The sequence below is a fragment of the Oryza sativa genome, chromosome 6 (assembly GCF_034140825.1).
Source record: "Oryza sativa Japonica Group chromosome 6, ASM3414082v1".
NCBI lineage: Eukaryota > Viridiplantae > Streptophyta > Magnoliopsida > Poales > Poaceae > Oryza > Oryza sativa.
This window is the reverse complement of record NC_089040.1, coordinates 20,547,217-20,619,305: the sequence shown is the minus strand read 5'-3', so window position 1 is coordinate 20,619,305 and position 72,089 is coordinate 20,547,217. Positions and strand designations below refer to the sequence as shown.

Genomic DNA, 72,089 nt, shown 5'->3' with positions numbered 1-72,089 from the left:
TTTTGTTGGCGTTTATTAGTTTGTATTTGCTTCATGTTTGGGAGCTTTTTTTTTTAAGTTTCCTTTGAGATGCGTAAGTTTCCTTTGATCTTCAATAATTGGTTGTAGCTTGTCGAGTAAAGACGGAGATTATTTTCTATTCTATTATCTCTACTATTATAAAAATTAAAGATGTTTTTGTCGGCACTTTGGTAAGTCATCCGTATATGACTCGGTTTTTAAGTTCGTTTGCTTTTGAAATACATATCCGTATTTGAGTCAGTTCTTAAGTTCATTCGTTTTTGGAAGTATAGAAAGAGTCGTATAAGAAATATTTTTTTAAAAAAAAATTCGCATGCTAACTTGAGTCGATCAGATTTCTAATTGCAGCTCATGTTTTTCTAAAAGAATATATATCCAAGCGAATCCCTACAGTAAATTTCACCTTAACTAAACTGTATAACAATAATAAGATTAAAATAGCCTTCATCCATTGCAACGCACGAGTACTTTTTTCTAGTCTAAAAATAAATGTAACTAACCTGTCGTTCCGGACCACGTTTCAAATATTGCACCTGTTTACCGAAATAAACGTTGGATTTTTAATTTTTGCAATGAGAAAAGAGTACATATTTATCCAATATTTCTTGTCTTCTTGATCCTTGTATATTGTACGTATATTTAACTGGCAAAAAGTGTAGTTGGTTGTCATATGCTATTTAACGGATGATGTCAAAGATAGGGATAGCTAATTAAGAAATCATAATATTATTACTGCTCTTTCTGGTCATGAAACAAGTGGTAAAAAAATAGTATAATATTACTACTCTTTTGGGTCATAAAACGTATAAGCATTATCGGACTCCCTAAAATACGACATTGGCATCTCCGAACCCCCGGTTCCCCAACGCCGGCCGCCGTCCAAAGAAGGAAAATTGAAAATTCCTAAAAATTCTTTATACATATATAAATAATTCTTTTCTCTATTTGTATATATTTTTATAACAGTCCCCAGCGTTCTATACATATATATTGTCTGACGGCCGAATTGGACATATAGTCCATCGGTCAGTCAATGTTGCCCTGCTGCTGTGCTGCAGAAGCCAGTCGATATATAATCAGAGATCTTTTAGGATCAATGTCTCCATTTATGCACATGTCATGCATCCATGTGATAGATTGACTATGTAGATGAACAGACAAGATTGTTGGGATATATATTATTCCCATGTTGCAATCATAAGTCGTTTAGGGAGACTATGACTCGATTGATGTCGTTGTAATTACTAGATTCAGATGAGATGCTCGTGAGTGGTTCACTGGCCGATCAATCCAGTGAGACCATCTAGAAACCGAAGCACATATGATAATGAGCTCTCTTAAATATGATTTTAGTACTGGTCAATGGATTTGGCACATGCATGAGCGCATCTGGATTGGATTCGGTTGTTAATTTCTTTCTCCGTTTTCTTCCCTAAGTTTGACTTGACTCTAGTTCATAGACCAAATAGCGGCTGCAATTTTGAAAAAGAGAAGAACTGAAGAAGAGAAAGTACAGAAGAAGATCAGAAGGAGATCGAATCATTTAAATTTTGTTCTGTTCACCGTGCTGCGTGGCAGCAGACCAGCGGTTTATATTCAACAGTCAAATCTTCTCTAATTAAGCACATGTGCTTGATGTTATGGCCATCTAGTCAAGCACACCATAACGTTAATTATTCAGGGGTAAGTTACTGAACCGATGGAGACTAGTAGCTGATACACTCGTGAAGTCGATCGAAGAACAATCCAATCGATCGATCGATTCCTTGACTGAAGAAGTGTGCATAATTCTTCATTGATGACGCATACTAGCTACTGTTGTGCAGTGTCAGCTCTTATAACCCCTAAAAGAAATCTAGCATCGCTTTAATATGGTATTAATATTTCAGATTTTTCTTACGTACCTGTAGACATACTATATATATATATATATATATATATATATATATATATATATATATATATATATATATATATATATATATATATATATATATATATATATATATATATATATATATATATATATATATATATATATATATATATATATATATATATATATATATATATATATATATATATATATATATTCTATAAATATTAAAATATTAGAATAATATTTGGTCAAAGGCCGTTAAAACCGTTTCAGATGCTTATTTAGTTGTTTAATTGGTATACAAAACTAAGGGTGTGTCGGCACCCCTTTTCCCAACCCCTCTCTCGTTTTCTACACACACGTTTTTTAAACTGTTTAACGGTGCGTTTTTTTGCAAAAAGTTTCTATACGAAAATTGCTTAAAAAATCAAATTAATCCATTTAAAAAATTAGCTAATACTTAATTAATCACGTGCTAATGGACCGCTCCATTTTCCATACGTAATGTTCCACGCTGGGAACGGGGAGTAGCGAACACACCCTAAGAATGGTAGACGTTCTATGAATATAATTGACCAAATATTATCGTGAACATTAAATATTTATAATTATAACTATATGGTGTGTTTGCAGGTATTATCTACCAGAGTAAATTCCGTGAAACCCTAGGTATTATATATGGTCATAGGACTTTTGTCATATGACACATAACATCGGTATTATGTTTATGGTGTAAACCAACATGCATTGTTAGATCAATTGATCTTTGACCCACCGTACTTACGAGGCCTAAAATTAAATATGAAATTTATGAATTTATTTATTTGTCATATAAATTCCTAGCCAGCTAAGTTGAGTTTTTTTTATTTTGCTATAGCAATAACTCAAATTAATTAAAAATGTCGTTTCATAAAACTATAAAACAATAATACATGGGTTATATGCAATATACGAAAAACATATATGATTTTGTGCGATTTAGACTATAATACCCAAAATTTTATGAAATTTACTCTATCTACAATTACACTGAATTAATTATTTCACTGATACTTCCCCTTTTAAATGGTCTGATGTTTCAAACAAAAACTTGAGAGAAAACCTATATATAAGAGGTGCCATAAGTAGCCTACTTTTTTGGTTTGGCTTTGTAGAATTGATGTAATATTCAATGGCTTCAAGTTTAACTTTGTCTTCTTCTTCCTCTTCTTCTTTTTTTTGCAATGTTTAGGAGAGCATATTTGACTCATCAATATATGGCGTTTGTTGCTTAAGCAGGATGAGGGTGAGATGATGAAGAAGGGGTGCAAATTGATGGAAGCTAGAATTTTTGCAGCTTTTATCAAAGTCTGGATATATAGAACTTGATGATTTACGAAAGGGCATGTAGCCTAGTGGTTGCAGTGACCTGAATAGTACCATAAAGTCCTGAGTTCAAATCTTCATAAAAGTGAATTTCATATTGGGTTATTTGCGGGGCTAAGTTCCTAATTTAAATGTACCCCAAGGTTCTAAGTTCAAATCTTCCTTCAAATCTTCATAAGACTGAATTTCATATTGGGTTGTTTGCGGGGCTAAGTTCCTAATTTAAATGTACCCTAAGGTTCTGAGTTCAAATCTTCATAGAAAGTGAATTTCAGATTGGGTTGTTTGCGGGGCTAAGTTTCTAATTTAAATGGCCGCATATATCCGGTTGGATGTAGAGGCCAGATAAAAAATACCCTTCTCTAAAAAAAATATATAGAACTTGATGAGGAGATTAGAAGCATAGCTTTATGGTTATCATGTACGAGGTTGACTTTAAGTGCTCAAGGGTAATGATGGAGTCTTTGTACTCTGTTTCGATGTCGGCTGTATTCAACCATTTCGATGGAGAAGCTAGAATTTTAATCTATTTTCTAAAAAGAAAAATAATTAGCCTACTTCTTTTAGAAAATTTGTTAATACTTACTTTCTCCGTTTCACAATGTAAGACTTTCTAGCATTACCCATATTCAAATAGATGTTAATGAACCTAGACATGTAAGACTTTCTAGCATTGCCTATATTCATATAGATGTTAATGAATCTGAATATGGGCAATGCTAGAAAGTCTTACATTATGAAACGGAAGAAGTATTAGATAGATGGACCAAATATATACGGATGCATAAATAGCCTAGTTCTTTTAAGAAAATTTTGGCAAAGCTATTGAAGTGTTTTATTTGCACCTGAGTCCACAAGACCAAGCTCAAAGAAGTGCTTTCAATCATGACCCAAGTAATATTAAGGCCTTTGCAGCCCATCTGGCTAATTAATGACTGGAGTGTGTTCTAAACGGTGGACTTTAATAAGGGAAGCCCAGATTTGTAGATAGGCAGCCCAATATGAACTGAATGGGCCGAATGTGCTTTTGCTGGACCAGTAGCGATGAAATTAGCGTCATGAGACCTTCGTTCATTCCTGCAGCAAAATAAGAAGATTTCAATTTTCAGTAGTTTAGTTGTGTGAGCAGTAATATCTAAAAACCATGATCTCCCTCGATCGATAAACAACTAAAGCTATGTATTTCTACCTTCATATTATTAGTAGATGATGTTGTTGAGTTTTCGACACCATTCGAATTAGTTAAAAAAATACTTAATTATCCTTTATTTTATTGTGAGTTTTTTTTCACTAAAAGTATTTTAAACATGATTTATATTTTATATGCAAAATGTTTTTAATAAGAGGAATTGTTAAACATGTGTCAAAAATCAACGGTGTTATTTGTTAAAAAAAACAGACGGAGTAGTATGCTTATAGCTTAGTTGTTTCTTTAAGCACCTATTTAAAGCGTCTAGCATTTGAATACTCGTGCCTGTATTGTGGCACACTGGACGCCGAGCTGGCATGAGTACTGAAGATGATCAGTAAACACCCGTACGCAGATGTTTACAGAAGTATCCTGTGAAGTTACATGGCAAACATGTGCAATAAACTTGTAACAAAAAACTTTTAGCTGCATGCCTGCTCCTCCTGAGTTGTAAAACTATATCTAAGCTGACAGTTTAATTTTATGATTTTAATTGATGACATGACGGCCAGAGCCCAAATTTGACCACTCAAATCTCAGTAATAAAGCTATATATATCTGAATATCAGGACAGAAACACCCAATACATATGAAATTGTTTAGATGTGTACATCCCTATTGCTGTAGAGGCCTGGTTTTAAATCAAATATTAAAAAAAAGAACATATGAAATTATTGATCACTCATATGTACCACTATTAGCCGTACGTAATTTTTTTTAACGGAAGACACAACGTGTCCATTCATTGAATATAGAAGGAGTGTTATTTACAGGTAAAACAAAACAAGGAGATATTTACAGACAAAGCAGCCTTCTATGGCAACATCTCATCTAGGCGTTTGGCTCCCGCTAGTGCCCAAGATCTTGACTCCTCCTTAATTTTCACAATAAGATCCACATGGGATAGCTCCTTATTCCGAAAGATTCTCTGGTTCAGCTTCTTCCATATTTCCCAAGAGATTAGAAGGACTAGGGATCGAATACCTTTTTTCGGGACGCCCTGGTGCGTTGCTAGCTTTTTCTACCAGTCGTAGACTGTTGTCGCCAGTACCCAGTTGGTTAGCCTCATGGGGTCGTAGGCTATCCAGGTAGCGATCGCTTCCCAAACTCTCTTTGTGTATCTGCACTCCGTCATTAGGTGAAGGGCGGTTTCCCCTGTGCAACGGCATAACGGACAATAACCGTTGTTTTGCCATCCTCAGGTTTCTAGTTTGTCTAGCTAATGTCCATATCCTGTTTTGAATAATTAGCCATGCGAAGGTTTTGCATTTCCTCTGGGCCCAGACTTTCCAGATTAAGGTATCGAAGTTTGTTTTGAGTGACCCGAAGAATTGCACTTTGTAAGCTGAGGAGGCGGTGTATTCCCCATGGCTGGTGAGCTTCCAAGAGATGTGGTCGATCGGCCTCGTCCGGTGGTAGTGATATATGTTGAATTGCCGTCCACATAGTGACCAGTTGGGTTGAGCAGATTCGTTGTCACCCCTAGAAGAGAAATCAAACTAAGTACTGATACTTTTACTTACTGCATCAATATATCGTCACTTTAGACAACAAATAATCTTCACAATTACATGTACTGATCCAATATTTTTTAAGAGAACTGTTGTTTGTTGTTATCTGAATGCATGGTCACCCTTTTCATTTCTGAACGAACAGCACTACTCGCCACAATTTTCTGAACAATACAGAGCTCCTAAACATTCAGAAGAACACAGAGAACAATCATCAAGGGAACATTGTCTTGTCTACAAGTGGTTACTCATCTCCAGCTACTCGATCTGTCGGCATCAGATAAAATCTCGCACACCAATCGTCACTCATCAACACAAAGCAGGAGAAGTGAAGATCACTCTCTCTCGTTTACAATTAGCCATATAGCATCCTCTTGCATATAGCTAATAGTTGCATCGATCCAGACGAAGATATATATAGATGGAGCTAAGCTATAGCATGGCAATGGCATGTTGCTTTGTTCTCAAGACAGCATCACTGACAGGTCCCTCTAGTAAAACCCTAGCTGCGCCTGACTACGAGGCGCATGGGCGGGAGGCATTAATGGCGCCGGCACGGATGCCGAGGAGAGCTTGCGCAGGTGGCCGGCCGGCCTGCCGGCGCAGCATACCGATGCACGACACGCCGATGCTTCAGCAGCAAGCGTCGTCGGTCTCTCACATTGCTGTCGTGATATATTGTTGGCTGCAGATCGAGATGAGATTATTGGTATATATCGATTGGAGCAGTGCATACATATATCTGATGATGATGAGGTTGGTCAGCCGCTGCGTCGACATGAAGGAAACTGCATTATTGCATGATCAATTCGATCGTCATGCTGCTGCTGCGGCTAATCGTTGGAGTTAATTTTGCATATTGCAGTGCAGATCGAGGGGCCTGCAGGTGCAGGAGACATTGTGTGTTACGGTTCTAGGGCAGTATGCATCGATGCACCAACAATAATCTATAGCTAGCTAGCTAGGGCTCTATGTTCGATGAACACAGAATTGCAGAAAGTTTACAAATTAGGGCGCAGCTTGATTGATTTTGGCATGCTAGCTTCAATGAGATTTGATGTAGGGGATCAACTAACAATTAATCTCCAAGAATTCATACTACTGATGCAGGAGCTCTCAGGTGTATATCTACCTGTTCAAAGACATGCATGACAATCGAGAGCAGAGAACAGGAGAACAGAATATCTCTGAAATTTGGCTAAACAAGCAATCATTATCATTTATCAACCCGTACATTCGTTGTGCTGCACATGTTAAATAATCATGGCAATATTTAATCAGCTTGGAATTTACTAATCAGATTTTGCAATAATTAAGTCATGAAAATATTATAATTGAGATCCCAAGCTGAGTACAACAGGGAATTTATTAAATTTGAATTTTGAAATTATTAGCACATAAGAAGTTAAATGGTAATCTAAACCAAATATACAACTGAAGTTCTATTAATTAATTACTGTTTTATTATTTCATAATTTTGCATTTTTCAAAATCAAGAAATTATTACCCTCCATTGTTAAATGTATAGCACCGTTAACTTTTGGACATGACTTTTTATTTATCCATATTATTCAAAATGGAGGTAGTATAACTGAAATTCCAACTTTAAATGCCTATTCTAATTTAATTTGTTTGATACCCATCGGTACGTACCCCCACACACTATATATGTTTTGAGTAAGGCTTAAACAGCACAGCGTAACCTTTACATTTCTTAATGTGTTAATGTATCACCGAAGATAAGTGTTACATCCACACTAGGCATGACCCGATTATTGCGAAGTGAAGGCTCTACATCTTAAACCTAATATTCAGAACTAATCGTTCCCTCATGGTACATGCACTACACCATTAATATACTAAATCACAAATTTAGACACCGTGTCTCAGGCACATGGATAGCTCCTTTTGTATCATTGCCCATGCTACTTTAGCCTACCAAACCTACAAGAAAGGTTTGGCAATAAACAAGTTGATAAGCTAATGCTTAGCAGGGAAAATATACGCTGAAAACTACAGGAGCCATTGTTTCGCTTATTCGCGAAATAAGCGAAATGACATATTTGCAAATGAAAAGTAATTTATAAATACAACTTTTATATATGTGTTCTTAGCGATCTAAAAGCAAAGGCTGAAAAATAAACTTCTATGAAAAAAACACAAAATCAGCTCCAAATTTAAGGTTAAAAATTCAAATTTTGACTAATAAGCATAAGCATAAGTGAAAAGATGAGGCCCTACATATGTAATGGATACCTGGAAACTACTGTTGTATCGAAAAATAGATATCCGAGATTTGTCCACGTCATCACGAGTAAAACTTTTACTCGCATTCACTCATGAGTAGAGTAAAATTTTTCGTTTTACTCATGGATCTCGGACGTCCATTTTTCGATCCAATGATAGTTTATGAGTTTCCACTATATATATGATTTGCACTACATATTTTCTCTACTTAGCCTATTGACATACAAGAGGTTAGTTACACTGTAAATATTAGTTGACGATGTGGAGTCTAGTTCTTAATTGATCCGGGCAAGCACTCCTCAAATTTGGATGAAATTACGACAATATATATACTACTTACCACCCTGGTCTAAAACATATTTTCAATCTTTTTTGTTTCACAAATAAACAGAGGCAACCCATGTATATATACTACGTATTCACAAATATCCCAATTTTTAAAAAATGAGTGATCCACAAATTTTATTTGTTATTATTTGGCAAAGCAAGTAGAAATATTAGTAGCTTGAATGTATCCATGCTAGCACTGAACCAGAACACAACTCATTATAAGTTTAGCAACAACAATTAAAGGATATAAATATTCAAGGTAAGTAATGCAACAAATATGATAATTGTACCAACCCAAATTTAAACAAACATTTCACACTATCAGATGAAATTTATAAAAGAAAAGGATTTTGCTTTTTTCTGGTGGTTCCTTATATACCTGACTTTTTGCTCACGTCAATGGTCGAGCTCAACGTTTTTTAAAAATTAAACCTGGTAGAAAATGGATACCAAATTAAATTCAAATGCTCTAACATTCACGAGGGCTTATAAAGTGTGTAGACATTGATTTGAGATGAATTCAGGAAACGAATTACAATTACTGAAGGTAGAATGCTACAGATATTGCTGGTAAAAGTCTAGGTACAGAATTTATATACTCCCTATTGTTTCAAATTTCAGTTCAAAATTTTTGAAATTTTTGGAATTTCAAACCCCCATCCCACGAAAAAAATTATGCTGGGTGGAATTTTCAATCTTTTAAAAAATTTAGTCAAATTCAATCACAATTTCTTCAAATTTAATAATAAGTTCATTTGAAACTTTTGAGATTCTGGACCCCACGGTAGAAATGCCCATTTCGAAATTGTAAACCCTGATATTCCCCTAATGAGTTGGTGACATTTTTCATAATAGTGATACACGTTTTGTCAATATGGTATTAAATAAAATATTACAATAAACCTAACAAAACTTGGTTCACCTCATTTGGTGTTAAAATGAATTAGTTATGTATATTTGAATTTTCTATACTTTTTAGTTGTAAAATAATTCATGTAGCCATTTTTCTCATGATTTTTTATACTCCCTTCATTCCATATTATACTCCCTTCTTTAAGTTTGATAAAGCTTATAGAAAAAATTAGCAACATCTACAATACCAAATTAGTTTTATTAAATCTAATATTGAATATATTTTGATAGTATTTTTTTATTGAAAATGTTAGTATATTTTTTCTATTAATCTGGTCAAACTTAAAGAAATTTAACGAAGAAAAAAGTCAAACGACTTATAATAATATGAAGCGGAAGCGGAGAGAGTATTTCCTTTAAAATATATTCTTTTGTTCCAAAGGATAAAATAGCTAAGCTAAACCATACTCCTAATTCACTAAAAATGTGGTGTTTATGTCCTTGGGTCCTAATGTCATACGATATAGGGGTCCTACAGGTAAAACTGTGAAGTCACGATGTCCTTTAACAAAATTTATCTTTGAGAAATTTAAAACCGGTCATCATCTAAATAATTATGGAATGATCTTCGTCGTACTAAGAACCAATTTGATAGTAATTGATACTTTAAGTTTTGATTGTTTATAGCTGTTCCTCGGCTGCCCTAACCTCGTGCTGACGAGTGCCTCGGCAGCCACTCCAGAGCAGTGGTGTACAGGTTTACTTAGAAAACTAGTAAAATCATAATAACTCGCCCGATTTTTTAAACATATTTTAATATAAAATTAGTGGTTGAAGTTTCAAAAATTCGATCAAATCTTGTTGTAAACGTCATATATATAATCAAATAAGATGTATAAGCAGTTATTATACATTCATATATGTAGTTCAACGAAATATGGATTCAATTAAAGGAAAATAGTTGAGGGGATGCATGGCAACTAATGTGTGGAGTTTTGGGGTGACATTGTAATAACAATGTCGATAGTTAACAATTGCATAAACAAGAAGGCAAAATTGGTTGAAAAAGTTATGACAGTGAAAGGACTACTATACACAGGGCCCATGAAACCCTGACTTGCGATTCCTGACTATTGACCATCAAGTCGTGCATCCTGAAATAGTTGAGATTCCATGGTCAAACAAAGAGGCTTATTAACCTAGTTGCTAATTAGCTAATACAAAATTATTGTTGCACGCATGCACACACATATACAAATATTAAAGCAAAGCATGCATGCATCTGTCGGTGAGCAACAGGAGACAACACGGAAAGCTAGCTTTTAGAAACAGATTGATCACACGAATGGGGTAGTTGGAGAGAATTTGGGAAAGGGAAATCTTGGTTTGCTCTGAAGAGAATAGGTGTAATTTGTAATTGCATATTCTGCTAAAATTAATTAGGCTATTAGTGCAAAAGGAATTGAAGGAGGATCGGACCATCTTAATTACCCCTTTCCTGTGTTTGTTTAATTAGTTTTATTTACATGAGTCATGTATGATGATCGAATGGATTTGGCACCATATATAACAGCAAGACCAATACAAATATTTGGTCCCATACTCACAATGCATTCACCAGATGCAGCCAGGCGAACCCGGTTACCTGGCCAGTGGCCAAACTTGCCGTTGAGGCCCAATGTATCTAAGTGCCCTTGCGCCAGTATTATACCGACATCAGACATCGATCACCCATGCTCTATATCAAAGTGATATATCTTATTGTGATTTACAACTTTGTGGTTACAAATTTTATACGCTAGAGAGCCCAGAGTCGGTTGTACCCGGATCTGATCGGATTGGCCAACCTAGAGGTGGGGAGACAAGGAGAGGAAGGAGAGTGGGAGGGGAAGGGGGCGGCATCAGGCTGCAAGATGGTCCTCGCTAGTGGATGAGGTGTAACATGGAGGAGGCATCGGTGACTGGCTACAGGACGGTGATGAAGATTGGCAGGTGTGCTCCTTAGCACCTTAGCCTTGCCCCTTGTCTCTGGACAGCCATGGTCTCTCCTTCGTTAGATCTACCTGGAGCAAGGGGAGGTGGGCGACGCGTCGATTGGCAAGAGAGAGAGGGAAAAAGATGGATGGGAGGTGGAGGGGCTAAATTAGGTGACTAAAATATTAATTATGTCTCTTCCTGGACATGAGGTATGAAAAAGAAATGGATGATGAGTGTGGGAGGACTTTTTTTCGCATTGATGACCACCAGATATTTTATTGTTATTACTTTAAATCTCTAGCACTGTGTTTAGCCCATAAAATCAAATTCCGCACATAAGACAATTCAATGCTAATGTGAACCCTGGTGCTACTTTTCATAACTCAGGTGTTCACATTTTAAGATGCATGAGTGTTCACGTTCTAAGTAACATAGAGGAAATCAGCTATAATATTTTCATACAGTGACCGGTTTTGATGCTTTTTGGCTATTCGGAAAGCTGTGGAAAAGTTACAAATCTATGCATGGGTACAAAGCCAAACATAATGACTCAAAACACCACATACATATGTCTATCTATTATGAATAATCTATAAACTAAATGTCATCGATGACTACTATGAGATCTGGTTGGTTTAAATCTAGTTTAAAACAAATTGTTTTTTCGTTAGCATAACAACCATAAGAATAAAGAACAATAGGCTCTCTTGAAAACTAGAAATCCATGTTTTGCAAGAAATAGAATCACCACAGAAATTATGAGATGCTAGGGATTTGAAAGGACCTTTGTTTGGAAAAAAAAACCTAGTTCAACTCAGATATCTTGCACAAGGATTCTCTATCATTATCCATCTTCAGGACTCCGATTTGAGTGTTTTAAAACTATATGGTATTCTTTCTTTAGTCTTCTTTTACTTGGCTAAATCCTAGCTAGATGCCTCTAAAAATATAGAAACTATTAAGTTAAATTTGGGTGAAACTTAACTAAACATTGGAGCAATGAAAATGTGAACACCAAAGTTATGAATACAAGCACCTACTTCAATTATCATCAGTGAAAATTCTAGGAGTGACCCAGCAGAGGCCCTACTCCGGCCCATACAACGTGACTATACAACATGACTATGTTCATTAGCTGTTCATTCAAGTTAGTGTTGCCATTGGATAGATGAATGACATAGTGCACGATCACAGTGTCATGCTAGCCCCGAGGCTCACAATGATGAGTGTCATCACACAAGAGATGTCCTTCCAAGCAAGAAGCATATCGAGGGTAGCTCTGGCCTCCTTCATCCAACCCTTGCGAACGAGCAAGCATGGATACCATGCCACGCCGAGCATGACATGTTAGTTGTACTACAATGCAAGCGTCATGGTGAAGATCATGAAGTATGATAGGAGCATGCCGTCAGATGAACTGCGGCAATGTGCCGATCCAACGTATCTCCAGTTGTACCATTCAAGAGATGTAGATAAAGATGAGCATGACAACAATGGCAATGCTAAAACCATCAATGAGGATAGATACCCCCCCCCCCCAAAAAAAAAAAACATAGCAGAGGCTAGGATGGCGAAGGTAGTGATTATCATGGCTTTGATGTGGGGCAAGGTGATAACGAGGCCCTCATTGTTCCTCGATATGGAACTCCTGCGTGATGTAGAACATGCCATCGAGGATGGTGGCTGCGATGGTCACCAGCGCGGCACCCCTTTGTTGATTGAATTTATTGCAGCAATTAATCACGTCGTATTCTTGCATGATAATGAACTATAAAAAACAAAAATGTGAGATTTTCTGTCACATGCACAATGACACGGGGATTTTCTGGTTACATACATCGGCACCATAACACCAGCACACTCCTTGCATGTTTCCACGTCAAACAGTTGTGTCACCCAACAGATGTCTACTCATTTCCATACAAAGTGACTATGTTTCTCGATTGCTTGTTCTCACTAGCATCTCCCCCGAATGGGTCAATCACTCTCACTAGCATCTCCCCGAATGAGTCAATCACTCTCACTAGCATCTCCCCCGAATGGGTCTATCACATGGTCCTCAATCTCCGTGTCGTGCTAGTGCCAAGGCACTCGATGATGAGTGCCATCTCTCTAGAGATGTCCTCCTGGCCATGCAGCATCTCGAGGGCAACCCTGCACTCATTCATCCAAACCTTGCTAATGAGCTAGCATGGCTAAACTGGTAGGGAGAGAAATCGATGACATACATGTAGAGCAGCAAAGGCATGAACAACACAACAAGCATGATGCCTCGGTTATGCTACGATGCAAGCATCATGATGAAGATCATGAAGTACGAGAGGAACATGTCATCAAAACTGATAACTACGATAGTGTGTTGAGTCATCCACGGATAGCATAGGTTCAAGTTGACCTTCTACCTTGCTCTGCAACACCGCTGTCCTTGGGCCTAGCTAGCAAACCCGGTATGGTGATCTCATTCTTCACGGTCGAACAACAATATTGGCTTTTGTGCCATCATCTTCCCCAACAAATGGCGTGATCGTATCACCATATTCGTCTTCTGTGCGTTCTCACGCACCTTAGTCAATGGTACCATCACGTCCCCTCGCGAGCACTCCATAGTGACGGCCCCTTGCATGCCCGATGGCTCGGCTATCTCAGTCATCCTCAGCAATTGAATTCGATTACATAACTATCTCTCTCTCTCTCTCTCTCTCTCTCTCACGCCCTTTACTTTGGTTTCCTCGATGGCACAAAGGGCTACAATAATTGAGCCTCGTCTGCCCGTTTCTATTCGAATCAAAGCGCCCACACTGCATACTCTTGGACCTTGCGGGTGATTTAGAATATATGATAAACACAGTAATGTTAGCATATAATTATATCTCTTTCTACCCTACATATACCGGCCTAAGAGACTCAGTATGTACAATAATCCGGTTATAAGACATATCTATTTTTTGTATCCACGCTTTCATTTTTTTTTCACGATCATCTTCATTTCATTCCATGTCCTCTCATAAACCCTCCCCCCCCCCCAATCCCTAAAAAAAAGGCTCAAGGTATTTATTAAGTAAGTTGGGAATGACTTTTTGTGCCAGATTTTAATAATTATATAGCAGGCAAAACTTTACGATCTTTTTAATTCTAGCTTGCTTTGAACTAATAGCAATCGAACTGAAGTAAGAGAGATGAAGAAATATCACCGTACATGCACAATCAGTTAACCAGCTCAATCTCTCAACACGTCCGTGGTTGACCAGGTTCCTGCAAAGAGCCATTCGTTCGTGCATCGGAGCCAGCGCATAATTAGGTAGCGTAAGAATCCCTTCAGCCAACAACACAATCGAGAAGCACTAATCAGGTTAATTTGGTCAGCTCGCTAACCGGCTGGGATGCATATGAAATCATGCGTGCGTGGAAGTTCGAGTAGAGACGATCAATATATAAAAATAACACGTCAATGCTGACACTTAATTTTACATATCAAACAATCATTTCCAGTTGATCACAGTAGGTTATCCAGCTCTTGTTTGCACGCATATTTCATCATAGCATCAAGCTATAGGCAACATTTTTCCTACTTAATTTAGCTTTCTCAATTAACGCTGGAGTACGTCTCACATCTATATATATAAATCAATTGGCTGTTGATATAAATCGTCTCTTTCTATACATTTTCTTGTTAATTTTTACAAAATTTTGTATGTTTTCTTGCTGACTTGTGAAGATATTAAGTGTCTCTATATTTATGTAGCTTTTATGAACAGCTATCTGTATAATTTTTTTAGGACGCTGATCCATAGAGATTTTTTTCTTTTCCTTAAAGAGATTTTTTTTTCTTCTTTCACAGTTTTTCCCTTTCCATTTTTTTCTTGTACCTTGGCGATGGCATTTCTGACCGATTGCATTGTGTAACCAAAACTCTACTCTCTTTATATTGGCGTGCAATCGTTTCGCGCGTTCGGAAAAAAAGGACGCTCCATATATACAGTATGTTATATAATTATGTCTTGATAAAGCACGATCATCTAAATTAAAACAGCACTACAAAACAATGCATCTCAAAAGCAGGATTAAATTTTGGGTCAATTTGCTTGTAAAGGATTTTAAAAAAGCAATAATATGTATTAAATTTCTGTTTTTGCGATACAATAAGAGAATAATGCTACTGCATATACATCTCTCTCCCTCTATGCTGTATGTGTAATCAAGAAAATTGATGTTCATCAGTTCAGATATATTTAGAGAGATTATTTTTCGTTTGCGATGTAGAGCGATCAATTAATTAAAGCACACTACGTCGTACATTAGACCATTGATGTTGCGTGAACACAAGGCAGATCTCGAATCTGATTCATGCATGCGTACGTGGAAATTTTCATGTCTTCCTTTCTATATAGCTGCTGTGACTGTGTCTCTACGTTGCTTTTGTTCCCAATGTGACCTTGAGCAATGTGCATCCATGTAGCCCTTCAATTCAAATACGTATATACTCCCTCCGTTTCAAAATGTTTGACACCGTTGACTTTTTAAGTATATGTTTGACCGTTCGTCTTATTAAAAAAATTTGTGAAATATGTAAAACTATATGTGTACATGAAAGTATATTTAACGATGAATCAAATGATATGAAAAGAATAAATAATTACTTAAATTTTTTGAATAAAACGAATGGTCAAACACGTACTTAAAAAGTCAACGGTGTCAAACATTTTGAAACGGAGGGAGTATATCTCAATGAAAGTGATTTTCAGAATCATATATAAACATTTGTATGCACTATTACTACTTTACTAGACATCAATTAATATTCCAAGTACTCTATGCATGTATAATTCATGTACTGCATGATATACTAGTATTTTCAAGCTATATATCGGAGCTGACATAAAATTTTTGTTGGAAATTAATGTTGGAGATCTATCACGAATTTCAAATGAAATATTCTCAAAAATTGGAAAGCGAGGATTTGATGTGGGAGGCAGAACTTTTGAAGGTATTTCTGGAATAATATTAATATGATTTCAAACAAAATTTGATCAAAACACACAATTAACCAGTCACTATCTACTGATGAAATACAATTTGGATTGCAAGATTTTTTGGGTTGACAATGACGAACTGCCTAGCCTGTCAAAATTTTCAAGATCAGAGAGAGCATACAAAAGTCAGTAACTTGTTTCAAATTTGCCTAGCTAGCTATCTAGCTATATAGCAGTAGATCCCTAATTGGGAGAAGTAAAGTAACCAATGCCAATAGTACTATGCACCAAAGATCAGATTATATAAATCAGTAAAGAATGGTGAGATAAAGTAAGGGAGCATCGCAGGGAATAGAAGAAGAATGGAGAGATTGGGATTTGGAGCAAGTTGGAATTAGAGGTTTAATTCCGTTGTTCCCCCTGACTCCCACGTGCAAAGTCCAAATAACCAAATAATTCCACCTCAGTCTATACTGAGGACTAATGCTATTAATTTGCACATACACACCCTTGCTTTGTCCTATTTTAGAACATCAAACAATTAACAAGGCAAATTATCTACCTTTGTTGACTATGATTGTGAACATGTTATGTTTGGGAAGGGTAGATTTACAAAAAAAACAAGCAATAATGATAATTATGATACACTGCTGCAGATGGAGACACCTAATTGCTCTTTCTGAGGCCAGTTTTGGGGCAGGGTCCCCTATTCAAGGGACACAAGCACCATCTTTTCATTTAGTCCATCCAAAACCATGCCCAAGACATGCATGGACACTCTTACTGTGACCCTATCTGAATGGTCAATACCTCACTAATTAATTTAACTAAGCTACACTAATGGACAGCTCAAACCCACTCCTCCCCAGCACAGTCATGTATAGTAGAACATAGTTTTATACACCTATAGGGCTTGTCTTTGCTGAGAGAGCATCTTGGACTTCCTATCCTTCTAACCCTATCCCCTCTCCTTTCCCATATAACCCATACACATCCTCTGCCTTGCTCCATCATCCTCTTCCTCTTGTTTTTCTTGCTGCTTGTCCCTATCTTTTTGTTGCATTGAGGAGCTGATGAGCTGAGCTAATCAGGGCAGAACAAAGGCAGGAGGATATAGTTTTCCAAGGTTTGTGCTCTTCCTTTTGTTCTGTTTTAGCCCTATGCATGAAGAGGAAGGTATATAGTCAAGATTGCATGCACTTCTCTGATTCAAAGGTTGCTTTTCAAGCTAGTAACTCAAGTAGATGATCTTCTGGTGTTTCTCTCCCAAATCTAAACAATGTCTGAATCTCATCAGATCCTAGGGCCGGCCTGCATCAAAAAGAAGGATGCATCCGAGCGGCGGCGCGCTGTCGGTGCCACCGGGGTTTCGGTTCCACCCGACGGACGAGGAGCTCCTCTACTACTACCTGAGGAAGAAGGTGGCCTACGAGGCCATAGATCTCGACGTCATAAGGGAGATCGACCTCAACAAGCTCGAGCCCTGGGATCTCAAAGGTAAAATTGAAATTGAGCAATCAATCAGTCAGCTCATCTAGCTAGCCGGCCGGAGCTAGCAAGCATGCAACAGTGAGATTTAGCTGAAGTTTAAACATGGTGATTAATATTTCATGTGGTATATATACAGATCGGTGCAGGATAGGGACGGGGCCTCAGAACGAGTGGTACTTCTTCAGCCACAAGGACAAGAAGTACCCGACGGGGACGAGGACGAACCGGGCGACGACGGCGGGGTTCTGGAAGGCGACGGGGAGGGACAAGGCCATCTTCCTCGCCAACGCCTGCCGCATCGGCATGAGGAAGACCCTCGTCTTCTACGTCGGCAGGGCGCCCCACGGCAAGAAGACCGACTGGATCATGCACGAGTACCGCCTCGACCAAGACAACGTCGATGTCCAGGTATATATATATATATATATATATATATATTTGACATCAGCAAAAACCATATGCAACATTAAGTTCACGATATACATACTTAGCATCCATGAAATGCCAAAGTCATGCATGATATCACGACTCATGAGTACTGGTACTCCCTCCGTCCAAATATATAAGTATTTCTAGCTATGAACTTGAACAACTGCGTGTTTAGATTCATAGCTAAAAGTTACTATATTTTGGGACGAATTGCAGTTATGCTAGTTTTGCTATTTATCAGTCATCTAGAACTTTGTTATTTTGTCAGTTACCTACATGAATTTGTGTGTACTATGTATATGCAATTGGTGGTTGATCCAAAGAGAATAAAGTTTCAGGCTGAGAATTAGTAAAAAGGGATATGTGTGTTGTACAGAAAGATTCACCTTCATGGAACCTTGCATATATAGCTCAAGGGTTTCTTGCTACTGAGATTGATGAACTAATTAACAGCTTAATTAATTTACTGAGATTCATTGTCTGATCTGAAAATGAAAATACATCATTGCAGGAAGATGGTTGGGTGGTGTGTAGGGTATTCATGAAGAAGAGCTACCAGCGAGGCCTCAACCCGGCGGACATGGCGGCGGTCGACGACGACGACCTCCTCCACCACCACCACCACCCCTTCCCACCGGCCCAGCTCCACGGCGGCGCCGCCGACCACAAGCACGACGGCGCCGGCGGCCACCACCACCACCACCTCATGCAGCCGCACCACCACTACGACGACTTCCCTTCCTTCGACCCCTCCATGCAGCTCCCCCAGCTCATGAGCGCCGACCAGCCGCCGCCGCCACCGCCGTCCCTCCTCCCCGGCGTCCCACCCTCCGCCGCCGCTGCCTTGAGCTCCCTCGACGTCGAGTGCCCCCAGAACCTCATGAAGCTAACGTCGGCCGCCGCCGGAGGCGGTGCCACCGGGCTGCTCCACGCCGGCGGCGACCACCGCTTCGCCACCGCCGCCACGGACTGGTCCATCCTGGACAAGCTCCTCGCCTCGCACCAGAACCTGGACCAGCTCTTCCAGGGCAGGGTCATCGCCGGAGCGTCGTCGCCGGCTGCCATGGCTGCTCCTAGCCACCACCAGCATCTCATGGATCAGCTCGCCGGCGGCGGCGGCGGCACCGCCTCGTCGTTGCAGAGGCTTCCACTGCAGTATCTGGGGTGCGAGGCAGCCGACCTGCTCAGGTTCTCCAAGTAGAGAGATTATCCCTCCATGCATGCATGGATCACTTGAACTAAGCTAGCTTAATTAGCTGCCACCGATAAATGAGCAGTTGATGATGGTGATGATGATCTGAATGATCAGCTCATGTTTTTTTGGTTAGACTGGTTAATTTGATCTTCCTTTTGGTATGGAGCTTAATGCTTCCAAGTGTATATACACTCTATGCTATGCTATGCTATGTTTTCCCATGTGCATGCATGCAAATGTGGCTTTGAAACCTAATTATACATGCATGAGAATACTTAATTAATATTTCTGATTTTCCCATGCATTTTTGGATTTAAGTGTTGCTTCTTAATTAGGATGCTTCATAATTGCTGGCTGATGAATGAGAACCGATATTAATTTACCATGTGCTTTGCTTGCTAGAGTTCATTAATCAAGAACTGTCATTATATATTGCACATATATGGATTATTGCTCATGTTGTGTTTAAACCTTTATGCAATATTATGTTGGGTTAAACATTGAGGTAAGCTCTTGATAATAATTGATAGAACCAAGGAACTGCATGGATTATATTATTTATCTTGCTCTGGATTATGCTTTTATTTTTATGGAGGTAGGTGTCACTTTCCCTCTTTGTTCGTGCATGAATGGTTTGGACGTTTGGTGTCTATTCCTCTACTGAAATGAATGAATATGTTCCCCTTCAGATTAAGGATAAACCATGTCAAATTCGTGTTGAATTATTGTCACATCTACTTCTTCATTGTTGGTTGTTAGACCTGATTGAAGAAGAAATCGTTAGACCTTATAAGAGAAAAACCAAAAGACTTAATTTCTTTTTTTCTCTTAGATGTGCACTACTCTTCCACAAGGTATCTTAAACTCAGAATCATATCACTAATATGCATGGTTTAAATTTCATATTGACTCTATACATATCAACCATTTCATCAATCAAGGAGGAGCTAGTTTAGTTATTTAATGAAATAAGACGATATATAGGGAGAGGACTACAGTCGGGTGTCTGACGTTTTGTACGTCGGACAGTGTTGCATGACATTGATTCCAAGTGTTTCACATGTTTCATCTTTTGATGGGAAAATATTCAACAAAATATGGAGAAAAAATGTTTCATCGTATGAAAACAATGTTTCAACTGTTGAAAAAACATGTTTCGACATAAAAAAAATATGTTTCAACAATTTTAAATTATGAAACACAATCAAAACAATACTGAAACATTTTCTTACAACACATGAAACATCAATTTTGAAACATCCAAATGCTTCGGGAAAACAATGAAACACACAAAAAAAAACCACTGCAACATTTTAGTCTAAACTAATGAAACATCCAAATATTAAGCTAAAACATAAAAAGAGAAAAAAGCGGTCTAGATCTATTTCTTCCTCTTCTCCAGTGATAGGTAGGCCACCATGTTAATGTTGGGATACCTATACTCCATGAAGACTCTCTATTACCTTCTCCTATTGCTGACGAAGATAAGGCAGAGCTTGGCGCCGCGCCGCTGTCAAGCAAGCTAACACTGAGTTGCTCCCCTCATTGATAGTGTCCACTCCCCTGGATCTAGTGCCCCTTAGCTCAACGTATACTGGAGACGGTGCCAATGAGACACCGATGGGTGGTGGACGTCAGGACGCCCCCCTACTGCGTGCCAGCAATGTGGCGGAGTGCGAGATGAGTCGCTCTTGCTTGCCGTCGGTGCAGGTCTCTCCATAGCTAGCCGTTCCGGTGAATATGGGGAGAGAAGAGAGGAAAATAAATGGTTGGGAATGAGGTTAAGATTGACTGTTGAGCAGAAAAGGATGAAAAGAGTGGTTAGGTAGGACTCACTAGGTAAGCGTCAGATATTTAATCACACTCCGGACGTACGAGTTAAAGCATTTCCGAAGTTATGGTGTCCAATTTTCTTCTTGAGCAGGTTGAAGCATTTTCCAATATATAGGGGACATAATTAAATATAGCTTCATTCCAATCCAACTGGCCTTTAATTTCTCTGTAAAGCTAATCTTCATATTGTGTAGTCCGTTAGGGAAAAAGCAGATTAATTTCCAATACATTGCGTAGGTGTTCGCATGATATATAGATATTTTGTTGTTTGTTATGACTTTTTTATACTTCTTGATTATTACCCCTCCGGTTTTAAATAGATTGCGCCGTTGATTTTCTATCACATTTAACCATTCATTTTATTTAAATGCAAATATGTGAAAATGCAAGTTATGCTAAAGAAACATTTAATATATGATAAACCAAGTCATAACAAAATAAATACTAGTAATGTATTTTTTAATAAGACGAATTATCAAATGTGTGTCAAAAAGTTAAATGTGTCATTTAGAAAAACAGAGACAGTACATGATATGAAGTTCAAATTTCAGTCTAGGATGAAAAGGTTAAACCCTCTATGTTCAGTCTAAAATGTGAACACCACAATAGGCGACCTCCAAGCTTTAATTCCAAGAATATGTACCATTTAATTTATCAATATTATTTGTCGTATGTAGAGATCGATACCTAGCATAAAAATATTATTAGAGAGAGAGAATAAATTGCACCATGTAGATGAGTTTAACAGGGTTTCAAACTGTAACGTATGGCGCCAACAATGGTGAATTGTCCCACTCAAAAAAGAAAAAAAATAAAAGTGGTGAATTGTGATCCTCTGCCGGCGTAGCATGCATGTGGCTACGGCAGCATACTTCAATGGTGGACAACAGCCTAGTGTGGTGCTTATATTAGGCATTTAGGCACATCATCTGCCATCCGATCGATGCATGATGACAGGTCCAGATTGAAGTTCTATATCAAACAGTCAGAGTTGTTTGATTATAGATTAAGATGAAGATAAAATCAACGCATAAAACCATTAGCACGTGATTAATTAAGTTTTAATTATTACAAACTTAAGAAATATATCTATTAGATATTTTAAACTAACTTTTATATAGAGAGTTTTGGAAGAAACATACCCGTTTAATAGTTTAAAAAATATGTTAGCGAAAATCGAGGTAAAATTTGTATCTTAACTAATCAGAAAATAACGAGGATCCCTCTACTTCGAAACACTGTTCTTTGCAACTCTCTGTTTTAGAACATAATGTGTTTTGATTTTATCCTATCAAGTTTGACAGTCTATAATTATAGGGGCTGATTATGGCATTGACTAGATACTGTAGCAGTATCACGCAGCATGCAACGGTTCCAATCTAACCTTTCTCTGCAAAGCTTCAACTTGCAGCACGAATTAGCTAGTCACACTGCAAATTAATGACAGCGGCATATATAGGAGTAGCTTGCAAATGACTTGCATATCAAACTGCTGCCTTAATTTTCACACACAAAATCTCAGAATAAACAAGTATTTAGCATAATATAATTAACTAGCATGTAGTAGTATATATAATAATGCAGTATACAATCTGACGCCTATAGCTAGCCAAGCCTCCCCATGGTTGTTTGGCTGCATATATAGCCCCTTTGCCATAAGCTGCACTCCTCTCCTTTGTTTACGAGGGCCAATGAGTTCTTGAATGCAGGAAATTCCACAGAGATGTCGCTACCTAAGCGACGCCAGATGCGTTACGTTGCTGCTCCTTCTTCCTCCGTCAGATCAGGGCAGCAGCAATGCAGGGGCCATGACTAGTAAATTGTCTCACCACGCTCATCAAAGTTTGTGACCATGCATGGAGAAGATAAATAAATAGAATATGAATATACATGGGTAATTTTTGTGGATAATTTTACTACCGGGGTTTTACTGTCAAATTTCAGTACCTACATGTGCTCAAGTGCTTTCTCAAGAACCATAAAATGCCCATACATTTCTTACTGAATAAATGAGTGCAGAAAGCAAGCTAATTTTGTGGTGCTAACTGTGAATTCCTCGTGTAATTATATTGATTGTTGAGTAAACAATCTATATAATGAACTGAAGAATGTGAAGATGATAGTTGTGTTACAGTGTGGCATAGACGACTAAGGTCACAAGGAAGCCTAGCAGGGCACCAGCTGCAACCTGCAGCTCAGTGTGGCCGACTGATTCGCTCAGCCGGTCACATTCCTCTGTGTAAGCCTCCTTCAGCTGTGTAAATTCAGTTACCTCTGTTTCTGAACTCTGAAGGGCGTTCAATCTCGACGATTTGGTCCCGGAACTGTGGATTGGGAAGGGGTTCGCGGATGAACCTTGTGAAGAACCAAGCTTCTCAGCCACGGAAACGAGCTCGGCAACCGTCTCGGGCTTTGAGGAGTGGAGTTCAGAGGTGGAACTCAACAAGGAATTGTCGTCCGGGTTTTGAGTGATCTTCTCGCGAAGGGTCAATAACTTGTTTAAAACTCTTGCATGATTGCCCACCTCTCTTCTTACTCCCTGTTGAGATTATCCAATGGAAATGACATGAGCAAAAATCTAGTATTAAATTTATAGATCAAAGCACATACTAGTTCTAACTTCTATAATCATCCAGGCAGTGCAGTTACGAGAAAAAATAAAACTGTCATATTTGAGGCCATCGTATTGACTGGGACCGGCCAGATATTAAGCTAAGATGAAATTGACCATGCCAAAAGTAACTGAATCAGACTCTGAAATGAAGAAACTATATGATCCCCTATACCAAACATAACTGGCTATTACTGACTGTAAGTATGGACCATGTTCACTAACATTCAACTTTGGGAATGAAAGTTATTGTTTTTTTTCAGATGTGGATGTATATGCAAGCAAAGGATTAAGACATGAAAACAAAAAAAAAAAAAGAAAGGAAGGAAGGAAAGACAAAAGCCCAGACAGATATCCTGCTCACTTCACCAATGAATAAATAAATAAATAATAAAAAGATAAATTGAAGTTACACTTCACCAAATATGCAATATAGGAAAGGGGCCTTAGCAGAAAATTTTAGTAAGTGTTCCATGAGTCATATGTATCATGACTATTCATGTTACAAGTTATAACAGCCTTGTAAATATGCTAACTAGAACAGTATCACCTACCAATTTTATAAACAGAAAAACATTGAGCAGCAATGGGAACTAGGAAAAGTTAGATCAAACTGGTCTGACTGAATGGGAGTATCTCTGCCAACACAGTCATAAACTACAAATATCAAATCAGTGAAGAGTTTAATCCTTCATAATGATGAAGTTCTCATGCTCCCATGTTCTTTTTAGATAAAATGGTTATCTAAAATTGAGTTTTGCAATACTTTTGCACATTGCAAAAGGACTGGTTAACAAACCTATCAGATTTTAGATTAAAATTAGGAGACGCAGGCAGGATAGGCCATTGTCAATATTAAGATATTAGTTTAAAAGGCACCAAATTATGTGTTCACATCATGTTCCCGGAAGAGGCAATGATGATGCACAATATATATTCCCCTATCATTCTTCAATATCTAGTTGAATAGTTGATGTAAGAAGTTATGAGATTAAATTAAGTATTTCCATCTCCTTTTGGCATAGTATAAAAAACCGGTCCGGACTGGCGGTTGAACCGGAGAAAACCGGAACCAGGCCTCTCACCGGTTTGGTTCAATAGAAAGACCGCTCGTGCATTTGACCCGGTAAGAACCGGGTGAACCGGCCGGTTTTTGTTGAAAACCGGTGAACCGGGCTCATAAGAACCGGCGGTTCATTGCAAGTTGGGCTGGACTTGTAAGGCCCATCATCGCCCATTTACATTTTATGCAAAATATGAGAGAAAACATGCGTGGAAAGGGATTTGAACCCATGACCTGTGGGTTGAGACCTTACCATGCTTACCATTTAGCTAGCTCACTCATCCTGTCTAGTAGAAAACATATAGTAATCATATGCCTCCAGTTCAGCATTGAACCGGTTGACCCGACGGTCCGACCGGTGAACCAGTGAACCGACGAGATCACCGGGTCGACTACTGGTCCGGGTTTTTCTACTATGCCTTTTGGAGGGAATTGGGGAGGCATTAATAGGAGCATTTCAGCAAATCTAGCAATCCAAATATACAGCCTACTGCCTACAGCTTAATTAGATATATAAAACAGGGGAACCCTTATATGATGCCAAAGCTCCAGAAGAATGCGCACTACAGTAAGCCACATAATTGGGGGCACTTAGTACGATCAATAAGCTGGCCAGTACTAGTTAGTGACTACATAACTGAAAGATAGAAGAGAGATGTACAAGACAATAGAAAAGCATCAAAGCCCACCATACCTGAGCATCATACATTACGATTGCTGCGAACACCACTGACATACCAAAAATGGAGTCTGCAAAGCCCCTGCATACTAAACACAATAATCAAGAAAGACGTAAAACCACAGAATCTAGGGACTAAACAAGAATAGAAATTTAATGACCTGTTCACTTTAATGCCATTTTCAACTTTACCAAATTTTGGTAAAATTGCCAAAAAAGTGGCTACATTTAGTTTGCTGCCAAATTTTGGTAACTATATAAGAAATCGTACCAAAATTTTGGCAAGTTGCCAAAATTTTTGGCAACTATGCCACAATTTTAGCATTGCAAAAATTTGGTAAGGTTTTTTTTGGCATCAAAGTAAATAGGCCCTAAGCCTCAAACAAGGAATTTTTAAGATGCTAACCTTTCTAGCCCAAGCGAGGTAGCCACTGCCACAACAGCCTAAAAACATTGAAAATAAATTAGAGACCATCAGAACCGCCAATTTCGATAAGAGATAAGTTACTTTACATCCCTATGGCTAGATATGCTTGAACAGTACTATATTGTAATATATTACAAAGCAAAGCACAAGAAATATTTTGACGTAACTATTTTGAGTCTCTTGCGAATATCTCGGCGCCATACTACAACGCGTGGTATTGTACCGAATTTCAGAAATCTCTGGATAGCAAGCAAGCTTACAAAAGTCTAGACACGATTGGATAGAAGAATTACACCATACTGAATTCAACCAAGAACAGCAACCATCCTAGCATAATACTTTGAGTGGCTATACGAACATTAATCACCCAACATCGAATTGTACCAAATTTCAGAGTTGTCCATCTAACAAGCAAGATGAAATACTTTACCCGCATCACATCACATGGCAACCCCAATCCACTACACAAGCAAGCTATCCCAGACACAAAAACAGCCTAAAATCAGCCTAGGCACAATCGCCATTACAGTATAGCATTAAAAAAAAAGGAAAAAAACATTAAGGCAGGGTAAAGTGCAGGCAAGGCAAGTATCATGGTCGTCTCACCGCGGAGTGGGTGGAGGGCATCCCGCCTGAGCGGACGGCAGCCCGGAGGTCAAAGGCGCCGGCGGCGCCATCCTTGCCGGAGGAAGTGAAGGGCTTGCAGAGCTGGCCGACCGCGCTCGCCGCCGTCGCCGCAATCAGAACCTTCTCCAAAGAAAGAAATTATCAAGTCAACCCAAGAACTAACTCCCGTATATTCAAAGAAATCATCAGTAGGGGAAGAAGCGGTCCACCGGGCAGGCTGACAACCTTGTTCCGGACGAGCTCGGCGATGTCCTCCGGGGCGAGGTGGAGCGAGGACGCCGCCGCGACGGCCCTGCGGCGGCGGCGGCGGGATGGAGGAGACCAAGAAGAGGAGGGTAGTGGAGGTGGAGGGATTGTTGTCGGTGTTGGTGGGGAGGAAGAGGAGGAGGAGGGGGGGAGGAGGCGAGAGAATGGTACTCCTAGAAGTGATTGCGCCATGGCCATCGTGCTCTCTCCTCTCCTCTCCTGTCTCTCTCTCCCTCCCCCGATGGAATGGACGGGAAGGGATGGATCAAAATCAAATTTTGACTATTCAACATTTCAACCCTGCAGCATGGTGGAAAATGTGCTTGCCATTTATTTGCTGCAAAGACTTTTTTTCTCCCCTCTTTTTAACAACGACGATTGGAAGTGGAGAATGTCTCCTTGGAAACCAAGCATATTTTTTTTCGAAAAAGATTTATGGAATCAAATTACATCAATTACAAGTTATTATGCCTGGTTGGAACCCCACCAAACAAGTTCTAGTAAGGTCAAAGATCTATTCGCAAACATATGTATAGTGTGGAGGGGGATTCTCTTACATAATACTCTCTCCATTTCGAAATGTTTGACACTGTTGACTTTTTAGCACATGTTTGACCGTTCGTCTTATTCAAAAACTTTTGTGAGATATGTAAAATTATATGCCTATATAAAAATATATTTAACAATAAATCAAATGATAGGAAAAGAATTAATAATTACTTAAATTTTTTGAATAAGACGAACGGTCAAATATGTGATAAAAAGTCAACGGCGTCAAACATTTGGAAACGGTGGGAGTAACTTTTATCAGTCTCAATCCCAGTGCCTATTCTAGAGGTATTTTTAGGATGGTCCTTTGATCATCATCCATTTTGGCATAGGAGTATCCCATCTTTCAAATCCTCCGAAGATTTTTGATAAAATAGATGCAATTTTGATATTACGCAATTTCAAAGTATGAGATAGAACCACGCAACGAAAATTCCTGGAGCTGCCACTACCCAATCCATATAGTGTGTGTGCATCTTCCTTGTAATTGGAAAAAATAACTTGGGGAAGACATAAGCCCCTAAGAGTGCTAATCTCTTCGTCCAAGTGTAACATATGTAATTGTTCAAATGCTCATTCCCAACTAATCCAGAATTACTGCCATACAACTATCCCCACTCTTATAACTGGCATTAACATGGGGGCAAAGCACAATCTCATGGAAATCCTTCATGCAACTCTCCAAATCCATGTACCTCCCTATTATGCACACGAGCAACCCAAGTGAACAATTCCTGTAACATTGAATTTCATGCACGCATCATGCATACCACAAATCATGTGTTTTTCTTGTTTCAAATGGACCTTCGAGTTAGAATCTACGGAAACAAAATAGAAAACCGATAGTCACCTAAATCCTTCCAAGTTCCAACAGAGCATGTGACCATGTGGAGACCATTACACCATACCAACAGGGGGAAAAAAAGAAGGAAAAACGTGCAAACAAAGAATTATCAGAACTATTAATGAGAGCTATTCATATGTCCATCACATGGGATTACTTACTTACACGGCACTGGGACAGCGAAGGCCCCCACCAGCGAAAAAGAGAAGCACATCAAAGCCTGTCTAATTAATGACTATTTTGTGTGCTTATAAATTATCTATCGTTAATATAGGAGCATCATTTCGTCCAACTGGCAGATACACGATATTTTGATGAAAGCATTAATTGCTGAAGCAGCATGGATGAGCACAAATGTCTCAGAACATTTGGAGCAATGGAATAAGACAATTAGTTGAGTTGCATGGCATAACTCCATGATCAATGTATTTTGGCAAACAACCGATGCATTGCATGTTCAGTTTTCACGAATTGGTCATTTTGGCAATACTCAAAAAAAGGAGTATCAGGGCAGCTGCTTCCTGACACCAAAAAGGGAGTACAACGAAAAGGTCCATATCGACATGGCTCTAGTGACCCCATTTAAAAGGTTTGGTATCTTATTCATCGGATGCAATATCAGTAGATACCACCTTGCTGCAAAAAAAAAAATACAAATACAAATTGTCCTGTTAGAATAGAACATAGTTCGTAAAGCTGTAGAACAAACAGCAGAACCAAAATACAAAATAATTGTACAGGATAACAATATTGAAGAGTTGAATGATGGATCCTTAACAACGCTATTCAAAATTATCATGCATCAAAGCTACAGAAAAATATATATATATAACTACATATACAGCATAATAGTGTGAAATATTATGCATGTATTACAGAGGTGTGTCAAAGGAAGGTAGAGAGCATTTGAGGTGATAATACTCAAAGTGATGATGAACGCATGATGTAGCATTTGTGCAAGAGGATGATGCATGAGATGCTGCAGAAAAGAACCAAAGCCTTAGATTGAAACTCCTGTTAGAGGAGGCTTATGTGAATATACAGTTGATGAGAAAACTTTGAATGCCATCATGGAGAACAATGCATTGATGAAACAAATATGAGAAATATTTTGGGATACATTGGTGAGTACACTAAGCCTCTGACTCCTGTCAACAAGTGCAAAACACATCAAATCCAATCTATAAATGATATGAGCGGAGGATTACTGACAGTGACGGGGTTTAGTTTGAAGATAAGACCTATGTTTGTAAATTGTCCAAGAGTTCCCCAGTGGATAATGGATGCACTTCAATAACTTAAACTCACACATGGGTGCAGATTAAACAGTAGTTCTGGACATTCCATCTGTAAATCCGTAATTTAACTTGGATCTATCACTTTTGGTTGCTGGCATATCTAGTTCGAAGGGAACATATGCATTTCTCGTGGAGTATGCCATTTCTGTATAAATGGAAAAAACATCTAGATGTTTGAAGAATTTTCTTTGTCGAGATAAGTTTACTAACAGTTTTGCTCGCATAAAGCATTTATTGATATATTCCAGTAGCTAAGTTAGTTCTCTTCTTGAATTTAAATCTGAACAATCTAGCCTATATATTTTACAGGCCTTAGTGTTGTCGCAGTTCTTATGTATAGTATTTCCTAAAGCAAAATGTTACCATACACCTCAACAATAACCATAAAACTAACTATTTACAGGCTTTAGTGTTATAATATATTTTTTCTATGAATACTCCCTCCGGTTCCATAATTATTGACGTTTTGGACAAGATTGTGGCCAAATTTTTGTAACTTTGATTATCAATAACTTTCAAAATATTTAGTTTAAAGGAACTAGAACAACATATATAGATTTGTCTTTCAAAATACTATAAGAAAAGTAAACATGCATTTATTTATTGCATATATTATAATAGGAAAACAAAGTCAAAGATATATTTTGGAGACCGTGTCATTGTCCTAAACGTCAAGAATTATGGAACCGGAGGGAGTACTACCATAGTCTCTCCATTGCTTTTCTTGCCATTGAGACAGCATCACGGTAATATGATAATCAATGCAGAAATTTGACTACTACTTTTTTGTTTTTTCAAATTATGTCATGGAAAAATCATAAATATAGTGCATGAAAGCACTTTTCATGAGAAATCTACTGATGTCACTTTCACATGAGAAAATTTTGATGTTTGCACAAATAAGTTGTCCAAGTTATAAAGTTTGTTTGCAAGCATTTGCAAATGACATACTTAAGAACAAGTACATACCATGATAGCCTCAATTTCTTCCTCTGACAGTGGCTTGCGTTTAGGAAGGAGTGAAGCTGGCCCTCCAACAGCCGTATAAGAAGGTGGGGAAGGCACATCTGATCTAAAGCGGTAATTTTTAATCTCCCCGGAAGAAGATGGTGCCTCTGATTTAACTCCTGAAAATGTTATGAACACATTTTTCCATCAGAATTATGAAACGACCGATCAGTAGAATATTTCCATTCAGTAAATCAATATATGTTGTTCATATCCAAGCAAAATAACAAACATAGAAAAAGGTAAAGTTGAACTAAAATGAATAGCTTGTGGACAGAAATTCGTCGATCCCAATGCACCAGCACCTGTATTGTCCATGGGACAACAGCACAGCTATCCAAATGACATTTGGCAATCATACACTGAGGAAACATCACACTATCACAGTATAGAAGAAGCATAATATTCTATCCTGCGAAAATGAGAAAAATAAAAATATGGTGTGGTTGACAGGCTCTGGAAAAGAAAAGAGTAGCCAAATCAGCCAGCAAGGCATGGTCTCCAAACGAGAAAGCGTGCCATAGAGAATTGAAGAAGGTGGTGGTGGTGGGGTGCATATGTAGGTGGTGGAGGTTTCTAATTATTCTACCTCAGCACATCCAGGTCTACGAACATAAAAGTAAATGTCATATATCTGTAAATGCTATGACAAAATATCACAAAACTACATATTTAAGCCATAGTAACATAAAACTACACATCTAACATCGAAGTTACCACAAGACTTAATTAGCACAGATTTATCACAAAAATACAGATTTTAGAGATTCTGCTCTAAAAACATTATCCTTGTGGAACTTTTATAATATATAGTTTTTGGAAAGAGTCAGTGCTAAACCTAATGTTTTGATATATTGTGACTTAAACTGTAATTTTTTAATATTGTCTTAAACCTGGTTTTTTGATAAATTCAATTGGGAATATTTAGTTCTGCGATACAGGCACACAGCAGTTTAAACCTGTACTTTTGTATTAGTTTTGCCAAAGTAATTGTAGTTTTGAGAAATTTGGTCCAATAAAAGAAATGCAGAAATCAATGTAATGTTAACAAATGTAGTAAATAGGTCAATAAAACAACTGTCCGCAGAAAAAATGTCACTAGTAAACAATTAGCTGAACAGATCAAATTAACCAGCAGCCGTGTTGCATCTGAATGGCATAACTGGATAGTCATGACAAAAGATTAAAAAAACCTTCTTCATTAAATTATTGGAAATTCATCTCTGTCCAGTGTTTCCGAATCCCATATAATGTATGTTCTAGATGGCAAACAAGAATCAACACAAGAATATCTTCCGTTTGAACCATAAGCCACAAAACATTACTCCGGACTAAGCTCAGATCTATCGTGAAACCACATCTACACGAGCAAAGGGACGGACGCAGCAGGGGGGGCAAAGGGGGCCGGAGCATCCCCTACTGCAGTCCTTCCCGTTGGTTCACCTATATGCATACATGTAGCCACACAGCTAGACTGCAGGATCACAGTTTGTGCATGCAAACCATCACTCCTGTACATGTTGCTTGGTTAGTTGAGCTCAGGCATGTTATATCTTGGTTAGTTGGTTATGAGGAACGCACTCAGTTTTATTTTTTGATCTACCATTTGGTGCTTCGGTTCTTATATTTACAAAACTCTGAAGTAGTATTTTAAACTCATCAGTGAGTTTGACAATACTAATATACAAATAGCTCTTTGCATGTTTCATTAGTCTATAAGACCATGCTTCGTATTACCAAGTACTTTCTTTAATTTATTTTGCATTATTTGGTATGTTCATATGCAATTCATGTGTAATCTTGATTCGAAATATGGTTTCCCTATCGGGTTTCACTTTAGGCGCTAGCCTTGTGTTTCTTTCATAGCACCCCCCTAAAATTTTAATCCTGCGTTCGCCACTACCAGCAACCATACATTACCCATATCAATCAACCCCAGGTCAAGGAGGCACGACAAGGCATACCCACACAAATCACTACCCAAAACAGGGCGAAATTCAAAACAAGCACCAACTGCTCGCGGATTCAAAGAATCATCATTTCTTCCACTTACCCAATCGGGACAAGAGGGACGCGTGCTGATCTGCAGGTTGCGCCGCTGCAGGAAGAAGAAAATCAAAGGGATTTAGATCCCGAACGACACATCATGCCCCCACTATAAACCTAGAACAGAAAAAAAAAAAAACAAGAAAAGAAAGGATTGGAATTGGGGGGAAGAAGAAAGAGAGCAGCACCTGGTGGGGGTGGGGATGGGATCTTGAGATTCCTCTTGGGGAACTTGATCAGCGGAATCCGCGGCATCTCCGAGCAGCAAGAAATCCCCTCGCGCAATCGCGATTCTTCTCCCCACAGCAAGAAAAGTCGAGAATCGAGGCTGCGCGCAAGGAGGAAGAAGCCGAGAGAGAGAGAGAGAGACCGCAGCAAAGGGTGAGGTGGGTGCGTGTTGGACTTGGACCGGAAGCATTTCGCTTGCTGGGCCGGTGAGAGTAATCTCCTTACTGGCCCGGCCCAACAAAGCCTTATCGGGCCGGGCTACCCCTGTAAAGATGCATTTCGATCAAAGCTCCTCTCCTCTGCTCAGGTTGCTTATCTTTAACTCAAAAAACATGAAGCAATAAAGGAAAAAAAATGTGTTTTTTGGTATAAAAAGTGAGGAATTAAATGGATGATATTTCAGTTTGGATTCTTGACTCTTGGAGCTGTATTTGAGTGCCAATTTTTTTTGGGGAGTTTTCGTGGAGTAGAATTTCATAATATTCACATTGAAGGGTATTGGATCGAAGGTGATTTCATAATGTCTCGTGCCTCCCTGCTGTTGCCCACACCGACCTCCCACGCTGCCGGCCTTCTTCTTGTTGTGTGCCCATTGTCGTCCTATTGCCGCCCGGCTGTCACCGCGCCGTCGTCCTGCCACCGCCGGCCATGTTGGTCGGCTCATCCACAGCTGCGTGTCACGTCGTCTCCACGCCTGCACGCCACCACATCATCTCTATAGCCTCGCTCCGCTTCACCGCACACGTTGCCGCCCTCTCCCCCACACAACCCTGGTGGAAGCCGCCAGAAAAAAAAAATGGAAAATGGTTATCATTGGATAAGATAAATGCAACTATTCACTAGTAGAGTAATTTTCAATTTTTAATAAAGATAGCTATGGATGATTATTTAGCTACACACGCTCTTCCAATATATGGACCCCCGTTTTGATAACAGGAATCATTCGTGTAAACAATACCATTTCCCAAGATCAAGTAGTCTGGTATACACGAGTTCATACCTGAAATACCAAATGCACATACACGAGAGTCTAGTGCTAATTATTACATCATAAGCCCGCAGGCATCTATTATCTTCTATTATCTATCTATCTATCTTCTATCTATCTATCTATCTATCTATTATATACTAAAAGTCCATTAAACTTCCTTAAAACACTCCAACGCTGCCATGTGGCAATCCTCAAAACGCTCTTAAGCTGACACGTGGCGTTAATAAAATCTATCCCTTAATTTTCCTTTAACTCGGTGAGTCCTATATTCCAAGCCGTTGATTTGGTTGAGATTAAAACAAACCAGCGAGCTGTGCGTGAACCAAGCGCCTCTGGAACCGCTATGACCCGGGCTCCCGCGAGGGCAGGGTGATCGATCAACATGTTGATCTCTGATCGATCGATCGATCAACCTGTACAGTGGACACCCTTCTCCTGCTCGTCCTAGCCTCCTTGCAAGACATGTGGAAGCCTTGATGATTAATTCACTATTCACTTTTGATATTCACACTCCTATGCATACGTACATGTGATCTCTGCGTGTATATTAATTTGCTTGCCGAATAGTAATAAATCCAACCAATCTCTAACCTCTGCTTCACTCCCCTTTTCTCCCTTCTTTGTATGTATAGCAGTTTGAGATAAAATTTTATGATAATAAATTTCATACAGCCATAACTTTTAAATTATATGTTTGATTTTTATCTATTTATCATCTATCTATTATATACTAAAAGTCAATTAAACTTCCTATAAACACTCTTAAGCTGTCATGTGGACTCCTACAAACGCTCCTATACCGCCACGTGGCGCTCTAATAATTTAAAGAAAATTCTAAGAAAAATAACTAACCGTCAATTTTCTATTTTCATTTAAAACGGTGGACCCAATACTATTGACCATTGGATCAAAACTAAATCCCCCATCACCCTTCTATCCCGGATCCACATGCATGTATGTGGACAATTACATCTGGTAGCTTCAACTTATTTATTTGATTGCTTGGTTTATCATTGACACTAGGTAGGATAATTATATATGGCCTTCGTGTGCTTGATTGATGCATGCATCCAGTTCCTGATTTTTTTTTCTAAATACACGATATACATGTACCATAATTTATCATCATAAATTATTAGATCTATTTCTCACGGAGACTGATTTAGGTGTGAACGTGCAAGCGCTAGGGATTTACAATAGGAGTGATCTTGGTGCTGTAAATAAACAATTATTTTTAGACGATCTATACGTTTAATTTAAGATACACTTGAGCAGCTTTAGTTTTTTTTTAATCAAATCAACAATTCAAGACCATGTTGGCTATTCGCTTTACTATTATGTCATATTATATCTTACGGGTCCTCCTCCTACATATATTATACAACCATGTATTTATGATACATCGCATTCAAAAAATAATTATTACACAATTATATTTAACCATCTAATCGTATTCATAATAGGCTATGTGGAGTCTCGCACACACTCTAAATGAAATGTTCACAGATGGATTATCTCTCAAACTATGCAATCATATTACAAACCCATGAATGTAGTGTAGCCTCATGTTGTACCCAATACTCAATAAACAATGGGCGACCTAGCTAACATCAGTAATCCAATTAAAAGACAAAAAAGCACCTTGCTTACTTTACATTTAATTTGGTAGGCATGTTTTCTAAATAAAATAAGTCTACCTTCTATTTAGATGATGAAGAAGATTATAAATAATTGCTTATAGAAATTGTTTGAATATGATATGGTATAAAGGTAACTAATAGGTTAAAATTATATAAGCAATACTAACAAAAAAAATTGTGAATATATCATACTTTTAAAGTGTCGTAAATTTTCTCCGGTGATATTCTATCCTTATAAGCTTCTCAAATCCAACCTACGATGCATGGCCGCGCATTCGTGTTGACTTGTATAAAACAAAACATAAAATAGAAAAATAAATGCCAATTTGATCTACATGAATTGAACTAATTGGTGAAAATCTTATAACTTATTTTGCTTCATTCTTTTGTCTTAGATATTAATGATTTTTCTTGCATCGCATCAATTTTTTAATTAAGTGCTTAGATTAATGATTTTTTTCTCTATCGTATGCCATAGTATTATGAATTTCTTCGCATATTATTGCAAACATAAGCAACATACTAAGGTTACAGTACATAGTTGGTTTAGAAGTTATATTTCTTACTATTAAATTTATTTTTTTAAGGGTCAAGTTGATTAGGTTTTTCATTTCAAAAAGTATAATAGATCACAGATATCATAGGGAAACGAGACCTAGGATACATGTATATCATCTCTGGCTTATTCATATGTAAGAAATAATTAAATTGCATCAACATAAACCAAATAAAAGAATTGCTAGCTAGATGGTACAATTAAAACACTTTTGATAGCAATTAAAGTATTTTTCAGATTTGATAGAAAAATAGTTATCCCCTAAAGAAATACCTACCTTTTAAATTGCATTTAAATTGTAGATATGTTTTCTAAATATACTAAATTTGTCTTATTTTAGATGATGAAGAAGATTATAGAAAATTTCTTAAAGGACAATTAAATATTATATGGCATAAAGTTCACAAATAGGATAAAAATTTATATAAGCAATGCATCCTATGATGCATGCCCGCGCGAATGCACGGGCTACCTTCCTAGTTGTCTTAAATCATCGGACCGAGCGGTCCGGAATACATCCAAAAGCAGAAATAGATAAGGCAGCGGAATTAAGGCAGCGGCATGCCATTGCCACACGCAACGACCGTACTAAGACCTACTGAGCGCCATCGTCTTCATCTCCCTCCTGGTAGTAGGCATAGGGATCCTCCGAAGCTTCATCTCCCGCCTCTGATTAAGTTTATATTTGCAAGGGTGAGTACCAACCATACTCAGCAAGCCACCACATCAACAATGCATATGATAGGGGTATTTCAAAGGATGGCTATGGTTCTTTTGCGCAAAGCAAATTTTGTAATTCTTTTCACAAGCCTAAGACCTAGCATTGACTGATCAAATTTTAGTAGCAGTGTTTGTTTTTAAACAACGACGGTTCTGTCCACCATCCATTGTGATCCCAAGGATAGCTTCCCGCCATTGAGTCGTTATGATTTTCTGAGGATGCCCACCTTCCCCCTTATCAGGAAGTGGCTCCAACAGCATAAAAATTCATTATGCAATAACCCATCCCACACAAGTTAAGAATTTAGAGTCTAGCCAAGTGTAATACATGTCCCGGTGCTCAATAACCGCGAGCACGACTATTCGAATAGATTTGGTTTACTCACACTGCAGTGGATGTACACTTTACCCACACTCCGTGACTGCCCAACACATGAGCCTTGTCTCAACACATGAGACACGTCACGGCAAAGCTTTTCGATAGCCTCGCATTGGCAGTACCCGCTCCATGAACTTTGCATCCTCATGCACTCTATGCGTACACAGTTTCTAGCAGTGAGAGGAGTTCTGGCGCACCCGGGAAGGAAAAATTCACACCCACGTATTAAGTTATAATTAGGTTCAACTCATCACATGGCAGTCCTAACAATAGCGACACCATTGTAGAGCCCCTGCCTTACACATGAGAAACCACTATGCATGGATACTGCCTCCGCTCGGCTATTTACTCCGCTAGGTCTATCCCCATTCGAGAAGTGTGGTTGTACGGGGTCGTTTCGTACTTAACTTCATGGCTCGGTCCTTAATTGACCGGGGACGGTACTAGCCTTTCCCGGATACCACCCAAATCCACCGTCCGCCCCGGTCTAAAACAAGTGTTTAGTTTTCTTTCCTAATTTCACAAATCATGTTATCATTATCATGGCAATGTGGCGCTCATGTCTCCACATGCCGCATCTCAATTACCTCCCCAAAGGTAATTGCCCAAGCATATAATATTTGATAAATATGAGTATGCAAGATTCTAAAGTAGTATTTCTAAGCAAGTGTCATAATCGACTAGGGACTCATACGTAATCATGGTTACAAGGATTTATAGGTGATCAATAATCAAGGCATGGCATAATTACAAATAGGATGTTCATCATTGCATGCAATCTTATTTGTAAACAAAAATTAATTTCGCAATTGAGATCAACGTGATCAAAGAATAGTGATGACTTGCCTTGCTCAAGGTCTTGCGGGTCTTGGCCTTCACCCGGATCCGCGGCTCCCTCGGTCTCTATAATTACGTGCGAAAGAACAATTTGAATTCAATTAGAATTCAAACAAAATCCAAATAATTCACACAAAAGCCGAACGCGTATCATTTTTTTTAGTTGACAACAAGATTTGTGGAACCATTTTCATTCGAATGGTTGGGTCATTTATCCTAAATTAATTATTTCCTAGGGTCTCAACAAAATTATTTATTTTCTAATCAAATCTAAATTCCTACCGCGAATTGATCATTTGTAGAGATCATTAAAAATAATCTACAATAATCTATCAAATTCACCTAATTGTTTAGTTTTTAAATACATCTATGATTATAGCATTATTTTGCAAATACTATATTTTCATTAATCCTATACTTAAATTCTAATATTTTAAGTATACTAAATTTCCCCTAATTTTCCTATTTATTTCCTTCTCTTTTCCCCCTTTTCTTTTCCTTTTCTTTTCTTTTCTTTTTCTCTTCCTTCTTTTCTTTTCTTTTCTTTTCTCTCTCTCTTCTCTCTTTTCTTTTCTTTTCTTTTCTCTCTCTCTTCTCTCTTTTCTTTTCTTTTCTCTCTCTCTTCTCTCTTTTCTCTCCTCCCGGCTTCTTTCTCCCTCCCTCTCTCTCGGCTCATGCTCCCCGGCGGCACGGCAGCGGAACGAAAAAAAAGGGGGGGCCTACCGACAGCGGCGGCGACGCGGACGACGGCGGCGCAGGCGGCGCGGTGGCTCAAAGCGATGGCGCGGCGGCGTGGAGGCGGCGGCGCGGTGGAGTGGGTAGAGGAGAGAAGGTGAGGATGGAGGGGGAGAGTAGGGAATAGTGGAGCTTATATAGGGGAGGGGGGAGAGATAAGGGGAAGAGGGGAGAGGGGAGGGTGGTGACGCGACGGCGGCGCGGGGCGCGAGGTGGGGGCGCGCGGCGCGAGGCGATGCGACGGCTGCGCGGCGCGAGCGACGGCGCGGCGACGGGCGGGCGGCAGCGGCGGCGCGCGGCGCGAGGCGGCGATGGGATGCGCACGCGGCGACGGGACGGCGACGACGACGGCGCGGCAGTGGTGGCGTGCGGCGCGATGCTGCGATAGGACGTGCGCGCGGCGACGGCGACGCGAGGGCGACGGCGACGGGACGGTGGGCTGCGCGGCGTGGGGCGCGAGGCGCGAGCGCGCGGCGCAGCTTGGGGCGCGCGGCGCGGCAGCAGCGATGGCGACGGCGCGCGGCGTGGCAGCGGCGAGGGCGACGGCGCGCGGCGGCTTGGGGCGCGTGGCGCGCGGCAGCAGGCGGTGATGGCGACGGCGCGCGGCGGCTCGGGGCACGAGGCGCGCGGCAGGGGAGGGGGTTTAGGGTTAGGGGACGCGATCGAGCACCTATGGGGCAATGAACAGTGCCTTTTTATTATTTTTCCAATTTGGTTGTTCTTCCTATTTAAATCTTGCCCAAATATTTCTAATTCTTGCACAAATCGAGATTACACAGTATTTGTTTTGCTCTAACCTAGTTTATCACTACCCATATTTTATTTTATTATTTTTAATTTATTCGAATTTAATTAGGGTTAATTCTTATTCCATCACATTTAAATTTAATTGATACAAATATGGTCGTAATAATATTTTACTCATTTAAATCTTATTTTAACTTGCACTTAAATTATTTACTTTGTCAATTTACTTTTAGGGTTTATTCCTAGTTAATTATCCATTATTCGCGATTTATAAACTCCGAAATCAAATTCCAATAAAATAATCGAACAAAATCGGCATGATACAATTTATTCAAAAAGAGTTTTTGAATGCCCATATTTTTGGAGTTTAGATTTTTGTCGGTCTAATTTTTAGGGTGTTACGTATATCAAACCAAGCATATTGTATGTATGCATAGAACCACACGATATGTGCGTATTTCCACGTAATTACTATTTACTACTCCCTTCGTTTCATATTATAAATCATTTTGATTTTTTTTTATTATCAAACTTCTTTAAATTTGACTAAGTTGATAGAAAAAATAGTAATATCTACAAAACTAAATTATTTTATTAATATAACATTAAATATTTTTTTGATAATATATATATTTGTTTTATATGAAAAGTGTTGTTATATTTTTTTATAAACTTATAGATAACTCAAATCGAGTACTCTCTAAAAGAGATTATGAGCATCACGATCAAGCCAGGTAATTAAGATCAGGATCGAGCAGGTACATTTGAGTATCCCTTTTGCCACCGCACGCGAGGAGCATTCTCACCCCCATCCCGTCCCCTCCATGTATCTTTCAGTAACTTTCACTTTATGCATGCCTATATCTCTATATTTCTTCCATCGTTGTCGAAACTAGATTTCGGCAATAATAAAAGGGGGTGGCTATCAAGCTGGATAAGTGTATGGGTTTGGAGACAAAGGATTTATACAGGTTCAGGCCTTCTTATAAAAGAAGTAATACCCTACTCCTGTCCGGGGATGAATCCGCCGAGTGTATTATTGATTGTATGATTCAAGAAAAATCAGCATATGCCCCTAGGGGCGCCCGGACCCCCCTTATATATGGGAAGGAGTCCGGGTTACAAAAGATAATCTATATCCCTAACGGAATATGAAAATATAGGTAAGATACAGTCGTAACCGACTAAGTTTCAGGGTGTTTCCTTGATACACAAGTTAAGAAACAAACCCAAGATACAAATAAGATATTCTATCTACATTAGGTATCCTGTACCCAGTTCGAATACCATCGCCGTGTAGATATGGGATACCCATGATCTCCACAGTAGCCCCCGAGTCCTTTGCAGTCGACCATCGTAGCCTTCTCAAAGATAATAATCCGAGTACTTCAAGCTCTTCAAGCCAAAATCTGCCGAGTGGACTGTAAAGGGCGAAAAGATAAAGAATATGGTGCATCGAATAGATGCACCTAATTAGGTGTAGCCCCCAACTATGTGATTAGTTAACAAACTAAACATATAGTTGAATGACAAAATAATAACGCAATTGTGCATTATATGACAAAAGCATATGCGGCGCCTAAATAGGCATGCTAGCCGACTGATTTATAGCCACAATAAAAGAAATCCGAGTGGTTTACACTCTAAAAGGTTCACGAATGAACACACTTGACAGGCATCCGAATAAAAACTCTAAAGATTACCCATCAAGTATTATGAAGATTATGGTAATAAATAAGTCGAATAGCCTAGGCCATGACTATTTACCATGAAAACAGGCATATAACACGCCAAGGAAATGACTATAGTAAAAACAAGTCATTCCTAGTTAACCCAAACAGCTTTTGTAGCCTAAAAAAGCCTGCAAAAACAGCATAACGCCTTTCTGTCGGGCACCTTTTTAATTTGCATTGCAATAATTCCAAAGAATTATATGACCGCATAAAAAGGATTTGATCAGCATTGGGCAACACTGTTGTGCGCATAATATCGCCAAAGCAAAATATGCCTAAGTCCCTAAGGAACACAATGGGCCACGCTGTTAAAATTATTGGGCTGAAGTACTGTTCAGGCCTAGGCCCATTAGCACCTCCGATACCCTTAACTGAAAAAATCCGATATCCAAGCGACGCTTCGTCTTCCCCGCCGGAACTCTCGCCATTTTCCCCACTCCCTGCTACAGTGCAAAGCTGCGCCGGCGAACTAGGGTTCACAACTCCGGCCAAATCCACCTCCGAAAAGTGCATCAAAATCCTTCCCGTGATCCACCGCCTCAATCCCTCACCTCTCCCAAGCCATCCCTCAAATCAAATCAACACATTTGAGTGAAACCAATGGCGGAAGAGAGAGAAAGCTTCGAAGGCCAATGGGCGTCATCCGACGTAACAGAAGAGAATCTTAAGGAGATGGTGGCGCACGGCGTTCTCCCTGCCAAGGAGATCATCGGGTGGCGACCAGCGCACGGTGAGGCTTTCCCGTCTCCGGATACTCATGAGATTGTGGTCTTCTCGCATTTCTTCTACGGCGGTTTTGCTCTTCCGACCTCAAAATTTTTCCGCGGGATCTTGAATTTCTATGGAATCAGCTTGCATCACCTAAACCCGAATTCCATAGTGCATATCGCCAATTTCGTCCATGCTTGTGAAGCCTTTTTGGGGATCAAACCTCACTTTGCCCTATTCCGTCGGATCTTCTTCCTCAAGCCCCAACCAAACAAGAACAAACCATGTGTAGTCGGGGGGGCAGGATTCCAACTAAGGGGAACTCTGAGCCAAAAATACTTCTCAATGCCCTTCAAGACTTCGAACAAAGGATGGCATGCAAACTGGTTCTATGTTCAGAATCCTGAACCTGCTCTTCCCGGGTACTCTTGTCTTCCTCCAATGTACCAAGATACTTGGAACTCTCTTCCAATCGGAGATGAAGCAGTACAAGCCTTGGAGTTGTTGGATCGTATGTTAAATCTTAAAGAACAAGGCTTACAAGGAGAGCAAATCACTCGGCACTTCATCAAATGCCGACTGGCGCCAATCAAGGAAAGATCCCGCACAGCATTCGAGTTCGACGGCAAACATGATCCCAACCGTGAAGAACCAGACTCCCTGGATTTCAAAATCATGAAGGAGAGGATGTATAAAATCTTCTCAAATGCAATTGTAGTCAGCTACTCTCATCAGCTGCCAGTAGTGCCATATAATGCGTTCAATCCGCCTCCGCAGGTATGCATCTGAAATCCTCAATCTATGGCCAAAACATAATTTTATCTTCATGCTGAGTTGACTAACTATGGAAGCATCTTGTGCAGGAATATGCATTGATGAAGTCAGATCCACCAGTCTCTCAGCGCCGGTCTCCTCGCCAACACACCGCTCAGGGAGGTGGAGGACCAACGATCAGACCAGATCCGCAACCTCAGACCTCCAAATTGGCTGGTCAAACAGGTCCTCGCAAAAGAAAGCTGATACTTGATGATGATGAAGGCGATGATGATAAATCTGGGGATAAGGGCTCGCCTAATAAACCCCCAAAGCGTACCATGCCCAGGAAAAAACTGGCTGGCCGTGCAATGCCAAAGATCAGAACATCTTCCAGGTATTATACCTCTCGATATGATTCCGCTTCGGCATGTCATGCTCATGAAAATGATGCTGAATACTGAAAGAACACTTTGCAGGAAACCATCTGATATAGATCCATCTGGAAAAGACCCCGATCCTGCCATGACAGAACAAGATATATCCAAGGACCCCGAGCCGACTGCTGAAAACCAGCCGACTGCTGAAAGCCAGCCGACTGGCGCCCATGCTTCGGGCGATAGGGCCAACCCAAGTGACCTGCCGCCGACTGGAAACCAGTCGGCAACAACTGAAACGGCAACAACTCAAGAGCCCCCGACTGGAAACCAGTCGGACGCAGGCCCTGATCAAGAGATCCCCGAAGCAGAAGCGCAGACGACGACTTCGCAAGGACCAGAGGCTGGTAACGACTCGATAGCTGGGTCTTCAGGTAAAGAACAAAGATCACCTCACGCTCAGCTAGGTACATCTTCAGGTTAGTTGTCTTCTCAAACAATGGCGATTTAAATAACCTCAGTGTATCCGTCTAATGTCTTGGAAACACATCAGGACCATCAGGTGATGACGAAGAAGAAATCCCTCGCATAAAGGCGACCGACGACTCTCGTCCTCCTATCTTGATCAAATGGTGGGACGAGAACTCACAAGCAGCCGGCATAGTCATAAACCGTCAAAAAGAAGATGAAGAAGTGTGCCAGCTGAAGAAAGCGCTCGGAGAAGCCACTCGTATTGTAAATGTAAGTCTTCCGAGTGACGGCCTTCGGTAACTTTGTTTTTCTTTTTAGCAGAACTGAACCATGATCCATCATGCAGAGAATCCATCTTCGCAATGAGGCCAAGACCACAACTTTGGAAAAGCTGGTTCCTCATTTGGGAACTCTAGAAGCAGTTAGGGACCAGCTGCATGAGGCCAAGGAGTGCGCCAAAAAGACAGAGAAAGAATTAAGGGACCGAATCGCCCAGCTCCAGGATTCAAACTTTGAGCTGAGTGGTTCATCAAAAGGTAATCATCTAGATCTGTTCCATTGATTTATACTGTCATAATTGCATCCTCAACCATCTGGATTTCAAACAGCGCAAGCCGCCAGGATGGAACAGATGGCGAAGCAAATTGAAGCCCTGGAGAGAGACAAGACAGAACTGGCTGCGCAAAGGGACTCAGCGTTGAAGGAAGTCGAAGGTAACGCCAGCTAACAATCTGAGCTTCTCTCCTTATAATGCAACAGATGCTCATCATGAATGTGTTTTGCAGATCGCAAGATCAAATCTCAAGCTCAGTTTGACGTCCTGGTTGGTAAGATCAAGAGGCTTGAAGGAGCAAGGGATAACGTCGCCAACGCCGCTGCACCAATTATCCAAGCCATGTTCCTCAATAATGGTGGTCCGAGTGCACTCGACGCAACCGAAATATTTGACAAGCTGAGTGTTGCTCCGGAAGTATATTTCAAAAATATCAAGAAAGCTGGAAGTATGGGAGCTGGCATGGCCTTGGCGATGACAAAATCCTTGTACCCGAGAATTGAAGTCGACACCATTGATGGATTTGCAGACGGGACAAGTGAAGAAGCTGCCCTTGATCTTATCAGTAATGCTCAGAGTGCGGCTGACAAGATCGCAAGTGATGTTGTAGAACAATTCCGTAACAGCGACCTTCAGCCGAGCGATAATAACTCTGATGATGAAAGAACTGATTCTGACTGAGTGTAAATGTAATACATGGAGGCTCAATTTGTACAATACTGGTGTATTTATGCTGTGCTTGATGATTCTTGCGAAGTTTTTGATTTCTTAAAAGTTTTTGCTAAGCTTTGTTGAGCCTAAAACCCAAAGAAGCTATTAAAAACTTTCAGTCCTCGCAAACTAAGTAGAAAAACCAAACAAGGCAATGATAAACCAAGTAAGCAAACTGAATTGATAAAAAATCACACTCCATTATTATGATGATAGCCCCCGACTGACAACTTCAAGGAGAAAACTTGATGTTTGACAGTCAAAATAGGGAAATACAATGATAAAGTTAAGCGTAGAAACGACGAAGATGTTCAATGTTCCAAGAATTGTCGACGAGAGTGCCGTCTTCGCGCTTGAGTCGATATGAACCCGGCCGGGTAACTTCAGAGATAATAAATGGGCCTTCCCATAGAGGAGATAACTTGTGCCGATCTCGTGTGGTTTGAATTTTCCGTAAAACCAGGTCGCCGACTAGAAAGGCACGAGATCGAACATTGCGATTGTGATAACGTCGCAACCCTTGTAAGTACCGAGCTGACTGAATCAAAGCTGCTTCGCGGACCTCTTCCAGTCGGTGCAAGTCGTCCACTCGGTCTTCTTCGTAGCGTTCTTCTCGGAAATTACGGAAGCGCAAAGACTCAAATTCGACTTCACTCGGCAACATTGCCTCTGCCCCATAGACAAGGAAAAAAGGTGACTGGCCTGTGGCCCGACTGGGAGTAGTTCGCAAGGACCAAAGTACCGATGGCAGTTGTTGCACCCATTTGCCGGCATAGGGTTTTAGCCGGTCAAAGACACGCGCTTTAATCCCTTGAAGTATCATGCCATTAGCTCGCTCCACCTGTCCATTGCTCATGGGGTGTGCTACTGAGGCGTAGCAAATCTTAATTCCAAAGTCTTCACAAAAGTCCTTGAAAACTCCGCCGGTGAATTGTGTGCCATTATCAGTGATGATCCGATTGGGTACTCCGAATCTGTGCACAATGTTGATGAAGAAATCGCGAGCGTTATCTGCTGTAATCGTGATAACAGGCTTAGCTTCGATCCACTTGGAAAATTTATCAATGGCCACAAAGAGATGCGTGTAACCGCCGATTGCCTTTTTAAACGGGCCAACCATGTCGAGCCCCCAAACCGCAAACGGCCAAGACAGCGGGATAGTTTGCAACTCTTGAGCTGGTAGATGAATTTGTCTGGCAAAAAATTGGCAACCTTCACATGTGCGCACAATTTTGTCGGCGTCGGACACTGCAGTAGGCCAGAAAAAACCCTGCCGGTAAGCTTTGCCAACAATGGTGCGTGCTGCAGCATGGTTTCCGCATATCCCAGAATGTATGTCTTTCAGCAATTGTCTCCCTTCCTCTAAAGATACGCAGCGTTGCAGAATTCCTGAAGGGCTTTTCTTGTATAACTCAGATTCGTGCATAACATAAAGTTTGCTCCGCCTTGAAATCCGCTCGGCTTCATCTTTATCTTGAGGGAGCTCTTGAGAAGTTAAAAATCGTATGAAGGGCTCTCGCCAGTCGGCTTCAACCATAGCGACATCATGGGTGCCCGTAACTTGAGTGGCATCTTTGTGAGGTACCGTCGGCGTATAAAGGTGTTCGACAAAAACATCAGAGGGCGCTGCCTCGCGCTTGGATCCGAAGTTCGCAAGTCTATCGGCGGCTTCATTGTTGTGTCGAAGAACATGACTGAGCTCAAGTCCATCGAACTTATCCTCCAGTTTGCGTACCTCTTGTCGATATGCCATCATGTTGTCGTCAATGCAGGACCACTCTTTCATAACTTGGTTGACAACCAGCTGTGAATCACCTCGAACAATTAGACGCTTTATCCCTAGGGAAATTGCAATCCGTAGCCCATGAAGGAGCGCTTCATACTCGGCGACGTTGTGAGACGCCGAAAAATGTATCCAAAGCACATAACTTAGTCTTTCTCCAGTCGGGGAAATTAAAACCACTCCAGCTCCAGTGCCCGAAAGTCTTTTTGACCCGTCAAAATGCATGGTCCAGTGCTCTATTTTCTCCACGGGGGTATCCTCTTGGCACTCGGTCCACTCGGCGACAAAATCAGCTAACGCTTGAGACTTGATTGAAGTGCGGGGCTTGAATGATATGTCCAAAGACATCAACTCCAAGGCCCACTTAGCAATCCGCCCATTTGCTTCGCGGTTGTGCAGTACATCGCCAAGTGGAAATGATGTGACCACCGTTACCGAGTGACCTTGAAAGTAGTGAGACAGCTTCCTGATAGTAATTAAAATACCATATAACAGCTTCTGAACCTGAGGGTACCTCGTTTTGGAGTCGGCCAGGACCTCGCTGACGAAGTAGATTGGTCGCTGAACTTTCTGGACATGGCCTTCTTCCTCACGCTCGACCACCAAGACTGTGCTCACGACCTGGGAGGTGGCTGATACATACAGCAACAACGGCTCCTGCGGATGTGGTGAGGCTAAGACCGGTGGCTTGGTGAGGAGTTGTTTGAAATCTTCGAAGGCCTTCTGTGCTTCGGGTCCCCATTGGAAATTATCTGTTTTCTTCAGTAGCTTGAAGAAGGGCATCCCCCGCTCGCCAAGTCTTGAAACGAATCGGCTGAGCGCCGCCATGCATCCAGTCAGCTTCTGAACATCTTTCTGGGTACTTGGCGGTTTCATGTTGAGGATAGCAGTAACTTTCTCCGGGTTGGCTTGGATGCCCCTATGAGACACCATAAAACCAAGCAGCTTCCCTGACGGTACTCCGAAGGTGCATTTTTCAGGGTTTAACTTCATCCTGAAGGCGCGGATGCTCGCGAAGGTCTCTTCTAGATCCAAGATCAGATCATCCTTTTGCTTGGTCTTGACGACTACGTCATCCACATAGGCTTCAACGTTGCGGCCGATCTGTGTTGAAAAGCATCTCTGGATCATGCGTTGATAGGTTGCTCCTGCGTTTTTTAATCCAAACGGCATGGTGACGTAGCAGTATGCCCCAAAAGGCGTGATGAATGAAGTCTTCAAGCAGTCGGATTCCTTCAGTCGGATCTGATGATACCCCGAGTAGCAATCCAGAAAACTGAGAAGCTCGCAGCCGGCGGTTGAGTCAACTACCTGGTCAATGCGAGGCAACCCGAAAGGGTCTTTGGGACAAGACTTGTTGAGGTCGGTATAATCAACACACATGCGCCATTGCCCTGTTTTCTTCCGAACTAGAACCGGGTTTGCCAGCCAGTCGGGATGAAGGACTTCTTTGATGAAGCCTGCTGCTAACAGCTTGGTTAACTCCTCCTTGATCGCGTCCTTCCTGTCTTGTGCAAATCGGCGGAGTCGTTGTTTAATAGGCTTGGCGTCTTCTTTGACATGTAAGGAGTGCTCAATCACCTCTCTGGGAATACCGGGCATATCCGAAGGTTTCCACGCAAAGATATCTTTATTATTTTGAAGAAAGGTGATGAGCGCGCTTTCCTATTTACAATCTAACTCGGCGCCTATTACAGCAGTTTTGGTAGGATCAGAAGGATCTAAGGGAATCTTTTTAGTCTCGGCTTCGGTTTCTCCACTTTTTGAAATCTTGGCAGTGGGCACTTCTCCTTCGCTCACTGTGGTTGCAGCCAGTCGGATTTCCTCTCGGGCAGACGCCATCTCGCGGGTTTGGGCCATGTCGCAACTCTCCTTGTCGCATGTGACGGCTTGCTTGATGTCGCTCCGTAGGGATAGGACTCCACGGGGACCAGGCATCTTCATCATCATGTAAGTGTAGTGCGGGACGGCCATGAACTTGGCTAACGCCGGGCGTCCGAGTATGGCATGGTATGCTGTCTCGAAATCGGCGACTTCAAAGCTGATGTTCTCTGTGCGGAAATTCTCCCGAGTGCCAAAAGTGACTGGGAGGGTGATCTGGCCGAGTGGAGTTGCGGATAATCCTGGAATTACTCCGTGAAAGGGCGCATTGCTTGGTTTTAGCTCGGAGCGAGGAATCTGCATATCATCCAGGGTCTTGGCGAAGAGGATATTGAGTGCACTGCCACCATCAATGAGGGTTCTGCGAAGCTTGACATTACGGACCACTGGGTCTAGTACCAGGGGGTACCGCCCCGGGTGGACCACTCGGTCAGGATGATCCGAGCGGTCAAACTTGATTGCAATCTCTGACCATCGAAGATACTGGGGCGTGTCGGGCTGAACAGCATTGATCTCCCGTTCAGTCAACTTCTGCTTCCGTTTAGACTCATAAGCCAGGGGGCCGCCGAAGATATGGTTGAGCTCCTTGCGGTGGTCTTGAAATCCAGCCGGGGTGTCGCCGTCGTCCTTCTTCCTTGACGTGCTTTGTTCCTCGTCGGAGTTCTTCCGAGTAGACTTGGTGTATTGCTCCGCGAACTGCTTGTAGATGAAGCACTCTTTGGCCACGTGGTTGGAGTTTGGATGATGCGGGCATTGGGAGTTCATGATCTTGTCGAAGGTGTTGACGCGCGAACGCTGTCGAGAAGAGTGAGCGGCGGTTGCAACAAGTTCCTCAGGCTTACGCTTGCGGTCCTTATGATTGTTACTTCCACCTCCTCCCGTAGCCGGCGTATTTTTCGGCTTCCAACTGGGACCCGACTGCTTCGATGCGGTGACGGCGTCTTCGGCTTTGGCGTACTCGTTGGCTTTTTCAAACATGAGCTTGACTGTTCTGGGAGGTTTGCGCCCAAATTTGCCGACCAATTCTTCGTGGCGAATCCCTTTGGTGAATGCGGCGATGATGACGTCGTCGGTGATGTCGGAGATCTTGTTACGTTGTTCAGAAAATCGTCGGATATACTCTCGAAGGGATTCTCCGGACTTCTGGATAACGTTGTAAAGATCGTATTGTGTGCCAGGACGCTCGAAGGTGCCTTGGAAGTTGGCGATGAAGTGGTCGCGTAATTCAGCCCAAGATCCGATCGTACCACGGGGCAATCCATGGAGCCAAGATCGGGCGGAATCTGCTAAAGCCACCGGTAGATAGTTCGCCATGGCCTTGTTGTCTCCTCCTGCTGCGCGGATTGCGAGACCGTAGACGGTAAGCCACGATTCAGGGTTAGTGGTGCCGTCATACTTCTCTATTCCAGTCGGTTTGAAGCCGGCTGGCCAATCCACTCGACGCAGGTCGTCGGTGAAGGCTGCAACTCCGTCAAGGTCGTCGTCGCGGCGATCCGGTGAGCGATGGTAGCCTCGAGCTGCTCGGCGCTGTATGATTGTGTCGCGAAGATCGATGGGGCGGCGACGAGGTGGTGAGCGAGGCCGTTCCACTCGGCGCTCCCTATGAAGGTCGGGAGGTGAGTGAACAGACCGCTCGTCGTGACCCCTGCTCCTGCGGTTGGATCCCGCGCCGGTGATGCTGAGGCTTGGATGACGGTAGTCGTGAGATCGGAAGTGGGGAACTCGGCTGCCAGTCGGCGTATGGACGCTTTCGGAGTTAACTGGGACCGAGGCCGCAATCATAGTCTTCGTCTGGTTCAAGATGTTGACGACGTGGTCGGAACGATTGAGCTCGTTTTGGTTGAGGAGGGTGTCGAGAAGGGTGATCGCGGCAACCGCATTCTGTTGAGGGGTGCGGAAAACCGGTGTCCCTTCGACGTCTTGTTGGCCGATGAGATCACGCGCTCGGCGCCCTGCTTCTAAAGCTCGCTGACGTCGATCCTCAGCCTCCTTGGCGATCCGCTCACGGTCCTGCTGCTCATGCCGTAGCCGTTCTTGTTCTTGTGCTTGATGCTCCTCCTCCAGTCGGCGACGTTCTTCGGTCTCCCGGGCTTGGCGTTGCTCCTCCGTCTCATTATTGGCCATGAAAACGCCAAAGTAGAGAGGGGTGTAGTTATCATCTAGGCTTCCGTCGAAGTCGTCGAAGTCGTCGAAGTCGTGGTAGCGAGAGCTGAACTCATCGTACTCCACGATGTCGGTGGGGCGCGAGTCGACGGTGGGAGAGCTGTTGTAGTCATCCAGCTGATCCGTCGAAACCGTGCCGAGTGGTTGGAGGATGACGCCGACTTCCCTGAAGCTAGGCGAAATCGGTGTTGAAGCCGACTTCTGCCTAGGCCTACGGGATGAAGACGCTGTCGTGGTGGAGACGGCCGCTAAATCGTCGGGGAGCTTCATCAGGACTGGTGGGTAAGCCCCATCCTCTTGATCTGTTGTCGTTGGAGAAGATGCGATCTCAGCCGAGTGGTTTGAAGCCGACTCGATTGAGATGGTCTTGAAGTAGGTTTCAGCCGCGTTTGGGAATCCAAACGGGGTTGAGATCCGGTTCTCTCCCGACTGGTCCGATTCCGAGTCAAGGAGAGAAATCTTGCCGAAGTTGCTGGTGATGAAGTCGAGGCTGCCGAACCGAAACGTCTGCCCAGGAGGGAAGACGAGGTCGTCGATGCCGGAGACGAGACCCATTGCACTGATCGGCGAAAAGCTTGACGCCGCCCCTACCTGGCGCGCCAACTGTCGAAACTAGATTTCGGCAATAATAAAAGGGGGTGGCTATCAAGCTGGATAAGTGTATGGGTTTGGAGACAAAGGATTTATACAGGTTCAGGCCTTCTTATAAAAGAAGTAATACCCTACTCCTGTCCGGGGATGAATCCGCCGAGTGTATTATTGATTGTATGATTCAAGAAAAATCAGCATATGCCCCTAGGGGCGCCCGGACCCCCCTTATATATGGGAAGGAGTCCGGGTTACAAAAGATAATCTATATCCCTAACGGAATATGAAAATATAGGTAAGATACAGTCGTAACCGACTAAGTTTCAGGGTGTTTCCTTGATACACAAGTTAAGAAACAAACCCAAGATACAAATAAGATATTCTATCTACATTAGGTATCCTGTACCCAGTTCGAATACCATCGCCGTGTAGATATGGGATACCCATGATCTCCACAATCGTCACCCGGCCTAAAGTTAAAATCATGACTGAACTTTTGCTCTCGATCGAGTGCCCCCACTAATTCGTAACTGTTGTGTCCAGCTTAATTGTTTTGCTCAAAACCTGATAAAATTATATATAATGCGACGAGTACACTTTTGAAAATATCCCTTTTTCTTTTCTTTTTTTTTGCATGAGATGCGTACACCAAATTAAGAGTGTGTTTAGTTCCTGAAAAAAGTTGAAAGTTTGGGGAAAGTTGGGAGTTTGGAAAAAAGGTTAAAAGTTTATGTGTGTAGGAAAGTTTTGGATGTGATGTGATGTGATGGGAAGTTGAAAGTTTAGGGTAGTTGGGGGTAAACTAAACACGCCCTAAATTATTAATGTGTGCAATCTCTACAGGACTAGTTCGCTCGGTCGCGCCGGCCGGACCACGTGATCTCACAAAATCTATGCACGACCCCATCATGATTATGAGCTTATTAGCTAGCTAATAAAGCTTGGAGGATGATGCAAAAAGCCGATCTATCGGGTCTTTACCTAGCTAAGGTAGTGACTCACGATCGAGAGCTCATGGCTGCACATGGGTCGTCACACAGCTCTCCATTCATCGATCACCATCCTTCAATTCATTCCTTTCTCCGAAAGCAACCCATCCATCGATTTTCCCAAAAGTCCAATCCGGCCGTTTCCATGATGCATTAACTTAAATGCAAGCATCCTGCGAGATGAGCGTTGCTTAATTATTTGGATTTCTTGTGGTCGAAACTTTTTTAGCTGCAGTGGCGGAACTGAGGGGGCTGGCAGGGGCCATGGCCCCTCCCAATAAAAACAAAATTTTTTATTATCCCCATATATCATAGGAGATTCAGTGAACAAACAACAGAGCTTTTCACTTTGTGTATATCTTTGGATCCAAGTGATTCATTCAGTTCATTCAACATTGATAAAGTGTGCTCTCTAGCTTCAAAGTTCTATCCTGCTGATTTTTTAGAACAAGAGGAAGCCAATTTGAGATGTCAATTACGTCACTATGAACTTGATGTACCCACCAATCCTAAATTTTAAAATCTGACATCTGTTGCTGATCTTTGTCGTCGAGTTTTGCAAACTATTGGCTTTTATGTATTGCCAATGCATGAAAAAAAAAGAGAAAATGCTAATTTTTTGAACTGTCAAAAGCCGGCTGGCCCCCCTTTGATTTTCTGTCCAGCTCTGTCACTGTTTAGCTGAATTCAAGTTTTAAACGCAACATGGGTGATCTCGTATTTTACGGCTAATTATTTTATCAGTGGTAGGTTTACTCGTTGACAGAGATATTTATGGTGACTTAATTAATCTCAAAATATATCAAGATGTGCCGGTCCAATCTCTCGAAGATTTTCATAGGGGTAGGGGTGTATGTTGTGTATTTATAGGGATAGGTATGCATGTATGTGTGTGTATTTATAGGGATAAGTATCCACACATATATGTTAATAAATATGTTTGTACTATTTTGCAAGGTGTATATGTGTGTATCCCTAGGGATAAGTGTGCATGCGTATATATGAGCAAATACAGTTGTACTATGTTTCTTAAAAGATGCAAACATCCTTATAAACTACTAACTCCATCTGAGAATAATCTGTACAGGAGCAGGATGTATCATATCCAGTACTAAATTAACTTATTCTAAGACGGAGGGAGTAATAATTTGTAAATAAGGGTATAATTAAGTGCGCTGACACATCTAAGTATGTATTGTCTAAACCTCTTATTACGCTTCCAGTTTTTTAGGGGAAATTTGTAAAAACCTGCTGCAAATATCACCCTTTGAGATTCCATCCTAAAAAGATGATTTGTTGCAAATTAATATCCCCTTTTCCTAAGCAAGGCAAAAAATAATGTTCATAGCGCCCGCAATAGCGGTAGCGGACCTCTACCGCTACTACCTTGTAGCGGACTGCATATAGCTTATTGGAACTTAGTGGCCGCTATAGCGCTCCACAACTGCTATAGCAGCCTGCTATAGCGCTTCACGACCGCTATAACAGCCCACTATTAACTTTGTTAGATCGCTATAATACTTAAACAGTACGCTTCACGTATGGATAGAATAATTTAGCATTGTTTGTCTTCTTTATCTTATATATTTATATGTTATTTTATTTTTTTATGTTATGAAATATAGAAATAATTAAACATGCAGTCTAATTTTAAATTTTAAGTGAAACTTGATGTTAACATTGATATACTATCTAAATTTATGTTTATTTTTCTTAACTCCGCTATTGGAACTTAGCGTTCGCAATAGTGCCCACTATCCGCAATCTGCTACCCAGACACTAATCCGCTACAAACCCGCTATACACTATTTATTACCTTGTTCCTAAGTCACGATGGTTTGATATTCCTTCTCAATTCGTTGTTGGTGTTTTTTTTCCACTTTTTTATATGTCATGACTTAGCACATTTTCTGATAGACATGGCTCAAAATGCATCTTCTTTCTCGGCCAGACAGTGTCAAATACCGAGCTAATCTTACTCATTTTAAATCTACCGCATAAATCAGTTGTCGCTGAACCTAATGAGACCAGTGCGATAGCCCATCTTCCGGTAACCCCGATGCCCAAGAGCGAACAGTCATGACTACTGTTGCCCAACGATGTGCTGGGCGTCATGGGTGAGAATGCCACGGCTATATTAGGTTCTTTTTGTTTAGGTTTATAAGCCAACTTATAAGCCAAAAAGTTTAAGCCTAAACAAACAAGCAGCTTTTTCATTTGGCTTTTTTTAAGACATAAGCCACTCTTACATTATTAAGCTAAAAGCTAGGTTGGAGAAATTTTTTTTTTGCCTTATATGAGATAAATGTATGACTCCACCACTAAACTTAGTACATTAAATTCACTGGCTTATAAATCATATAAGCCAATAAGCTGACTTAAAAGTCTAAACCAATAAGACTAAACCTAAACAAAGAGAGCCTACAGGGGTTAGCCGATATGAGTGGTGGCCACAACTCCTCGACTACTAATATTCATACTAGCTAGTGTATATGGGTTTCATGGTTTGCGATCACCAGAATACACGAGCAACGGTGAATCGGTGATTAGGGAGGATATTGAATCAAGGTGAATTAGGGTGACGTCATTTGGGATTTTCTTTAAAAAAATTAAGATAATGGAAGATGAATAATATATCTCCACGGCCTCTTCACCTACGTACCCGCATATATATGTATAGATCAATCGGTTTTAATAATGCAATTTCGCCGGCAATATTCTAAATATTCGTCATTAAATAACAGTTAATATGAGACCGATACGATCGATCTGGTATTGAAAAAGCGGTAGAAAAGTACAACAAAAGGACAAGAAAAAGAGCACGATTCGACCAGGAAATGCAAAGGACGGGCGTCAGCTTGGTCTCTTTTGTTGACCTGGATAATTATATATTACTAATACTTACATGTAGAAGTAATTAATTAATATCTTCTTTACGCACGTTCTCTGAATAAATTACTTGCACACGTGCTCTCTTCTCTAGAACTATATATGTCACTGTTGATCGATCTGTGTCTCCTAGCTAGTTCTTGGTTAACGCTGATAAGATCGATGAGATGCTACCATAGTGGAAGCTGCATTGAAATGCATGAGCTAAGCTACTTGGGTCAACAGTTTCAAGTGTTCAACACCTACCAATTTTATTCAAACGCATTCGTCGATTTTCACGGTTGCTTGCATCGGTCGTCTGCATGCGTATCCTGCGGAGAGCGATGCGAATTAAATATCGTCGAAGAAGAAATATGGATTAGTACTGTGCTATGTTATTAGCAAATCAAACTGAAATTTCGTACGACTGAATGCATATATTAATAGTGTTATGCCAATTTTGTTTTTGTCACTTCAAATCTGTGCCGTCAACATTTCGATCTGAACTTTGACCATTGATATATTTAAGACATTCTATATTTATATTACAAAAAAATATACTATTATATTTTGTCACTAAAGTTGATATCGTATTTTTTTTATAATAAAAGAATATGATCAAATCGAGTCTCGAAGACCAAAAAAATGGAGCAAAGCATCGGGGGGAAAGAACAAATTAGCAAAATGTAAAATCAAAATAAAACCCAATGGCATTGGCATGACAAAGGCACTCACGTTTATTTTAGGAGAAAGTAAAGGCACACCGCACATATACATATACATATATATATATATATATATATATATATATATATATATATATATATATATATATATATATATATATATATATATATATATATATATATATATATATATATATATATATATATATATATATATATATATATATATATATATATATATATATATATATATATATATATATATATATATATATATATATATATATATATATATATATATATATATATATATATATATGCCACGTGTCTTTGGAACAATTAATGGGAATAAATAAAGACAATAGAACGGAATTAAGGTAGTACAATCAGATCAGATTGAATTTCAGGAGAAAGTTCCCTGCGGGCAATGCCCATTAATTAGAAGTATATTATATTGTACTCCTTTGGTCTCTAGAAGACCAGAAGACGGTTTATTACTCCATCAATGCCATTCTAGAATATAAAAACATAAAATCGAATGTAACTATGAGGTTCTTATATATTATAAGATGTAAGTAGTACTTTAAATATTAAAAAAAATCTATTTATTAATATAGAGAGAAAACATGGACAATGAGAGAGTACTACTAGTTCATTCAATGTTCAAGTTTAAAGAGTTCAAGTGGGCCCCACTTTAACATCTTTGTCAGAAAAAATTAAAGAAAAAAAATCCAATCTTGCAGTGGTCTAGGATAGTGTTCTCTTGCGAAAGAGATACATGGTACTACCTCCACTTCAGGTTATAAGATTTTCTAGTATTGCCTACATTGATATAGAAGTTAATGAATCTAGGCACATATATATATCTAGATTCATTAACATGTATATAAATGTGGACAATGATAGAAAGTCTTATAATATACCCCCTCCTTCTCTAAATGTTTGACGCCGTTGACTTTTCTAGATATGTTTGACCGTTCGTCTTATTCAAAAACTTTTGTGAAATATGTAAAACTATATGTATATATAAAAGTATATTTAACAATGAATCAAATGATAGGAAAAGAATTAATAATTACTTAAATTTTTTGAATAAGACGAACGGTCAAGCATATTTAAAAAAGTCAACGGCGTCAAACATTTAGGATGGAGGGAGTAAAACGGAGGAAGTAACATAGTCGTCTACGGCGTATTGTGTAGCTTCACTCATCATAGTAGTTCGTACATACAAAATTATCTCCGGATAGGATAGACACGAATACACACCACGACGTACGTCCAAAATCATGCATGTGCTTGCTGTTAACCGGTAGTAGAAGCTAGTACTAGCAGAGGTCGATCGATGTTTGGCGCTGACTACGTGCTTCTTTCATTCTTTCTTCTCCCACACCAAACATGGTTAATGATGAAAATGTCGAAAGTATAAATATTCATGCATATATCCTGCCAAAGATTGAATATATTCTCAATCTGGATGCTTTTTTTTTGTTTATTTTTACAGAGGAAGCTGTACAAATTAAGATGCAGTTAAATCAGTGCAAAAAACAGGCGAGCTAGCTAGTATATATTCCAGCTTTGTAGGGGGAAATATACTAGCAAAATGTAGTATATGTATACCTGTCATGGTCGTGTGCTTGGACTCTGAAACGGCGGCCAGGTGAGTGAGAATATTCAGAGATGGCAGCGGAAAATCAGTTCCGTGCGCGCACGCTCCGAGGGAGGAGGAAGGATCGATCAGCTTTGGTTGTTGGAGCGAGCATGGGCGGAGTCGGCTGGGTGGGATTAGTCGTCAGAGCGCGCCGCGAGAGCACGCGACGCGATCGACTACGTACTACACGAGCAAGAAGACGACGACGGCATATCCTTTGTCGCGGTTGAAAAAGCGGTTGGACATTCCTAGCATCATCTCCCGGGGCCTGCCCGCATACTTGAACTCTTCTTACTATAGTACAGCTACTGGTACTCTCTACTAGTCTTTGTCTTTGTTCGTTTGGATGGCTCGGAACCCTCTCCCCTTCACATGAAAAGCGGAGCAGGGATTAGTACATAACTAGTTAAGTACTGAGTATTAGCTAATGAAACTTGAAAAATAAATTAATATTTTTTTTCAAAAGACTTTTTTATATTGTATCGTTTATCCGTTCGAAAAGTACATAATTAGAAAATGACGGAGTATACGTTAGAGAAGTGCAGTTGGAAGCATGCTCCGTACCATATTAATTAGATAAGAAGAAAGATGCGTGCTGTACATTAACCCACATAGGCTTCAACACGTGCACGTGCGTGCCAACAATCTATTTTCCTTGATTATATGTGAACGCGCCACTATATATACACCATAGTCACACGTCGTGTATGTTGTCTTTAATACAAACTTGCTAAAAAAAAAAGAAACTTTCAAATATGAATTGAAGGCATAACGATGAATACATGAACCTCGCAAAATCTCTGTTGAAAACACACACACATGTAAAGCGTGGTCACCAAAAACTAAACCCAAAGTGAATCTCTAGTTATGCACTTATGCTCCTCCACCATCTATTTGCATTTACATTGATTTGGGAACTATGGTAAAATCCTCATGTTAATTAGAAAAATCAAACTGTCAATAAGGTAAATTGTATTTATCATGATTATAGAATTTAATTGAGACTACTTCAAACTGAGGGCAACTTAGTCATTGTTAATTCCAAAATGTTGAATTATTAAAAAAAAATCTCTAGTTGAGATTTCATACATAAAGAACACATCACAATATATTAATTCTCAATTTTGGAACTTTTGAATTACTAAGCACACTAAATCGGGGCTCCAATACAAATACAACTTTATTTTTGCATTTAAAAGTATCGAATTCAAAAATTGAAAGTAAAGGAAGAAGTATTTGGATGGAGTCTATATATAGTTTCATGATTAATTATAATTTTGATCGATTCTTGAAACTGTCGATAATATGAAACCTTTTTCTCTATCCTTAATTATTAGTACTTCAAAAACATACATACATAATTGTCAACAAAATTTAGGCGTAAATAATGCTTGCACGAGTTACTGACCAGTAGTGACCAGGGTTTACAAAATCAGACCAACAAAAGAAAACGAAAATTAAAGTGAAATCTCACTATATTCTGTCAAAAATTTAAAATCCAATTTAAGCCACAGCTTGGAAGTTCAGTTTCCGTACGTGACGTCGGTTTTGTAAATCCTTTTCTAGTGACTCGTGCATCCATTTGTTCTTCATGTACTTTACCACAATCCCAAACATGTACGCCAGGTTTCATATTGGTCATTGTAGCGGTAAAAGATTGACCCATTAATGGACAACATCTGCTATATTTCCTTGTGGAAAATGGAAAATACATATCGTGAAATAAGAATCATATCAGAAGTACTACCAATCTATTTCTCCATCATGACTTATGGTCAATACGTTGATTCAAGCAATTATTTTTTTCACCACCATTAATTTGCATATGCACGAGTTATTTGGTTCATCACAAATACAAGCCTTACCCAAAAAAAAATGTAAACTATATATTAAGGCTTGGTTTGTTGTCAAAAATTAAACTTTTGAAGAAGATCTTAGTTGGGTTTGGTTACCAAAATTTTGTTGTTGCCAATTTTTTGGGTGAATAACCAACATGATCCTTAAACTTTCGCTTAAGGATTAATTTAGTCCCTGACATTTCGTATTATCGAAACAAGTACCTTAAGTTCATTGTGATTCAATATGCTCCTTTGACCCTCTAAACATGTTATGCGTACATGCCACATCATCTATGCATGCAAATTTAATATTTAAATGTACATTCCACCCTTACGTTTTCATAGAAAATAAAGAAAAACTATTGAGGAAAAAAATATTTTGGCCATTGGCAAAAAGATGTAGCATTGGTAACTAAAAAAATTGGCATTTTCCTTTATTTTATGATTGCTTCTTCTTGTTTTTACTTTTTTTTTATTTGATAGAAAATTGAAGGTTAAAATGGACATTTAAATGTTATCTTACATGTACGAATGACGTGGCATGTCCACGTGGCGTTTTAAGTGGGTCTAAAGGCTATATTAAGCCACATGATAATCTTTAGAATCTTGTTTGGACATTATAAAACATCAAGGATTAATTCGACCTCTGAACAAAAGTTGAAGGATTGAACGGGCTATTTAACAAACAAAATAGGTACTCCCTCCATCCACAAAAGTTAGACATATCTCACATTTGAGTTTTTTCAAAATAAGTTGTTCCTATTTGTAGTCTTTATGCATTCAAAACTTAAATGAAAAGATAAATTAAATGTTTGATTAGAATCCAAGGAGTCATCTAAATACTCATTGGTTGCATGCTTGCATTCACTTCTTGATTTTATAACATCCAAGATTATTTAATTTCTCCTTGCTCTTGGTGATAAAAGTAATAGGTGTAACTTTTGTGTGGATGGAGGGAGTATATAGTTCCATTTTTTTTTCGAATGCGCAAAAGAATTGCACGTTAATATATTAGCAGGAAAAGAGTTTTTGTTACACAAAGCAATCAGCCAGACTGGCTTATGCCTTAAGGGGGGGGGGAACAAAATAAAAAAAAACTTGAAGCTAGGAACTACTACGACGGTTAAAAATGCAACTCCAAACAGCGGGAGGGGACAGAGCCACGCTACACTCCCAAGAAATCTCAAAAAAAGCAACGCCGGCTAAAGACCACAGCTGACCCTCCGAGCGGATAGACTCCAGAACCACTGCGACCGAAGGGAGCGCAGAGTCGAAAACCCTGGAGTTTCTTTCCTTCCACAGCTGCCAGGAGACTAGGAGTACCAAGGAGTCAAAGCCGCTGCGGAGGTGCTCAGGTAAACAGGCCCTGGAGGATGAACACCAATCCTGGAGCCAGCTGCCACGAGGGGGAGAGAGGGCAGCCCAGCCAGGAGGGGACATCACACGGAGCCAGACCTGCCGAGTGAACACGCAATCGATGAGGATGTGGTTCGCCATCTCAAGCTCCTGAACGCAAAAGGGGCAAGCAGAGTATATAGTTCCATCAATATTACCATTTTTTTGTGTGGCCAATTAATATGGGCAACCATTTTTTTGTGTGGCCAATTAATATGGGCAACAAATTGAACAGAGCCGTTCTCGGTTGTTGTTCCAAGCTTGTAGGAGATGCATGCATTTTCAATCACCAATGTCTGCCGCACATATCAGGCCTTTTCTGTTAGTGCTGCCGCTGCTTATTCTCACCTCTTCCATTTTATTATTATTATTCCATTTTGCTCCTACTATACTAGTTCGTACTCTCAAATTGCAGTTATCTCAATTTTATTTACTCCTACATATTACGAAATATACTGCTTAAAAGACAATCAACTTTTCTTCAGGTAAACCTTGAACGAGGAGGATAAGGAGTTCCTGTTTTATATTAAAGAGATTAAAGGAGTTGATATATTTTTTAGAAACCAGACTCCAAAACCTTCGAAATGCACGGTCAATTAAAACAAAACCAGCAATCAACTTTGGTCCCGTCAGATATATAAACAAAACTTTTCTTTTTCGTTTTGCCAAAATTTAAATGGAATCGATGGATTATTTGTTTGTGTGGGGACAGAGACAACTACTAGTATGCATATAGATTATAGAGATATATATACATATGCACAGCACCAAAAGGCAACAGTAGTACGTATGACAACAATTTTAGGCCACAATTAACGGAACATATACCGCACCCCCAAAAATTAACAACCTGCTGCAAATAATTAATGATCCCAAGCACACACCGATTTAATTAGCTGTATAAACAACCAGATCCAAAACCTGATAAAGTTACAGCTTTTGATCTGTGATTTTGCCATCCCATCACAAGTATGTACAAAACAGAAACAGAAATGGAGCACACCACATGGCAAAGTGGACAACAACAACAACAAGATAAAGAAAAAGAGAAGATTATAAAACAAAAAAAGAAACAAGAAAAAAGAAAGCTAATCTGTCAAGCAACACCACACACACTAGATCAAAGATCTGCTAGCTCTATAGACTATAGAGTAATAGTATTAAGTGTTTGATATGATATGATATGATCCTACATCACCTCAGCTAATTAAACAAAGCTGTTGTTGTTTGCCTTCTAACAGGGTCACTGACTGACTGCTTCATCTTCCCTTTAATTTGCCTTGAGGAAAGAATTGAAGCAAGTCAGGAAAACAACTTGGACGCATGCATGCCACCGACGCTGATCCAAGCAGCGGCGAGCAAGAAACACACATATATATGGAGGAGGAGGAGGAGATGGAATTAGAAAGGTCAGGTGGCGGCGAGCTCGTGGCACTCGAGGATGCACTCGAGCCGCGGGCGCCACCCGTCGCCGGCGCGGTGGGGAGGGGGTGGCGGCGCGGCGGAGAGGGCGGAGGAGAGGGCGCGGGCGGTGGCCATCTGGTTGAGGACGTCCTCGAGGCGGCGGTCGCCGGTCTTGAGCTGGGACATGAGCCACTCCAGCTCGGCGCGCTTCAGGACCACCTTCACCTTCACCCCCGCCGCCGCCGCCGCCGCCGCCGCCGCCGATGCAGCCGTCTCCTCTTCATCCTCCTCCTCTGCCGGTTCTTCTTCCCTCAGCAGGTGTCCGATCGTCGTCGTGGCGGTGGCAGTGGCGGAGGCCGGCTCGGGCGTCGCGTAGCACCACCCCTCCTCCTCGTCCATGTCCTCCGGCGGCGGCATGCCGCCGTGGCGGCGCGCCTTGGAGGCCGGGTTGAGGCAGTTGCCCATGGCGGTTGGGCGCCGCTCGTCGGGGAAGAAGGAAGAAGGAATTGAAGAAGAAGAGGAGGAGAAGTGGAGAAAGGCGAGGCGCGGGCGCGGGGGGCGTTATATAGGCGGGTGGGTGTGTGGGGCCCGCAGCCGCATGCGGCTCGCACATGGGTGGGACCGGGAGGGGTGTGTGCGCGGTTGGGTTGGTGTGGTCTGGTCGATCGGCTGCATGCGCGCTTTCGCTTTTGGAGTCGAGGGGAAGGACCAAGGAGATGGTCGGTCGGTCGCGGCCGCATGCGATGCGATGCGAGCGTGCGTTGCTTTTCGGCTCTCGCTTGATTGCTCGCGTGGTCGTGTGCCGCCCGCCCGCTACACCCACAGGCAGCCAGAGTGTGTTGTTGTGTTGTGTCCCATGCATCCATGATCGGTATGGACAGGCAGGAAAGCAGGGGTTGGACGACAAGGGTGATTGGAGACAATGTGTGCGTCGATTTCCACGTTGATTAAGGCCTTGTTCACTTTGTTATCAATTTCGCAGTGCGAGCTTGCGATCGACCTCAGGATACTCAAAAGTTTAAAAGTTTTTCACCTATAAAACTTTTGAATGATATATTGGTAATCCCAAATAAAAAAGAGAACGCAGTCAACAGTAAGACGTCCATGGTAACTTCGTCAATCTCAAGATATGCTAATCCAACCTTCTGAAAAATGCTCATATGGTATAGGAAAAATAAAGATAGTCTTCATTGTCCATGCTAGCCCACGAAACCATAATCTCTACGCCCTTAAATATCAGGGTAGTAGTGTGGCGTTTTCCCCTTTCTTGGTGTTTTCCCCTCTCTCTCCCCACTCAACCAACGCTCCCTCCTCTCTCCCCCCTCAACCAATCGACGCGCTCTCCTCCTTCTACCGCGGCGCGGAAGGTACGAAGCGGTAGCAAAGCCAAGCGAAGCAACAACAGAATATTAATTTGTCCCGCACCTCAAACAAAATACTGTCTAGCTTCTAGATTTTCTGTATATATTTAAATATGTACTTACTACATATATACTCCCTCCTTCCCTAAATATTTGACGCCGTTGACTTTTTTAAACATGTTTGACCGTGTTCAAAAACTTTTATGAAATGTGTAAAACTATATGTATACATAAAACTATATTTAACAATAAATCAAATGATAGAAAAAGAATTAATAATTATTTAATTTTTTTTAATAAGATGAACGGTCAAACATTTTTTTTTAAAGTCAACGGCGTCAAATATTTTGGAAAACATTTTGGGATGGAGGGAGTATACACATACCGGCCGGTAGTCTAACGTGTTGGGTAGAGATCGATATAACATGAAGCATAATAACCAAGCTGCACGTGAACACACACGCGAATTGTTGATCGAATGCTGTCAACAATTATATCCGTGTGCGCGCGTCTTAATCTGTCCTGAACCCGATACTGCGGATGCGTGTATGTACGTGTACAGACCACATAATGCGAAAAAAAATTAAAATACATCCTTTTTATTATCACCAATTTTACATGAATATATATATATATATATATATATATATATATATATATATATATATATATATATATATATATATATATATATATATATATATATACTTTTGGAATTGAAGGGATTGGCAAAATTATACCTTTATCACGGAGCGTGGATGAAAACTTGCATCGAGTTCGTACGGTGAGTGTGTGAACCGGTGACGTGTTTGTGTTATCATGGGTTTGCACGGTAAGTACACAACTCGTGTCGTTCTTGTGATAATCAAACTCGTGTGAGGAAATAGCGAGAACGGTCCGTGTCACATACCACCTTATGTGAACCTATGGAGGGGATGCGAACTCCCGGCGGGCGAACTCGCGTGTAAGTTTATGTGGTACATGTATTCAACTTATAAGTTAGGCATGCATTCGCAGCTAGCACACATATATAATAAATTCAGATAATGCAAGACATACAAAACCACACTGGCTCTCTACAAAAGATTCATGTCAGTATATTTTTCTACTTGGAAGAGATTAAATAAAGAGAGAGAGCAAAGCTATCTACTAACCTGGAGATAGTCTATAAAGAAAAACGAGGCAATAGATTAGAGATCTATAGATACCCATGTAGACATACTATTGAAGTGGTTCACTATTAATATAGTCTATTGCTAAGATGTACATGTTTTATAGATAGTACCTTACTTTACCATTTCGGGTGCTCTAGTATGCAAATTCTCGATCCACTCCAAACGTATATATTCCGGTAAAATCGATGGAAAAAATATTTTTAAAAATTTCCATATAATGCCAACAGTTGCTGTGCTGTAATATGTAACCGTACATTATTGTTCGTACTAACTACAGTATACTCTATATGGGTTACTGTGCATGTATGCCATTTGATCAATATTCGATCGACACGAAGGCAAGATTCCATGCATGTCGCCTCGTGACGAGATGCCAAAGTGGATCACCTGCTGCCAGCCCAATAGTTACTACGACTAGTACCTACGTATACGCAGCTAGCTGCTCCTATTTGTATTGTTGTTTGTGGCAATTAATTCTAGGGTAATTAAGCTCTTGCAGAGATATAGAGATATAGGGTATGTTTGGGGGAGTTTTCTTAATTAAATATTGTAACTTTTCTAAGAATTAGAAATCTTCTTAAACAGTTCAGTTTTTTATCTAGATTCTAAGAAGTTTTATAGCCGTAGAATTCAGGAAATAAAATATAAGCCAGCAACTGAAAAACTCGCTTTCCTGGATTCTTAGAAATAGTATTCCTTGTGGAAAAGTACAACCTTAACGATCGAACTATCGAAGTCGCGCTTCCACACATGTAAAGATCTTTCAGTTTTACGTAAAGACGTTCCCTGTCATGCAAATTTTTTTTTTGAGAACTCACTTGTCATGCAGTAGTATAATTAATTTCTGCTATATTTGATGAATCCGTCAATTTAGCAGAAACTAATTATATGGTTTCTACCATAGATAAATTACACTACTATCTCCGTTGACCGTTCTTAGACTGGGTATCAAATTGAATTAGGTCAAACTAATGAAGTGTCACCAGATTCACAGCCTAATACTACTCATTATCTAATTAATACTCCTTCCGTGTCTTAAAAAAATATAGTTTTAGTCAAAGACAGATTAAGCAGGGGGGTTAAAACAACTACTCAGTCCTTTTTATGAATGTGGAGAGAAACAAAAGGAGGATGAGAGAGTATTAATAATTTGATGGCTAAAAACACACTTTAAGGCCGCTTTGATCTATTCAATAAAATATACAAAATTTGGAGGGTTTCAATTCTATAGAAAAATTCTATAGAAAAATTCCTATGAAATTCCAATGGAATAAATGATCTTACTAAGATTTTGGAGAAAAGTTAGTATAACCTCCAGATTTTTTTAAAAAAAATTCTTAAGTCTATCTCTCTCATTCGATTCTTAAGTTTATTTTCAATCTACTCAAACGATTATTCCTGTATTTTATAGTTTAGTATTTTTTTTGCACTTGTAGTCTGTAAAGAAAATCTATTTCTCTAGTTTTTCAATCTTTTTTTAACTTTTTTTTCAATCTGCGTATTAAAGAGCTCTGAAAATATGTTTCTTTTCACAAATCCTGAGTACTCCATTAGGATGGACTGACTAAGGGAGTAAACGATGCCTAATTACCATGCATTCACACACAGTGATGCAGAAATTAATGTAGAATATATACTGTTCTAAAGTTTACTGACATATCTCGTGCCCGTGTTAGGACCTACTCCTAATCAAAGGGTACTACCTCTGTCTTAAAAAAGACAAACCCTATGTTTCCGTGTCCAACGCTTGACCATCCGTCTTATTTGAAAAAAATTATGAAAAAAATTAAAAAGATAAGTCACGCATAAAATATTAATCATGTTTTATCATCTAATAATAATGAAAATACTAATTATAAGAAAATTTTATATAATACGGACAGTTAAACGTTGGACACGAAAATTAAGGTTTATTATTTTTTTTGAACGGAGGAAGTACAGAACTAGTACTAATCGTTCAAGCTAGGCAGAGGCAGAGAAGGGGAGATTCAGAGAGTCCTAGGAAGCAGACAGAGGAGGTGGGGGTCAGGTAGCCATGAAATCCGGCAGGAAACACTATGGATTTACGTGCTCTCCAATGCAGCGCGAGATCACGGGAAGACAGGATTAAGCTAGAGCTTAAATTAGCTTCCTAGCTAACCATAGAGGAATCAAAATAGAACCATGAATCATCACAAGCAAACAGTACACACAATAGCCCCCAAAAAGGGCCATCTGGTCCATTTGTCTGATCCATGCTTATATATGCATAGCCAAAACATGTGGCCAGCGACGTGTGAAGACCAAACACTAGCAAATTCAGCTATACTACTAGTACCTAACTAGACACTAAAGCATATATATTATGCTCTGGACTTACATGGACAAGGCGAGCTAAACTACAAGTAATTAATCAGGCTAATTGTATTAATGCTAAACTTTAACATGCATGCTTTGTACATGTTCAGACTAATTCAGAGGATATCTATATATATGTTCTTCACCTAATCCCCACGCATGGATCAACAAGAAGCAATGGAACACTGACACTGTATATATAAATGACTTCAACTAGCAGATCAGATCAAATTATATATCGTTTACTCGTTTTGCAGGTTTAAACCAGACTTCCTAGGCCGTCTCGAGAGCACAAACCGTTCAGTTTTCTCTGTCAAGTCCAAAAACATTCAAACTGAATTTTAAACTTTCGATGGAACTTAACCAGATTTTACCGGAAGTCAACAGAGTTTCAAATTAACCGAAAGAAAGCTTACTGCTCCCGGATTTTAGCTCGGAAACGTTTGGTGAAGCCGAAGACTAGTAAGTAATTAAGAAAGTGTACGTCTTGGTCTTTTGGGTTGTTGGCTGTTGGAGAGGCGACATAAACTGGCGAGCATATGCCTTTCAGTTAGCAGATGTGTGCGACTTGGTCGCCTTCCTGTCAGTCGTTAAGCTCCTAATTAACAATTAATTTAAAGCATGCTGGCTTTTGCATGCATGGGTGTGGATTAATCAATGGACATATCCATGTCGACCAACAACCAAAATGGGCCCTTAGCTAGCGCACGTACGGGCATTGGCATAGCTAATTAACAAAGTAATTAAAATAATTAACCAGTGCATCGATCTCCTTTGTGTTGCTTTTGAATAGTCATGCATGAAAGATGAAAAAAAAAGACATTGATCGAGCTCAATCGTAGAACCAACAATGTTAGTGAAATCCAAAAGATCAATTTTAAAAATTCATGAATTTTAAAATTATAATCCAAAGTTGTGCCAAGCAGAGAGCCTATAATGGTCAACCTTAAAAATCGGTGCCATCAACTATTTAGGATAATGCAGAATTCTTGTATACACTATATGCAGTTAATTGGAACCAATTGTTAAGGTCTTGTTTGGAATGCTGGAGAAATTCTACATTCTTATGGGAATTGAACTGTAATTCCCAGTAAAATCCATGTGAGATTCTATGGAAATTCCTGAATTGAATGTCTCGGGTAAGACTACCTATGTAGTTTGGACTTTGGACAATTATTCCTGCAAAGTTCTTTTGAATTACGTGCTTGGATTATGCCTATAAAATACCAATGGATTTTTTTTTCAAGGAAGGAAACCAAATGAACAGTGGTGGACTTATGGTGATGGTTTCATATATGATTATTCTGTAAATATTCTACTATTAATATGATCGCCACTAGTATAATTAGTTCTTTTGGGATGATGTTAATTTTTAAGTTCTACTATAACTTAAAAAAAATATTCTACTGTTATAGTAGTTAATATATAAGATTCATTAAATTAGAAAATATGATCGTCCAGTTCGATATAAAATCAGGAGAGACCATTATCAAACACCTTTTCATATATTTATTTTTTTATTCATAGTATACTAGCTAGGTCCAGCTCTCTTATGTACACTGTGTACCTTTACTTTACATAAACACTGGTGGATAAAGCGTTTGTAGTCCCGGTTCGTAACCCCCTTTAGTCCCGGTATTCAAACCGGGACTACCAATCCAGGACTAAAGATCTCGCTATCTTTAGTCCCGGGTAAAATAACTGGAACTAAAGATGGCTCAGCCACGTGGCCAGCTGAGCCATCTTTAGTCCCGGTTGGTGTTACATGCATATAGAAAAATAGATATGTATTAATTACAATCCATTATGATGTCCTAGCTAGCTACGATTTCGACGTAGTAGTAGTCATTATCTCAGCAGCTAAGGACCTATGAATTGTATTTCCATCGTAGTAGAATTCACCCTTGGGATCTAGGATTTGTTCGTTGATGAATCCCATGAGTTGTTCTTGAACCGCCGCGATAAATTCCTTGTGTGTGAGGTTATCCCTCATGTGAATAAACTATATGAATGTATGAAATTAATTAGTAAACAACAAATCGATACGTATGCAATGAAATTTTGAATTTATTTGTACGTACATCGAGCTCTCTTGTGGTGATGATTTGGTCTGCAAGGCAGTGGCAATATTCACACATGTAGTAGCCACACAAGTTAGTTCCCTGGGCTTGTTTTGCGCACTATAAATAAATGACAAACGGCGAGAGATCTAATTAATTAATATACACTTGTATGTATTTGAGTTGGAGATTCAATATAAATGTAGAACATGTGTACTCACAGGAAAATTAAACTTCCGCCTAAGTCTTTCTCTCCACTTGCCGCGGACCAAATGACGGAACCGATACCAAGCCCTACATGCAGTTTAAAGCTATGATTCATAGTAGCAATTAATTATAACAAGATTCTTAATTAGCATAGGAACTTATGACAGTACCTGTCTATCAGTTCGAAAATCTTGTCAAACGTAGACTCTTTTTTATCCATTGAGTCATATACGTTGACGGGGCAGGCCTCCAAGTCGAAGAGTAAAAGGACCCAGTGGAATCTGCAATGTGCGTCGGATGCATTACATATGAAACACTTAGCATGTTCGTACGGGAAAGAAATTTGGTATAGGATGTCGGTGACATGGGACCGGGAGTATCATGACTAGAGGTTTGAGGCAGACACGATCGCCCACGTGGCCTGGCACCCTCGGGGGACGTCGGGCCCGAGGGTGATGTGTTCGCCCTCCTCTTAGTCCCCCCGAGGGGGTCGGGCTGCACCCCCCTCGGCCCCGAGGGCCGAGGCGCCCCGACCCCTCGTGGGTTTTCGCTCCGCGTGTATGGGGTAGGTGAGCACAGTGGGGCTCACCTAACCACATTTATTGCGGTTTGGCTGAGCGTGTCACGACGCATGTAACGCAGTGCATTGCACTCATTTATCCGGTCTGTGACCAGTCACAGACCAGTCAGATCGCGGGTTAGGTGGCGACAGGCGGTCTGACGCACGCCTCGCCCCGTCCCGTCAGGACGAGGGCTTCTAGGCGCTCGTCCCCAGCTGGAGCTAGCGTGTTACCTCCCAGAGATGGCACGTTAGTCCTGATCAGATATATGCCAGGCTTCATCCTAACCATTACAGGCAAAATGTTGTGTGAAGGAGGGCCAACGTGCAGATTGCTAAGCTGACACGTGGTGAACAAGAATGACCGACGTGACTGGTCTGACTCCGGTCATGTCGTCGGCAGGCGGCCACAATTCCACGACGCGTCTGCTCCCGGCGGAAGTGGAGGTAGTTGTGGGCCGTCCCATCAGAAGGCGACTCGGACGGCAACGATGCAAATCTCCGTCCATTTATGAAGAGAAGAAAAGTCCAGTTTGGAAAGAGAGGGGTGCATGTGGTATCCCCTTGAAGTATAAAAGGAGGACCTTGCCCATAGAGAAAGAGGATGACTTTTTCCAAATTCAGTAGCTAGAAGAAAAGGGAGAGGTTGGCTCACACTTTGTAGCTCCTTGATACACAGATCCACCAAAACACAGGAGTAGGGTGTTACGCTTCTCAGCGGCCCGAACCTGTATACGTCGCTTGTGCTTCATGCTCTTTCGATAGGTCGCGATCTTTCCACATACACAGAGAGCTTGGGATCATCACCCTGAGCCCCCGGCCGAACCGGCAAAAGGGGGGCCCGTGCGGTCTCCCGGTGAGGAGCCCCGCGCTCCGTCATCTGGCGCGCCAGGTAGGGGGCTCTGCGAGTGATCTTCTGAGCTCTCGCACTCCTTCGTGAGCACCAAGCTTTTCCTGTTCAGCCCAATGGCTGAGCCAGCAAAGGCGCACGACCTCTCCCCGAGTATGAGCGGTGACGACGGGGAGCCAAACCCACGCCGTCGAGCTCGTACTCCACCGCCCCCTCCACGCCAAAGTCCTAGGCGGGAGAAGGCGCCCGAGAGGGCTGAAGGATCCGCGACTTCGACATCCACAGGAGGTGGAAAAGGGCGACGAGATGGGGAGCGTCGCCTCCTCGTCTACGGCGACGGCAGCACGCCCCAGGGCGCGCTCCAAGCTGCGGGCGCGCTCCTACGTCACCCGCCCGTCGCCCATGACCCGGAGTCTCCAGCCCAACGCTGGCTGGACGATGTGGCCAAATTGGTCATGACTGCACGGCAGCGCCTAGATGCTGGTGGGCGGTCTTCCGCCACCAAGGCCTCTGGTGCTGCTACCACCGGCTCCGCGTCGTCAAGACGAAGGGCACGACGAGTGGCAGCCGCTGTTCGCCATTCGGCCGCCACTCCTTCGTCGACTCCTTCGACCCGGGAAGATCTGCGTAGGGGGCCGGACGCCCGCGCCAGCATCGAGCGCCGGCGTAATGACCGACGTGCTGCCCACGCAACGGAGGGTGCTTCCTCGTCCAGAGTGTCACCTCGACACGGACGCAGGGACCAGCCCTCCGTGCCCCCGGTTGGTGGTGTCGGCTGTAGAGCCTTTGTGGCGAGTCTTCGGAATGTCCGTTGGCCCCCAAGGTTCCGGCCCACCATCGCCGAAAAATATGATGGCAGCGTCAACCCCGCCGAGTTTCTCCAGGTCTACACGACCGGGATTGAGGCCGCCGGGGGTGACGACAGGGTCATGGCGAATTTCTTTCCCATGGCCCTGAAGGGGCAGGCGCGGGGTTGGCTAATGAACTTGCCACCCGCGTCAGTCCACTCCTGGGAGGATTTGTGCCAACAGTTCACCATGAACTTTCAGGGCACATATCCGCGCCCAGGTGAAGAAGCGGACTTACACGCAATACAGCGAAGGGATGATAAGTCACTTCGCTCATATATTCAGCGGTTCTGTCAAGTCCGCAACACCATACCATGCATCCCTGCACACGCGGTGATCTACGCGTTCAGGAGGGGTGTGCGGCACAACCGCATGCTCGAAAAGATCGCCTCCAAAGAGCCCCAGACTACCGCGGAGCTTTTTCAGCTCGCGGACCGAGTGGCTCGCAAGGAGGAGGCCTGGACTTGGAACCCCCCCGGTTCCGGTATGGCAGCTTCGGCCGCCCCCGGGTCCGCCGCTCGGTCAGGGCGGCGGGACAGGAGGAGGAAGAAGAGGTTGGCCCATTCCGACGACGAGGGTCATGTCCTCGCCGTCGAAGGCGTTTCGCTGGCCACCCGAAAGGG

General features: G+C 40.9%; 5 protein-coding genes across 5 annotated transcripts; 2 read left to right on the top strand and 3 right to left on the bottom strand.

Moving 5' to 3' along the window:
• Positions 1 to 17,247: 17,247 nt before the first annotated feature.
• Positions 17,248 to 19,840, top strand: LOC4341201 (NAC domain-containing protein 76-like). Its single transcript, NM_001421611.1, has 4 exons — positions 17,248 to 17,467; positions 17,639 to 17,838; positions 17,969 to 18,240; positions 18,773 to 19,840. Exons 2-4 carry the CDS (start codon positions 17,670 to 17,672, stop codon positions 19,460 to 19,462), a joined length of 1,131 nt encoding a protein of 376 aa, NP_001408540.1. The 5' UTR covers positions 17,248 to 17,467; positions 17,639 to 17,669; the 3' UTR covers positions 19,463 to 19,840.
• A 2,926-nt stretch (positions 19,841 to 22,766) lies between these two features.
• Positions 22,767 to 27,209, bottom strand: LOC4341200 (uncharacterized). The gene is made up of 5 exons (XM_015788798.3): positions 26,922 to 27,209; positions 26,676 to 26,816; positions 26,049 to 26,086; positions 25,658 to 25,724; positions 22,767 to 23,828 (listed from the first exon to the last, which is right to left on the bottom strand). The coding sequence occupies exons 1-5, from the start codon at positions 27,138 to 27,140 to the stop codon at positions 23,418 to 23,420; spliced, it is 876 nt and encodes a 291-aa protein (XP_015644284.1). The 5' UTR covers positions 27,141 to 27,209; the 3' UTR covers positions 22,767 to 23,417.
• A 1,508-nt stretch (positions 27,210 to 28,717) lies between these two features.
• On the bottom strand, positions 28,718 to 33,038 carry LOC4341199 (uncharacterized). Its single transcript, XM_015785889.3, has 4 exons — positions 32,876 to 33,038; positions 32,695 to 32,739; positions 30,603 to 30,760; positions 28,718 to 28,971 (listed from the first exon to the last, which is right to left on the bottom strand). Exons 1-4 carry the CDS (start codon positions 32,940 to 32,942, stop codon positions 28,954 to 28,956), a joined length of 288 nt encoding a protein of 95 aa, XP_015641375.1. The 5' UTR covers positions 32,943 to 33,038; the 3' UTR covers positions 28,718 to 28,953.
• Positions 33,039 to 41,853: 8,815 nt separating this feature from the next.
• LOC136357021 (uncharacterized) lies at positions 41,854 to 44,796 on the top strand. The gene is made up of 8 exons (XM_066311745.1): positions 41,854 to 41,983; positions 42,680 to 42,738; positions 42,825 to 43,111; positions 43,194 to 43,570; positions 43,645 to 43,821; positions 44,171 to 44,275; positions 44,348 to 44,482; positions 44,645 to 44,796. The coding sequence occupies exons 1-8, from the start codon at positions 41,854 to 41,856 to the stop codon at positions 44,794 to 44,796; spliced, it is 1,422 nt and encodes a 473-aa protein (XP_066167842.1).
• A 16,736-nt stretch (positions 44,797 to 61,532) lies between these two features.
• On the bottom strand, positions 61,533 to 62,599 carry LOC4341198 (uncharacterized). Its single transcript, XM_015786359.3, has one exon. It carries the CDS (start codon positions 62,532 to 62,534, stop codon positions 62,076 to 62,078), a length of 459 nt encoding a protein of 152 aa, XP_015641845.1. The 5' UTR covers positions 62,535 to 62,599; the 3' UTR covers positions 61,533 to 62,075.
• Between the last annotated feature and the right edge of the window lie 9,490 nt (positions 62,600 to 72,089).

Coding starts and splice junctions, on each gene's coding strand:
- LOC4341201 (NM_001421611.1), top strand. CDS start 17,670: ATGCATCCGAGCGGCGGCGCGCTGTCGGTGCCACCGGGGTTTCGGTTC. Junction 17,839..17,968: donor CGAGCCCTGGGATCTCAAAG/GTAAAATTGAAA, acceptor GTATATATACAG/ATCGGTGCAGGATAGGGACG. Junction 18,241..18,772: donor AAGACAACGTCGATGTCCAG/GTATATATATAT, acceptor ACATCATTGCAG/GAAGATGGTTGGGTGGTGTG.
- LOC4341200 (XM_015788798.3), bottom strand. CDS start 27,140: ATGGCCATGGCGCAATCACTTCTAGGAGTACCATTCTCTCGCCTCCTC. Junction 26,817..26,921: donor CCGAGCTCGTCCGGAACAAG/GTTGTCAGCCTG, acceptor TCTTTGGAGAAG/GTTCTGATTGCGGCGACGGC. Junction 26,087..26,675: donor TGCCCTCCACCCACTCCGCG/GTGAGACGACCA, acceptor CAATGTTTTTAG/GCTGTTGTGGCAGTGGCTAC.
- LOC4341199 (XM_015785889.3), bottom strand. CDS start 32,942: ATGCCGCGGATTCCGCTGATCAAGTTCCCCAAGAGGAATCTCAAGATC. Junction 32,740..32,875: donor CCCATCCCCACCCCCACCAG/GTGCTGCTCTCT, acceptor TTCTTCCTGCAG/CGGCGCAACCTGCAGATCAG. Junction 30,761..32,694: donor GTCCCTCTTGTCCCGATTGG/GTAAGTGGAAGA, acceptor TAACATTTTCAG/GAGTTAAATCAGAGGCACCA.
- LOC136357021 (XM_066311745.1), top strand. CDS start 41,854: ATGGCGGAAGAGAGAGAAAGCTTCGAAGGCCAATGGGCGTCATCCGAC. Junction 43,822..44,170: donor AGCGCTCGGAGAAGCCACTC/GTATTGTAAATG, acceptor GATTTCAAACAG/CGCAAGCCGCCAGGATGGAA. Junction 44,276..44,347: donor AGCGTTGAAGGAAGTCGAAG/GTAACGCCAGCT, acceptor TGTGTTTTGCAG/ATCGCAAGATCAAATCTCAA.
- LOC4341198 (XM_015786359.3), bottom strand. CDS start 62,534: ATGGGCAACTGCCTCAACCCGGCCTCCAAGGCGCGCCGCCACGGCGGC.